General features: G+C 34.2%; 2 protein-coding genes and 1 long non-coding RNA gene across 4 annotated transcripts in view; 1 reads left to right on the forward strand and 2 right to left on the reverse strand.

Moving 5' to 3' along the window:
- The first annotated feature begins 1,580 nt into the window (after positions 1 to 1,580).
- TRAPPC3L (trafficking protein particle complex subunit 3L) lies at positions 1,581 to 54,112 on the forward strand. 2 transcript variants are annotated; one of them, XM_074310040.1, is made up of 6 exons: positions 1,581 to 1,927; positions 4,443 to 4,490; positions 6,514 to 6,611; positions 9,570 to 9,669; positions 50,176 to 50,361; positions 53,544 to 54,112. In XM_074310040.1, the coding sequence occupies exons 1-6, from the start codon at positions 1,886 to 1,888 to the stop codon at positions 53,661 to 53,663; spliced, it is 594 nt and encodes a 197-aa protein (XP_074166141.1). In that variant the 5' UTR covers positions 1,581 to 1,885; the 3' UTR covers positions 53,664 to 54,112. The 2 variants fall into 2 exon arrangements, with proteins under 2 accessions (XP_074166141.1, XP_074166142.1); XM_074310041.1 differs by lacking the exon at positions 4,443 to 4,490 and having other exon boundaries at positions 1,582 to 1,927.
- CALHM5 (calcium homeostasis modulator family member 5) lies at positions 33,431 to 45,886 on the reverse strand. The gene is made up of 2 exons (XM_074310039.1): positions 44,813 to 45,886; positions 33,431 to 34,994 (listed from the first exon to the last, which is right to left on the reverse strand). The coding sequence occupies exons 1-2, from the start codon at positions 45,350 to 45,352 to the stop codon at positions 34,605 to 34,607; spliced, it is 930 nt and encodes a 309-aa protein (XP_074166140.1). The 5' UTR covers positions 45,353 to 45,886; the 3' UTR covers positions 33,431 to 34,604.
- Positions 54,113 to 67,609: 13,497 nt separating the features above from the next.
- LOC141541210 (uncharacterized) overlaps positions 67,610 to 72,089 on the reverse strand; it is an 8,813-nt gene continuing 4,333 nt past the window's right edge. The window contains exon 3 of the long non-coding RNA XR_012481685.1: positions 67,610 to 68,047. This is a non-coding gene — a long non-coding RNA (uncharacterized LOC141541210). The remainder of the gene's footprint in view (positions 68,048 to 72,089) is intronic.

Consider the following 72,089-nt stretch of genomic DNA (forward strand, 5'->3'; position numbering starts at 1 on the left):
AATCAAAATTACCTATTTTGCATTTTGTAATGTTGTCAATCTCTTGTTTGATCATGAATTTTTCCTTTTTCCCAATTGGGAAAAAGATAAACTATTCTGATAAGTAGACTATTGCTTGTTTTCCAATTTGCTAGTTCTTTGAGAGGACTTAATGGGGAAATGTGTTCCAGGTATCATTGCTAATCATTGTTTGCTTACAAGTAGAAAGCGGGGAGCAAGAATGTAGGAGGAGAAAATCCTTCTTGGAAGGTGCCTTTTTGAGTTTCAGTTTTGGTTTTGGAGGGAAAGGTTTAGAAGATAATTGTACTGATCTCTATAGTTTATCCTTAACCTTGGTCTTGTCTTCCTTAGAATTTCCTTCAGGCTGTTAAATCAAGCAGGGAAAGGCTATTACTGGAGGGGCCTTCCAGAGAGTTCACTGAAGAGGGGACCCAGTGGGCTGCTGCCTCCCTACTCTTCTATTTCAAAAGAAAAATTTTTACATCATTATGTTATTACTTTATCTCATCATTTCCCCCTTAGGATGACATCATCCCTATATTATAATTTCACCACCAATAAAAGTTTAAATTGTACTTGTGTCCTTTATCACAACTCAGAAATATTCTAGTATCAATTTATTATTTAATAGATTTAATATTATATTGCTACAAAAAGAAAAGGCGTGGCATAGTTATATCAATGTTATATATAATAACAGGAGAAAAAACTCTTTTAGCTCTGTTTGGTTCCTGGCATAATTCATATTGACAAATACTTATATAATCACAGGGTCCCCCCACTAGGAGTGGGGCTCTGGCACATGTGTCCTTTTCTTGCAAGCTATTTCCCTCACTTTGTAATTAAACTTCTGGTTGATTCTTAACTCTCCTGTTTCTAGCTTTCTCTGGCCACTCACATGTTAGAGGTCTGGTTGACCAGGGCAGGCCTTTTCCTCCAAATATCTTTTGGACATGATTGATAATTTGGTTAGTAATAGTGACCAATTAATTCTTGCCTTCACTTGGGGCTAAACTCAGATTAAGGGAAGAATCAGAAGTTAAAGGAAAAGGTGCTTTATCCTTCTCAACCAGTCCAATATTTATTCCCCATTATTAAAGAGAGATGCTAGCTTGAAATATTTATTCATTTTTTAAGTAAGCATTTCTCAACCAAATTTCCTCAGGGAGGAAAGATAGAACCTTCCAGGTAATTAAAATTCTTCAAAAATTTAAGACAGAAAGAAGTTACCAGAATGTAAAAAATGACTACACTCTAAAGGGACATTGTTAGATTTCTTAGCCTTCCCTCTTTATCCCCTAATTGAAAATATTTTAAGGATGTCTGTTTTATATTCTGAAATTATGAATTAAAATATATTATAAAAACTGCAATTTTTTTCAGTTTTAAAACCAGGACTTGGAACTTGTAAATTGATAATAGTGTCTTATCTAATTTATAGAATAATCAATGCAAGGAGTTTATAATGCTAGCACTGAGATTTCTTTTGGACTATTATTTGTGATTAAAAAAAAATCTTGGCATGAGAACAGAACACCACTCACATATTCCCTAAGGCAAAAGAATTCTCAGTAACTCTGAGCTGAGCTGCACAGCTGGTTCTAACTTCACACAGAGATATTCAGCTATTATGTCTGTAGATCTATGCTTGTGGGTGGAGCAGTTATTTGATCTGTATTAAGTTATTGGGGCTAGCAGTCGATTCTTTTAGCTGCAAAATTTCACTTCCATAATTGAACAAAGAGCAACAAGAGTGTGGAGAGTTTGGAAGCAGCCTTTTTCTGAATGCTGAAACACTTTAGAGTGAGGGAAGACTGAAAGGCCTCCGACTTTGTAGGTAAAAGGAAAAAAAATTGATCATCCCATTCTTCATTGTTGAAGTACCATGTCTCGTCCAGGAAACAGAAGACCAGAATACCATAAAATAGTAAGATTTTTCTAAGCATATCTATATTTTTAATTTAATGTTTTCTATTTTTAAGAATTAGGTTTCTTGAACTCTATACATCAGTTTTCAGGGATGATTAAAAAAAAAGAAAGTTGCTTCATGGAGTAGTAGTAATTGAAATTGTTCATCTATCAACAGATAGTTTAGTGAAATCTGTATTTATGACATTTATAATTATGATAAAATATTAAAAGTACTCCAAGGGAATGATAGATTTCATAAAACACTTTGGGGATGTATATTTCTGCCTAATTGGGACCATTCTAAGAGGGACTATGAAATTAAAACTAAGGCAAGTTTATTTTATTTGTAACTCTATATATGATTCATGACTTGTTTTAATGATGCTATATAAATGAATAAATATGTCTATATTATATATGTATTATATATAATATATTATATGTAATGTACATTACATATATATTCAGTTGTGCTAAATTCAACTGGAGATGGCAAAAGAAAGCCAAGCATTGAAATTCATAAATTAAGAATATGAATATACTTCAATTTAGTGATCATTTCTATAATTCAGCTTGTGGTGAATTTAGTCACTTAAAAGAAAATCTTAGGCTTTTTTAATGGGGTGTGGTGGTGGTGGTAGAAGAATTCCTATTCTTACTCTGTTACTACAATTTTAGGCATAGAAAAACCAGAGATTTGAAAACTTATTTTAGATTAATAATCCTCAAACTCACACTGCCAGGGACCACTGGACAGTGAATTGGATGATAGCACTTGAATTAGTTTTAACAGGTGGCACTTAGGATTGCTGTTGCAGGCTTAAAAGTGGTTGTTGAAAATATTTGAAGAACCCCTTATGACACTAAATGATGCTCACAGCTCTATTATATAGCATTCAAAAGTTTTTAAATAAAATGATACTTTTGGTTATTGATATTATTAAGCTCCTTAAGGATATCTATTAATTGAATATAATTTAAAATAATTTTTCCTAAGATGCCCAAAGCATCAGAGAACCATCAATAATGATGATGATATTTTGTCTTCTATTTGTGAAGATAATAACCAGAATTTATATGGCTTACAAACTGCTTTATAAATATCTTATTGTATCCTCACAACAATCTGGAGAGCTAGGTGCTAATATTATTCCCCATTTTACATATGACGCAGAAAGAGGTTAAGTGACTTGCCCTGTGTCACACAGCTGATGACTGAAGTTCAATTTGAACTCAAGTTTTCCTGAATTCAAGTCCAACTCTCTTATTCAGTATGCCACACAACTGCTGAAGACAGAGCTACTGTCCAGTGGGAATGGTTTTGAGATGTTTTCAAAGGAGTATTTGAATTTGTTGTTTATCAATCCACATGTCTCTCTTCTGATTTCTATTATGTCCAACAGTGTTTGTTCATTTGTCAAAAAAGGCCATAACTCAGGGTGTAGTCACGATCAAGGAACAGAATGAAAACCAAGAAAATTTAGATCGAACCTACACTGTTGATATCATTGCTATTATTTTCTAATCAACTGATAATTTAAAACTATAAAATATAGTTACATTCTACTTCAGACTGACCTAATTTACTGAATTTGTTCCTTATTACTGGTTCTTTCTTTTTGATTGCATTTGAAATAAAATGAGAATTATCAGTCTAGAATCACTGTCATTCATTCTTTATATGAAGCATTAGTTCTGAAGCAAAGAGAAGCTATCTATCCTTGAACTCTGCTCATCACAAGTTAATCTCCACAAATTTTTATAAGAAGCTTCCTTCCTTCAACTCACTTTCTCTTAAATACCCTTGGAAGGTATCCATCCATTTATGGTCCCCAAGCCCTGCATAGGCTACTTAGGCAGAATGTATGCCTAGATGCATTATAGTTAAGTAAGAAGGGGTCACTTTATGTAGTGACGCTATAAGGAATAACATAGAAAAAGCCACTGTAACAGCTAAGTAGAGTATGGAACTTTGCCTATATCAGGTAATAAAGATATTTCTAAAGATCTTCTCTAAAAGATGAAAAATTTGATTAAAATATAGTTAACTCACTAATTTGGTTCCATAAACAGTCTTTCATTTTGCCAGAAAGAGTTAAAGCCCAAATTTGTGCTTTTATTTATTCATTTTAAAAAAGTAATGCATACCTAAAAGGTCAAATTATATGTGTACATGTGCATATACATATGTATACAATATAATGTGTATACATATAATGTAATACTTATATAAATATATTTGCATTTATTTTATATATTCACATATATGTATATATTTTATATACATATATAATTAGCCACAATAAAACCAAGCTCTCATTGTTAAGATTTGAGAAAATGTTTCAATGATATAAATTATAAATTGGCAAAAAGCTAAAGTCAATATGTTGGTGTGAATCGAATATTTCTCCAACCCCTTTCCTTGCATATTATTACACATCATTTTTCCTTGGCTATTAGCAGCAACAAAAAGGTATGCAGAACTTGGTCATTTTTTACTTCCTTCACTTTTGCTTCTTTTTATGTTGTAGGATTGGCATTTACCAGCAATTTCATCCTCTGCTTCAGCACATTCCATGGTAGGCAGAACATTTTGTTTCCAGTTTCAAAACACTTCTTGTCTTTTATGATGGGTTTCATTGTAGGCCTCAGTGGCCAGAACCCATTCCCTGCTATGGCTTGGCAGAACCCCAGGATCACCCATTTGTTTCAGTTAGAATTTCTTGATTATTACATCTTGATCACGGCTACTCTGCATGTTAAGTATTTAAGCATATTCATTGTACTGAATTGCCTCATTAGTGAGGAAGCATAATGTAGTGAGTAGAGGTCTGACCTCAAATCCAGGAAAACTTGGGTTCATAGTCCTGCCTCTGACATCTGCTGACTGTTTGACCCTGGATAAGTCATTTAAATTCAGTGTGCTAAGGGTAGCTCTTTAAAATGATAAGATGCAGAGAAAAAGTAGATTTACATTAGCAGGAGATTTCCTCACATGGGAGTTTTGTTCGATCTTAACTCTGTATCATAGGAGAAAATAATAACAGCCCATCATTTATATGGTGTTAGATGGTTTACAAAGAACTCTTCATTACAATTAGGTAAGGTTACCTTACAACTAGGTACTTCTTATTAGTAATATTCTTATTTTATGAATGATAAAATTGAGGCTCAGAGCGTCTTAGGTGCATTGCCTCATTTAGTGGCTGATGCAGATGGCTTCTTTCCCATTATATCATGCCAATGGCAGAACCAAAACAGAAAAATGACTTTTTTTTTTTTTTTTTTTGGCTGGGGCAATTGGGTTAAGTGATTTGCCCAGAGTCACATAACTAGGAAATGTTAAGTGTCTGAGGCTAGATTTGAATCCAGATCCTCCTGACTTTAGGGCTGGTGCTCTATCCATTTCACCAACTAGCTGCCTCAAGAGATTACTTTTGATGGTGGATTGAGCTTCCATACCATATATTCTGAGCATTGTCTCTACTAATAGTAGTTCAAATTTGCATAATATTTGGAGGTTTGCAAAATTCTTCCCTCACATCAATTTTGTGAGGTTATTATGTTAATACATTCAAAAATCTGTGATTTTACCAGTTTGGGAATTTCCTCTACCAATATAGATAGCAGTTCTTAGAAGGGTTCTAATTTGGAATAGAAGCCTTAGGAGGTTTTCCAAGGCTCAGAGAAATTCAGTGACTTGCCTATAGTCATATGATATTTACTGGCAGAGATGGAATTTGAAATCAGGTCTTCTTGACTACAGAATCATTAAAAAGTCTGATACCTGGGGCAAATTCACTAGAAAATTTTTACTGCGTGTCTGGATAAGGTCAGTTGGAAATAAGTTATGGGAGATAAGGAAATTGAGGAAAGGGAAGATTATGATATTTAAAAGCAAATAGGGATTGAGGTAGAGAAAACAATGAATTAGTTATTGAACTTACTTCAGGGGTGAGAATGATTGTAATGAAAATCTGAATAAGGAGTAAATAATAAAGTTGAGTGATGTTGTCAGAGGGAAAATTGGAAAGATGTCATAAAAATTAAGGAACATGACAGTTCCTCTTCCTGACTGTTTGTTAGGGATATGGAAAAAGGAGCAACTATCTCTGGAGAGGGAACAAAGTGATCTGGTATCTTGGGGAGAAAGCTAGCTTTTGGTGGGCACTGGAATGAATGGGAATTAGTTAATGATAGGAAAAGATTCCAGAGAGCACAGTGGAAAAGGAAGGAGAAAGGATTAAGCCTATGGCTCAATGGATTTAGTGGTGAATTTATGATGGTGAAAAAGGCAGTTAGCTTTGGGTACCTGATAATCCCATGATAAATTCAGGTCTCCCATATGATATTAGTGCCCAAGATAACTGGCTCTACAGGAATAGTTAATCCATGTGGGAGTAGCTCATAACTAGTAAATGTCAGAGGTGAGATTTAAATACAAGTCTGCTTGACTTTAAGCCCAGCACTCTATGAACTTACACCACATTGATTCTGAACATTAAGCAGTTTTGCATTGTTAAGTAGGAAGCAGGGCAAATTTTAAAATATTTTGTTGTTAGTTTTTCATTATATCATAAATGCCATTTCTTTTTCTGACAGAACAGAGATCTCTTTGTTCTAACTTATGGAGCTTTGGTGGCCCAGTTGTGCAAAGACTATGAAAAGGATGAAGATGTAAATAACTATCTAGATAAAATGTAAGTAGAAGACTCTCCTGCATTGTATATCAATTATTAGTTTTTCTTTCCTTTAAAAATTAATTTCCTTGTTCTTTTCTAAAACTTTCATTTCTATAATCTTTTTCTTAAAGTAGGAAAAGCAAGATTCCTAAAGCCTTCATTTGTATTGCTGGCATACATCATTAATGGAAGATGATTTTTTGCCAATTTAATGCAAAAACAAACAAAACACAAAATACTTTCCCCCAATTGACTAGAAGTCAAATAAACCTCTGTCATTCAGTTCTAAACAAAAGTAATATGGTTATATTAGAGATATGTGGCTTCATCATATATTCTTATTTACAGAAAGCTTCTTGTTTTTCAGCCAGTTTTGCATAGTGGGTAAAGAGCTAAGAAGACCTGAATTCAAGTACTGCCTCTCTTACATACTGGTTGTGTGATCCTGAACAAGTCATTTAAAGTCTCAATGGTCTAGCAGCTCTCTATAACTATAAGTTATAGGAGAAATGATGATAAATATTGGTAGAAGTTTTCTTACCAGGAACATCCCTATACTAGTAAAATCAGAGGTCCATGCTTTGTGCTTAATTGTGTATTAAAACTCTCTTAAAAACAAGGGTCATCACACAAGGTTTTGCAAGAGTTAATGTTGCAGAATTATCCACACATATGTTTTGAAAAATAAAAAAAAACTTTAATAAAAAATAATAAAAATATGATAGAGTTACAGTTTCTCAGAGAATGCCATCAAAGATACAGGATAGAGAATACAGGAAAGAGATAATGACCATAATGATATATTTGGAGTTCAAAGACTTAGGTTCACATCCTACCTGCTCTGGGTCACGTGAAATGCTTTCAATAAAGTTTCTCTATCATTGATTTACAAAAAACCAAAACCAAAACCAAACAAAACAAAATAAAAAACAACTCATTCACAAGAAAGTTCTTTCACAGTATTTTTCCCCAAATCATTTCATTAGTAGTTAAACAGAACTCATATAAAGATTGTTGTTGTATGCCTTTGTTCTTGAAAATGATCATGACTGCAGGGAGGTGATGCTATGATATGCAAGTGAAGTGGATTTAAGTAAGGGAGGGCTGTTCAAGTTACCAGTCTCACTATCTCTGGCAGAGCCACCTGGATGTAGTGGAAGATCTAGACCTTTTAAAGTTAAGGTCTTCAACAGATTGCTCAATTTGACTAAGACAATGCCCAATAAATGATTAAAACTAAGTAAGAAATGAGACAGAGAATGGCCTCTTTTACCTAATAAAAAAATCAATCTGGGAGGGGAAGAATCTCAGGGTTTCTGATCAAAACTGAAACAATTGTTCTTATATTCACTTTGAGTCAATCAGGGCCCAAGTAATGACTAAGTTTGGCTTAACCTGAGACCTATTGTTGATCAATAAATGAGAGCCAGAGTGATCTGGTTTTAAAGCTGAAGAAAGAAATTTATCACATAAACCCCAAGATATCTTGAGAAGTTTCAGTGGTCAAAATTTACCTATCTTTGGGCAAAGCATCCTCAGGTGAGGGTATGATACCCTGTGTGAACAGAGGGAAGGAAACACTGGTTTTGAACAGTCACAAGTAATCAGGGAATGAAATAGCAGCCAATGGGTTTTGAACTTTTTATGTGTAGAACAATATCAAGGAGAGCTTGGTGTTAGACATTCTTAGGTAAGTTAAGTGGCCTAGAATTTTAGCAATTCATTAGACTACTGGGTCACTTTGAATCCAAAAGTAGATTTATCTATATAAGGGGGTATATCTATCTTTTTTTTTCCCTGAGGCAATTGGGGTTAAGTGACTTACCCAGGGTCACATAGACAGGACCCGATTTGAATTCAGGTCCTCCTGACTTCAAAGCTGGTCCTCTACTACTGCACCAACTAGCTGCCCTGAGTGTATGTCTATTTAAGAACTTATATCACTATATTAGAGTTTCTAATCAGACCAATAAGAGCCTGGAATGCTCTGCCATAGGTCAGACACAAATAGTCCCTATGAACATTTGGAGTAGCTTCTTCAATTTTGCACATCTCACATTTCTTTTGGGTTAATTCAATTTTTCTTTGTTCGTAGAGCACAGCACCTTCTCTGATGAGGGCACACCATGCTGGGCAGTTCTGTGGCCTGTGTCTCCCATGTCATACAATCAATTCTATAGTTGTTAAGAAAAATTTTGAGAGTCCTTGTATTGCTTTTTTTGACTACCTTGTGAGGGCTTGCCCTGTATGAGTTCTCCATAAAATAAATTTTTTTTGACAAGTGTACAATTGGCATTTAAATATTGTGGTCAGCCCAACAGAGTTGTGCTCTCTGCAGTAGAGTTAGAATGCTTGCAATTTAGTTCAAGAAAGGACCTCAGTGTGCATTTGACATGCAAACAATTCATATGAGGAGAGGATTTTTTTAGTTTTTGTTATCTTTATTTGTCTTGTAATACTTCCCTTTTACACATTTGTTAGGCAATAAGGTAGTAATAATACTAAGATAATTCTATTTCAGGACTTCCTGATGAATTCATGAAATCTTGCTCTTGATTATGTGCTTTGAGTTAATTTAATTTAGGAAAGGGGCAGGTAGGTAATATTATGGGTAGAGTACCCAATTTGGAATCAAAAAGATACTCCTGAGTTCAAATTCAGTCTCAGATACTTACTATCTCTATGACTAAAGTCAAGTTACTTAACTCTGGCTCAATTTTCCTATCTGCAAAATGAGCTGGAGAAGAAAATGGCCAGCTACTCAAGTGCCAAGAAAATCCTGAATAGGACCATAAAGAGTTGAATACGTATGAAACAACTAAGCAATAGCAATCTAAGAAAATGTGCATTTACACAACATGTAATACAGCAGGAATAACCAGATGATCACATTTTTCAAATACAAATTTAGCAACATTCTAAATGACCAGATATTGCTTTTGATATTCATCCATTTTTCTTTAATCTCATCTACAGGGGTTATGGCATTGGAATACGGCTAGTGGAAGACTTTTTGGCTCGTTCTTGTGTGAAAAAATGCCATAGCTACTCAGAAATTGCTGACCTAATTGCACAGGTAAATCTTCAGTTCCCTCACACCTATTTTCATAGTCTTTAATTGTGTGATTATATTTGGTTGCTTTGAAAAATCACATAAATGGTGTTTGGAAGGGACTATTCCAACTATACTTCTTTAAGCATGAATCTCCTCCACAACATCCTAGTCATCCAACTTTCATGTGAAAATTTCCATTGATGAAGAATGGCACCTTCTTAGAAATTGCCTTATGAAAAAAAATGGTCTTATTATAATTACATATGCTTAGAAAAATTTGTGCTAACTGAAAAGGTCTCTCAATCTGAATTCCCTTTAAATTAACACCTATAATAATCCTTTAAGTGTGGAATGTTTATAAACAAGCAAGAAATGATGATTGTCCAAAAAGCCATTATACTGAGGTTCTGGGCATTAACCAGATAAATCAATTTACTTTCTAAATACATCATCTCTACAGCCCTGTATCATTACTACCTTGATTCAAGATATTAACAGCATAAACAAATATATTTGTATATGGTTGGAAAAAATAGAAGTAATTTTATTCCTTTCCCCTGGTATCTCTGTGCCATAGTTAAAAAACAAACAAAGCCAATTGTTTTAGAAATAACATATTCATATACTTATATATACATAAAGAGTATGCCAAAAGTCTTAGTGTCATTTTAATCTATTAAAATGTATTGATATAGATAAGTGTGTGTGCATAATACCTGATGTTTATAACATTTTGAAATTTGTAAAGTGCTTTGTATTATCTCAGATTCCCAATAATCCTCCGAGGTAAATTATATGGCTATTATTATCCCTCTTTTATAGATAAGGAAAATGAGTTTCAAGTTAAAATAATTTTCACATTGTTACATGATTATCGTCAAAAGTAGGTATTCCTGACTATGGGCTAAGTACACTATTCACTACCTTGATATTAATTGAACATTTTATTCCAAAATTGGAAGCACAGTGAATCTTGCATAAGATAAAAAAAAGAAAAATTTTATAATATAATGGACCAGAAATTGCTGATTACTGATGTAGTAATCATTTCCAAATCAGCTGCTATGTACTTTTGGTTCAAAAGCTTGTTAGAGAAATCAAAGCCAATTTAAAAGAAAGAATAAAAGTGAGGAGATACAGTATGCAACTGAAGTAATTACAATCTAACTTATTTTAAAAAGGTGTTGTTGCTAGAAAAAATGGGAAATGTATAAAAGAATAAATTTCAATAGATTACTGCTATATTATAAAGAAGTCTAACCATTGTAAATCAATTGTTACAGGAAGCCTAGAAACTGCCTCAGACAGCAAACATTTGATTTATACCTAGCCGGAGATGTAAGCTTCTCAGAGGAGTTAGTATTCTCACTGAGGATCCAGGACAGAGTTCAAGTGAAGGAGGAATTTCCTACAGATGATGAGGTTCTCTAGTTGCTTTTTCTTGCAGATCACATTATGCTTATTGCAATATTACAGAGACTACAAAGATCCGTCATTACTCAAACAAGTTCAACTAGTAAAAATGTAAAGCAAGACAAAAAGATGAAGAATGATTCTTGTCAGACTATGATATTTTAGTTTATGATATGATTTGATAGTTTATGATATATAAATATATATTTAGTTTATAGGGACAACCTATAGTCCATCGGTATTTCTACCTTGGACAGACATTGAGCATGGACAATAAATAAGGAATCCACTGGGCTGGATCGCATTTAGAAAATTGTGTGACTCTTTTAATTACCCCAAGCATCTCCCCAAAGTAAAGGTTGAGAAGTATTCTTCTTCTGCTACTTTATAACCATGAGTCATAGGATACTACAGTTTGTAAATAATTCTCTTTGCAGGTCATCCAAAGGGCAATGGGCAGTGTAAGTAGGCCATAAGAAAAATAATAAAACATTGCCTCAGAAAAGTGATGTAAAGGACAAATGTTGTAATAGGACAAATAAGTGAGGTGGGCAGATCATATAATGAGAGTGAAGAATAACTTTTGGATATCCTATCTGCTAAATTACTATTACATCTATTATTAGTGTATATGTAAATTAATATGAAATCAAAACCAAAGGAAGTCCTCTGATATATTGAGTAGACCACCTGTGGTAGATATATAGGAGGACATTTAAAAGTGTTACTCAGGATAAAAAGGTAAGATTGGGATATCTGTCACTTGAGAGAGTACCCACATCTATGGGAGTATAGATCCATCAACTACAAGAGTATAGTGATCATAGCTCAGCTATTTTTCAATGTATATTGAATACAGTAGATACTTTGGCTCTCTTAGTAAGATAACATTATTGATATCATCCAGGAAATCATTCTGGTTCATTCCATTTTCAAGTGGTATTCAATGTGTTCGATTTACCACAGAAGCACTCTCTGTTATTAGCCATATCCATAAGTCATAAACACTTTGAGCTTAAGAGCCAATTACTCAATGATTGATCAAAATTAACTTCAAAACAATCCTGTTCATTGTCTTATTTACTGAGTCAGGTAAATAGTAATAGCTGGCATAGCATTAAATTAAAAATAATGCCACAGAAGAAAAAACAGGTTTATAGATCTTTGTGCCAGTATAATTTTAAATTTCAATTTATAGGTTGTGGAATTTAGACTTAAAAGCAATTTTAGAGATCATCTAATCCACTCCTTTCATTGTTCCGAACTTCAGGAAGGTGAAGTTACCTAACTGAATTAAATCATATAATAAGTAGCAGAGTGATTTTTATTTTTTGTTATTCCAAACTTGAAAGACATTACCACGAACATTTCTGTATAAAAAGAATAGAAAGAGGGCTACGCAGTGAAACCATGAATCTCTTATTTAAAAGAACTTGCTTTTAAAAAACATACAATAAATTCAACAAATTAGTTTCAATGTATACTTTTCTCCCAAATGATTAATAACTTTTTTTTCTTATTTTGATATGGCTATCAATTTCTCATTTACCAAAGTTAAAATTAGAAACCAAAAAAATTGCAAGCATAAGATATTATATGTATATATCATATATATTATACACATATGTGATTAATGAGCATGAAATATAGTACATTCCATCATCTGCAGCTCATACTTTCTTGAAATTTAAGATTCTTAAGGACAAGTATTCCTTATACTATCTTAACATTCTGGGAGCTGAGGGAAATACTATCCAAAGGTTGTTGTGGGGTTTTTTTGGGGGGGAGGGGGAGACAAAGGTAACTAGGCTAAACAAGAGAAGTCTGATGATGGATTTATTATTCCTTTTCATGAAGAAATAATTTATAGAAAGTGATCAGAAATGTTTTTTTCATTGAGTGCAAGAGAAGTGTATTTCAATTTCAGTATGAAGGATACATATAAATTATTCAACAATAGTTGCTAATTTGGTGTATCCTGCTTGAATTAAACAAGTCCTTATTAGACACTTATTTAACAGGGCACTGTGTCAGGATCTGGGGTTATAAAGACAATTTTTGTCCTCAAAGAGCTTATATACAATTGAATGGAAGTGAAAGTTGAAGAATGGTATATAGCAGGCACTTAAATGCTTGCTAATTGATTGATTAATAGATATGTGTGAATATTAAATGCATACAAAATCATTTTTGAGTGTGGAGGAAAATACTTATGATTATGAGAGAAGGGAATCAGGAAAATCTCGTGTAGGAGAGGGAAGTTATGTGAGAACTGAGGATTCTAAAAAAACACAAGTAAGGATGTAGTTATCTTCCTGGTCCAGAGGACTGACTATGAAAAGACACAAAATACTTTTTTACATCCACATTCATTAAATATATGAGCCTGAAGATTTCCCTCCTCCATCTCTGCTTTGTACAATAGGACTATATTTGGAGAAAATGTGTAGATTCTCTCTATTGGCAGCTTATTTTCTGTATTTGTAGGTTCTAGGCAATTTTCCTATACTACTTTTTGCATAATGGTATTCAGGCTCTTTAAATTGCATTTTCATGTTCTCCTGAGAAACTTATAGTCTTTTAAGTTGTTTCATTGCATCCTATCTTTGATATTTTGTTTTGCTCATATAATGATCATGTTTTCTCTAAATATGATTGCTTTTTGTTTCTTTTGGGTCTTTGCTGATGTACATTTATATTTCCAATTTATCTCTCGCATATCTTTGTAGAGACTTAACATTGTGGATTCAAGCTTTCCTCTCCTACTCCCCACCCCTATTCTGCCAGTCATTTCTGCTATGCAGGCCTTAAATTTTGCTTTCATGATTCTTTTTCTCTCTTAAGTGATTAAGGAACATTGTGCTACTGTGCCATGACTTTTTTGGAATCCTGAGTATCTTTTGTATCAATATCATTGGCTGTTGATTCAATTTCTTTTGTCTTGCAATATTTATTTAGAGATATTTAGATGAATTTCTCAGCATCTTGTCTTCTGTTTTAATACCTTCTCTGTTGATTTATCTGATTGTATTTAAGGTTTATATTTGAGTTTTCTTCCTTTAAACATCTCTGGCAAATTTGTCTTTTTTTCATTCTATTCCTTTCCTCTCATTCTTTCCTTCCTCCCTCCTCTCTATCTTTCTGCCTGTTTTCCTCCTTCCCTCACTATTTCACTATTAACCACCAGGATAAGTACCTTTGTTCCATTTAACCAGTTAACATTGATTTGCTTTTACAAAGGGATATTTACTGGGAAGATATTGCAAGAACAGAAATGCAAAGATTTCTTTACAACATCTAGGTGTACACACTCCTGTATACCACTTTGGTCCTTACATAGAATGGGTCCAGATTTAACACTCTTTCCACACAGTACTCACCTCACTAAGTTCACATTCAAATACAGTTTGACCAGTGGCTAGAGAGATTTTCATCTTTATGATTGCTGGATTGGTCTAGATGGGATGGGTGCACAAGACTTTGCTCCTCACCATCTGACTTACAGCAAATCCTGACGTGGAATCTAGCTCCAAGACTTTGAAGAGCTCACTCTCCAAATCTTTCAAAGTTCTTAAGGTCATACTTATTCTTACTCTTTTTCACCTAAGACAGGGAAGGACAAAAGAGAGACCCTATTTGTTGGGTTTAAATAAGGAGATTTCTAGGTCTTTTCTTTTGTAGTATTCTCTTTCTCTCCAGAAAGCAGTAAAGCAGGAAAGAGCCAGACCAAGAATATGACTGTGGATACCTAGTTACTATCAACCATTCACTTCTTTGTTACTTAGCTAGCTGAACAGAACATCTCTTTATTCTCCAAATGAAGACAAGGATACTTCCATTCTACATCATCATGCCTTTCCAGAGACAGGTTCCTCGGCATTTTCCACTGTGGAAGTGATTGCATCAGACCACCTGGAGCACAAAATGCTTCTACATTTCTCTCATGGGCAGAGTGATTAATTCCTATCCTTTTAGACTTTCTTCAAAGCAAAATTTTCCAAGCCTTTAATCATTTTACATTCTCATCCTCCAGTGTAATGACACCTATTGTGTAGATCCTTCTTTTGACACTGATAAAAGGTTAGACTTTAGTTACACACCCAATGATTAATACTTTTTTTTTAATAGAATGCTTAGCATCAAAATGAACTTAACCAGTAATATCTCATTAATCTTCATATTGCCCCCTATGAAGTGGGCAGCTACTTGTTTTACAGAAGGGGAGATCAAAGTCAGAGGAAGTTTTCTTGTGACTATAGTTGTATGCTATTAACAGAGTCACTTGCAAGGTCAAGAATAGAGTGAGCACCAGATCCATGGTGCATCAGGCCATGCTGACACAAATTGTATTGCACAGAGTCACTAATGAGCTAAAATCTTACCTTCTACAGGAAGCCTTTCCTGATCCCCTCTAATCCCATTGCCTTCCCTCCCATGATTACCTCCATTTTAAAACCCTGTACTTAGTTTGCTTATATATACTTGTTTACATGTTGTTTCCCTCATTAGACTGAGATTCTTGAGAATATAGAGAAACTTTTATTTTTCTTTGTGTTCCTAGCACTTAGCATGGTTCCTGGCACATGGTATTCCAAAATATTAAGAAACTGTCATTCCCTCTGTGTTCCTAATGTTCTAGTAACTAACTGAATGAAAAACAACTACTCAATAACAGAAGAGATTTAAAATAATAATAGTACTTCATAACATAAGGTATGGTTTCATGAGGTAATTTATACAAGATATATCTTGGAGTCAAAAGAGACCAGGCCTCAGACTGTGTACTTAGAACTTAGTAGTTGATCATGGGCAAGATACCTTTTCTTTCTGAATCTCAGTTTCCTGATCTGCAAAATGAAGATAATCATATTCATTTTACTCCCCTCATAGGATTGTAAAGAGGGAAATGTTTTATATTAAAACATAATGTATATGAGAGCAATTACTAATATCCCAGAATATAGGATTGGAAAAAACTCAAAGATCATTTGGTCCGAGTGACAGCTGGAAAAAACAATTTACTGATAAGAAAGCTAAGCTTTAGGGACTTAAAGTCACTGTGACCAAGCTGAGATCTAAATCCAGATGTTTTTGATTTATTTTTTCCCTAAATATAATATTTTATTTTCCACCCAACTACATGTTAAAATATCTTAAAGTTGAAAAAAAAAAGTTTTGAGTGCCAAATTCTATCCCTTCCTTCCTTTCCCCACTTCCTTCACCTGAGATAATAAGCAATCATATATAGGTTATACATGGAAAATCATGTAAAACATTTCCATATTAATAATTTTGTACAAGAAGACTTAAATGAAAAATTTAAAAAGTGAAAAAATAGCATGTTTCAGTATATATTCAGAAAATATTAGTTTTTTCTCTGATGTAGATAGTCTGCTTCATCTTTGTCCTTTGGGATTGTCTTGGATCATTGTATTGTTGAGAATAGCTAAGTCATTCCCACTTCTTCATTGTACAATGCTGTTGGTATGGTGTACAACATTCTCTTGGTTCTACTTACTTCACTTTGCATCAGTCTTTGCAGGTTTTTCTGAAAATATCCTGCTTGTAATTTCTTATAGCACAATAATATCCCCTCATTATTATATAGCACAGCTTATTTAGTCATTCCTCAATTAGTTGGCATCCCTTCAATTTCCAATTCTTTATTTTAATTTTAACTACCACAAAAAAGCTGCTATAAATATTTTTGTACAAATAGGTCCCCTCCCGATTTGGATGTTTTGGGGATATAGACATTGCAGGGTATTGCTATATCCAAGAGCGTACGCAGTTTTATAGCTCTTTGGGCATAGTTTCAAATGGCTTTCCAAAATGGTTGGATCCATTTACAATTCTACCATTAGTGTTCCAATTTTCTCACATCTTCTCCAACATTTATCATTTTACCTTTTTTTTGTCATATTAGCCAATCTAATATGTATCTTAGAGTTATTTTAATTTTCATTTCTTTAAAAGCTAGGGATTTAGAGCATTTTTTCATATAATTATGGATAAGGTGCTCCTGATTCTACATTATAATTGAATACCATTCTGGAGATCATCTGGGTCAACCCCTCCCACTTCACAAAAGAAGAAATGATGCCCATGGAAATTAAGGGATGATATCAAAGCTGGATCTAGATTACATAGTTGTCTCTATGAGACTAGTCAGGAAATTAGGATAATGCAATGCTTTCTTTATTTTTTCTTTCCTTCCTTCTCTCATTGTTCATATTCTGTAGGTGAAAATTTGGGAAATAGGGGAAACCTTCTAAGAGTTCATTCTAAGAATTCTTAAATACTAAATAAGGACATCTTGTGGCCCAAAAGAAAAATCTAAGACAGAGGTTGGGCTAACAAATGAGCAGAGGGGACTAATTTACACTTTTAACAAAGGGAAAATGGCAGAGGAAAAATTTCCATGCCCCTTCTGAGGTTTGTATCTATTATATAACTTTTTGAATATGTAAGATCATGAGTTGTGCATGTGTGTATGTGTGTGTGTGTGTGTATGTGGTAATTACTTAAGGGTACTAGTTCAAATATTTAATAAGACACACAAATATACCTATACATATGTACATATATATACATATATAAAATCAATAGCATAATTTTAAAACATTTTAATAGAATAGTTTTTTTTTTACATTTTATAGTGCTTTACAATTATTATCGCATTTGTCCTTACAAATAGGATAGAGAAGTTGTTATTGTTATTTCCTTTTTACAAACAGGGAAACTTAGGCCTAGAGGAACTAAGTGCTGTGCTTAAGGTCACAGAGCAAGTCAGTTATAGAACCAATATAAAATTTTCACATCCAATTTTCTTAAAATTATATTCTATCAGAAACTCCAATACTTCTTTATAACTATTCATCTCATTAATGTGGGGTTTTCCTCCCAATAATATGCCTTCTTATCCTATGTGACTTTTCTCTGCATTGTAATATAAAAAATACTGGATGGAAAGGTTCAAATCTTAGCTCTTTCATCTTCTATCTATTACTTTGGATAAATCATTTAATTTCTCTCGCCCTCAGTTTTCTCATATGTAAAATGAACAAGTTAGACTAGATGGTCTCTGAGGTTCTCTCCAAATTTGTATCTATGACACAAAGTGATAAGGGGGCATGTCCATGCCCTCCTATAGTAGTTGATGACTTATAATTTTAATAGTCCAAGCAAAACAAAATAATGGACCATTGGGGATCAGATGAAGGACAATCAAATTTGCTTCATCTGTTTTGTTGGATTCTGTCTCCATACCAGAGACAAGTAGACATAAGGCTTCCAAGACTTATTGTACTAATCAGCTGAACCAACTGACTGAATTTAACAATGTGAACTTAGTCAGCAATGTCTACATAAATATCCAGTGCTTAGCACAGCACTTGATACATAGTAGGCACTTAAATGCTTGTTGATTGACTGACAGACATGACCACATTCTTGGAAAGATGAAGATTCTGGAAAATACTAAAATGCTTTCATGAAAAAAAATCTTACTGACATTTACATTTCTTTAAGTTGGTAGTTAAAGACTGTACCTTTAAGTTCTTTCTAAAATATCCACCACTTAGAATCCCTTTAAATGTTTTGTTTTGGGTGATTTAATTTATATTACAACCTATAAGCATTTGCATTCAATTATATCATTGATTTTTACATCACTCAAGAGAAAATCGTTGCTTGCATTATTTAATTAAGGTAAAATTTCAACTTCAAATTCATCATTAGATTTAGAAGGCTTCCTTTTTTACTTTCAAGAGTAAAGACATGCATGACCCACAGATTCAGTGTATTAGATTCCAGTGCTGTACACAAATAGTCTGAGTGAGGCACCATTAGACTTCCTGTGCTGGCATTTTCCTCAATCTTTTCATTCAATCTACTGGGAGTAACAATAATATATGATGCTAGAAGAACAAAACAATCAGTCTCTGTCACTGTGGTCTAAGTAGTCCACAATCAGTATTGATCTCACTCAGGAAAAAGCCCATCCTGCTTTTATGTACTAGTTTATGCAAAGAAAACTGTCATAAATAAGCTGTCAGTTAAAAGACAAGCTGCTCAGAGGGAAGCTTTATGGAAGATTTACCTACAAAATTTAAACATACTTCTGTGACTTTTTAAATCCTGTTCCACATCTTGGGGTTTTCCCACATTCACCATGTTCACCAAAATCCTTTATAAAAGATACTTGTGAATAGGGTTTATTTAATTCTTTGTCTTCCATTCCCTAACATACCTAACATACTGCTTCACACATAGTAGCTGCTTAATAAATGCTTATTGATTGATTGATACCTATATAATTAAATTATGATGTGATTAAGTAATGTCCAATATTCCAAGTCAGTGATTCCATCTCTGGGCAAAGTGAAGCAAATTTATATTTGAAAATATTTGTGGTCGCACAAACCTATAATTTCTGCTGCTGAGGAGCTGAGGCTGGTGGATCACATGAGTTCTGAACCAGTCATAAGCTGATCAGATATACAGATATACACACTATGTTTGGCACCATTATAGTTAACTCCTGATTGCTAATGGCCGCATATTGCTTAAAGTGGTATGAACTGGATAATGTCAGATAGAGTAGGTCAAAGCAGTGGGTCCCTTAAGTGACAGCTGCAAATCCAGCCTGGGTGAGATAGGAAATGATATATAATGAGACAGGACGGAAGTGAAGAAGGAAAGAAGAAAGAAAGAAAGAAAGAAAGAAAGAAAGAAAGAAAGAAAGAAAGAAAGAAAGAAAGAAAGAAAGAAAGAAAGAAAGAAAGAAAGAAAGAAAGAAAGAAAGAAAGAAAGAAAGAAAGAAAGAAAGAAAGAAAGAAAGAAAGAAAGAAAGAAGGAAGGAAGGAAGGAAGGAAGGAAAGAAAGAAAGAAAGAAAGAAAGAAAGAAAGAAAGAAAGAAAGAAAGAAAGAAAGAAAGAAAGAAAGAAAGAAAGAAAGAAGAAGGAGAAAGGGAGGGAGAGTGGAAGGAAGGAAGGAAAGAAAAAAAAGAAATAAAAAAGAAAAAAGAAAGAAGGAAGAAAAGAAGGAAAGAAAGGAAAAAAGGAAAGAAATAAGAAAAGAAAGAAAAAAGTTTTAATTCCTTTTGAATTTTAAACTATATATTTTTTTCCTTTTGATTTCCTAGTCTGTTGACAGCCTATATCTTCCACTGGTATAGACACAAAGCAAAGAAAATTCAACAAAGGCTCCCATAAGTCCTCAATAAATTAACAGGACTATATGGATCATAGGGTCAGAGATTGGGCACTGACAAAATCTTGGAAGGCAGGCTTTGGTTTCACCAAGTACCTCATTGTAGAGAAACCACTATTACAAATAAAGGCAAATCTATTTTTCTTGATTTCTTTCTTTCTTTCTTTTTTTTTGTTCAGACCTATAATTTTATCTGTGAGGTGAGCTCCTTGCATAAAGATACTACTCCTTCCCCACACACCAATCAATAATGCTTCTATATCTTAACCTTAGAAAATTTTCTTGGAAATACTCAGAGGTTTTACTTGTCCTTGATTCATCCAACTAAGATGTGTCAAAAGCAAGGCATGAATACAAGTCTTTTGGGAACTGGAAGGGAACTTTGCAATCATTTAATCTAAACCATAGTAAGAAATGAGGAAACTAAGGAACAGAAATGAGTCTTCCTGACTCCAGGTCTACCTAAAAGAACCTGATTTTAAGTGAATAGTTTCTAGAGTATGAGTATAAAAGACTGGCAAATATCTGGATAACTGTCATAGAAACTTAGGAATTAGTGATCAGTGGATTAATTTGAAAGATTAACTTGCTAGATTTGTGCTTACTATTTATTTAGATTTATTAACTGCCATTTATGTGATCCACTGCTGACCAGAACAGGAACTTTGATGTACTGCATTTTTGACCTACCCATTATCCACAAAACTATACTTTTAGCTAAAAATTTTCATTTTACTGCTTTTACTGCTTGGAGAAACTAGAACAAATTTGTTTTTGAAAGAGTTTTCAGCCAGGAATGGAGGTACATTCCTCTGATCTCTGCTGCTAGTGAAAATGAGACTGATGGATCACATGAGCTTGGTAAAGTCATGATAAATTGATCAGATGTCCACACTATTTTTGGCACATTATAGTTAGCTCTTGAGAGCAGAGGGCCACCATATTGCCTAAGGTAGGATAAATTGGACTACGTCAAAAATGGAGTACATCAGAGTAGCAGGCATCTGAATCTATACTGAATTATCTGGATACATACTAAATATCTGAAGCCATGAATCCTGAATTCTATTTTTCCTTCATTTCTTTGTATTACTAGTGCTTAGCACAGTCTCTGGTATGTAAACTCTTAATAAATGCAAATTTTTTCTTGTACCAGTCCAATTCAATTAAGGATGCTTGTAATTCTAGATACCTCAGACTTGATAAATTATGTGATTATTTCTGCTATCTGCTTAGATCTCTAATTGCAACTTGCATTAAGAGCCAAATTTACAAAAAGATATCTGAATAACTAGCTAATTAATAATGCTCATTGGGTTATAAAGAAGTAGCTAATAACATGAATCTGGGGAATGTTTCCTCCCAAGATTCTCCAAAGCATACATTTTGTCATCAGAATATTTTTAGATCACCCATCATGATTTTAACCATGGGAATAAGTTACTGGTGCTTTCTTGAATTAACAAATAACTGATTCCCACAGAAGCTCCTGCCAGTGAATCCTGGGTGCCTGCCCTTTTTCATAACAACCCAGTAATTTTCCTACATGTTTTTGAGTAAAATGGAAGAACCAAGATTGCTTCCTTAAGCAACAATATATCTCACAATGCACCTCAGCAGAGACTCATTCTGCAAATCATCTTGTCCTTCTTAAGACATAAGCTAAAATTCTTAATTGACTCACTCTATCTCTCCTCCCCAGTGAAAATACCAGCATCAGCCTTTGTTCCCAAGATGCTCATTTCTTCATCTATAAAACAAGTTGGATTCAATAACCTCTAAATTTTGTTTTCTTCTAAATCCAAGTCTGGGTCATGCTTCACTCAACTCTCAGTCTTATTCCTGAATTTCTAAGATTTGGTGTCAGCCTATTTCCTACTCAGTCCTTTCCTTTTGAGGGAATTAATTTCCATTTAGGCTGTATTTTTATGATCATACATAGCTATTTGTATGTTTTCTCCTCTACTAGCAATTGAACATCTTGATATTGCAAATTGTAATTTTGCTTTTCCATATCCCAAGCACTTAACACATATGGCCTGGCACATAGGCAAGGCTTAATAAAAAGGAAATCATGGAACTGTATCTACTGCACTGACTACACACTGAAACTCTCCAACTTTGAATACTTAACCATTATATAGTGATCATTTATTTATCAATGATTTTAGTAATATTTCTTCTGACTATTCAAGTCCTCAATGCAACTCTCCTTTCTTTGTCAGTCAGTAGAAAACCTTCCAATATACTGAAATTAAAGTCTCTTGCCATTCTTAGCTTCAATTCTTTACACTTAAAAAACCCCTTTTTTTCTTTACTCATCTTCTTCTCCTTTGTTGCCTTAATTTCCAAAGATGTGTAACATCCTTTGCTGATCAAGCTACTTTACTTGTGCCTCTGATATCATTTCCTTTTAGTGTTCAGGACCTTTCTCCATATACTATTATTATTTCTTTTTTCTCAACAATGTTAACATTCCCAACATTCCCCTATATGACATTGAATTTGATATGGTCTGATATAGAACTGCCTCTCTTTCCTAGTTCTTTTTTGGCACCCTTATCTCCAGACTTGAAAACTAACAATCAGACTTAGCATTTTCCACCACACATAAAAAAATCAGTTGCCCAGGCCTGTCAGTTTTAAGTTCACAATAGTTCTAGTATCTTTTATCTCCTCCTCTCTAGTAACTCAACCATTGCTCTGCTTCATATTCTCATCACCTCTCACTTAGACTATTTAAATAGCTTTTTAACTGACATCCCCAAATCCTTCCACCCAAATCTCACAATGCCTCAGTTTCCTTATCTGTAAAATAAAAAAAAGATTAAACAGTAGCCTCTAAGATCCCTTCCAGTTTGAAACCCATGATTTTATGATTGGGTGAGTTCTTCAAAATACTACAAAAATAATTATCACTGTAATTTCATCTGTGTTGCTCTTTTTTCTACTCCCCTATTCAAAAACTTTATTTGGTTCTGCATTGCCCATGGAATAAAAGAGAAAGTCCTTAGTCTAATCTGTCATTTTAAGGTTCTGGTTCCAGTTCATGTTTTTCAGCTTTATTTCATTTTATCTCAATGTACCCTACATTTAAACCTCTAATTCTGTTCTTTATTATCTCTGGATTTAGTTCTATACTCTATCCTCTGTGCTTTATTATCTCTTGATTTATGAAGTCTGAATCTTATACTAAATCTATTCCTTTTTATCTTTATCTTTGTTGAAATCCTCCTTTTCCTTCAAGACTCTGCTCAGATTCTCTTCATGGTCTAACCTCATTTCCCTAACTGAAAGTGATCACTTTTTTCTCAATTTCCCCCCAAAGTAACATGTCAAATTCTCTCCTATCAATTTTACCAAAAATAGTTAGTATTTATCTATAAATATGCAAAGATCTTAGCAAACACTCTCTCATATTATTCTTTCAACAATGGTGAGGCACACTCTTTCTAGAAGCAATGGCACTATTTTTATTTATTTGGCACTGGACCAAGAGGTAGAAAGTGGGAAATACAAATAGTTGCAGACATCAGGCAAAATGGCTGGTGTAGGTGGCAAAATGTCTGGGGTGGGTAGCTAAATGATATGTGAAGATAAAACAGGCTCTGGAATCCATGGCCATTTAAATGTGTACTAACCTTGGTAGTTTGAAGTCAATTACCTGTCAAGTCAACTAGAATTAACTAAGTGCCTACTATGTGACAGACATTGTACTCAGAACTAGGAATAAAAATACAAGGAGAAAGAAAGTTTCTCCCCTCAAAGAGCTTACATTCTAATAAGTGAAGACAATACATAAAAGGAAGTTGAAAGGGGTTGGGGATAGAAGGTACCCATGCATGGATATAAAAGAAAGTCTAGAAAGTTAGGAGTGAAATCTGGAGAGGAATGAAGACATTGGATGGCCTAGGCCATTCTTAAAATGATGGTTTTGGGAAAAACCAAACAATTAGAAGATGCAGTAGCAGAATTAGAATATACCACCATCATAAGAAGTTCAAGGATAGAGTGAATTTCCTAAATGAGAAGATTGTTATGGAATGGTAGAAGAAATTTGGAGAAGCAACAGTGAAACTAGGAGAAGAATATATTCCAAATTTAAGTGGTGTATTTCTCCAATGACTAGGGTATAGGTTTTGAAGGTCTAGAAGTTTGAATATCTAGTGTGGAGAGTGCTTGTCCAGATAGAACAAAGTAGGGTTTCATTAATAGACAGATGATCTGGGTGCATGTTATATGAAGATGGTCTCAAATTCTTCATCTTCTACAACAGGTGCTAATACCTTAAGCTACATGGTATAGTGGATATAGTGTGGAACTTAAAATGACTAAGACCTGAATTCAAATCTCTGCCACACCTATTTACTAGCTATGTGACTCTGGTCAGGATATTTAACTGTTTTTAGGCTCAATATTTTCATTTGTAAAATGGAGGTAATAATAGCATTTTTCTCCACAGGGTTGTTGTGAGGACTAAATGATATAACATGCAAATCACTTTGCAAACCTTGTGATTATATAGATTCTAGCTATTGTTATTTTAATGATTTTATTGCAAGTATTTATGATGAACACTGCAATAACAGATGACTAAATAGCCATGAAGTGATGTTTCCTTCTTGACTTTGGGCTTACAGTAAAAATGCGTCCTTGCCAATTTCTTTATTTGCATTTTCTAGGAAAACCTTCCTTCCATTTAGCTATTATTTATTTCTTTGTTCTGGTTTCATTTATAGTAAGAATGTCAAAATAAATGCCACAAAAAATGGTTCCTCTAGTAAAAAATATATCCATTAGCTGGATGTCTCATTTAAAGTACTAATAGTTGTTAGTTTAAACAATATTATTTTTAGAATTCTATGCCCTGTCTCTATTTGGCATTCAGATATAGGCTGACCGACCATTCAAGATTGAGAGTAATTTTGTATTTTTCATTGTTTCCTGGTCTTTTGTGACCAAAGATTTCATATTACCACCTACTGATAATAAACCTCTCCATAATTAGCTTAGCTATATTGGTCCCAGAAAAAGGAGGCATAGAATGCTTTTAGGATTATACAGAAAACCTTTCTAGAGTAATAGAACTTGTGTTTTCCTGGTTCAGCTTTCAAGAACTGCTGGTCAACTTTCCACCATTTCAAGGCATTGGACTTTATTGTAATTCTGGACATGTTGTTTCTATAAAAACAGTAAAATAATTCTCAGTGTTTTGGCTGCCATATCACTTTTGCTGACTCATAGTGAGCTTATGGTCCAATAAAACTCGTCGTTCTTTTTCACATGAACTATTGTCTAGACATATTTCCACCATCATCATAACAAGATTTGAGCTGTAATAGAATCCTTGGCAGAACATATACAAATCTAATTAAATAATAAATGGTGAAATTATTCTGATAATTTGATCAGAATTTTTTTTCTATTTTTAAAATAGTGCTAGCTTTAGGAAGAATTGATAGGATTTATTCCTCTTATTTTAGAATCAAATGAGAATATTAAATTTGTTTTTCCATAGGTTTTAACATAACCAAATCATTATGACATTTTAGAAGGCTGTAGATTTTTTAAAATTGCATTTACACTGCAATTTTTTATGAAGCTTTGTTCAATTATGGATAATGTGCTTTTTTCATTGAAAAGAAAGCAAAGTTTCTCTCTTTCCCCTCCTAATGATTATTTCTTTCCTTGCTTCTTTTTTCTTCTTTCAAAGAAACAATAAAGTAGAATTTATGGTGATAAAACCACTTTATTAGTAGAGTGGGTATTTTTCTATTATGTGGTAGTTAGGAAGAATGTTGGGCATAGAGACTTTTGGTTGATACCCAATTCAAACATTTATGAGATTCTATATTCTTTCATTCCCTCCACTCCCCAAGAATGTTATATAGTTAAGAGCAAATATATTTATATATATACTCATATATGTATATATATATTCATGCCCAACCTATTCACACATATACATATATCTAAATACATAGACATATATAGACACACACATATACATATTTACCAATATGTAAAGATGTATAACAATATTAATATGACTGATGTATGATATAGATTTCACTCTTAATTAAATCTTTAAGTTTGACCTTGTCTAAAACTAGTGATTACTAGCACTACTTTTTTTTTTCTAATAAAGTCTACTCCTGTTCTTTGTTGTAGTGTTTGTATATATTTCTTATTTCCTATCCCTGCTAACTCTTCTACTTTAATTTAGCTCCTTAACTTGCCTTGCTATCACTTCACCGCCTCCCTCATTCATGGATCCATCCCATATCTTTTTAGACCCTTAATATGAGTGTGGACACAGCAGTGGAAAGAGTTGTTTGAAATTAGAGGGCCTACATACAAATCCTGTCCTGTTGTTTATTACCTGTGTGATGTTGGGCAAGTCACTTACCTTCTATAGGGCTCAATGAGATTCAGACCATAGAGTTCCCAGTTTTAATCAAATTATGTATTCAATTAAAATGTGAGCCAGTTGTTTCTTGAAGACAAATTTTGGGATGAACTCATAAGACCATAGATTAAGAAGTGGAAAGATTCTTAGAAATCTTGTAGTCCAATCTCTTCATTTTATTTTATTTTAAAAATTTATTTCCATTTATCCTGAACCTAAGAAATAAAACAAAGCACTTCCATAATATAGTAGAATAGAAAAAAAGATAATTGCACATGAAACTACAAATTTGTTATGCATAGCTTGCTATTCCTATTAAATATGTAATATAAACCATTTAATATATATTTTTATTTATTAGTTCTTGCTCTGGCTATATATAGTTTCTTCCTTCATTTATCCATTGTAGTTAATTTGGGTTTCTATAATCATCAAAACAACTCCTCATTTTATAGATGAGAAAAAAGAGGCCCTGAAATGTGATGTCACACAATAGAAGAACCAGAATTTGAACCCAGATCCTTTGATTGCAAATCTAGCATCTTTTTACCTGCACTATGTAACTTCTCTTTCTCAAAACCTTTTGTTATTTCCATGGAAATTATATATGTAATGACTACAACAATATAAATGGAAAAACTACAAAAAAAGAAATATAATCACTAGGCTTGGCTCTAAAGAAGTCACTCTTCCATTTGGAGTGAGAAATGGGGATTGTGTATGGAACTGTGCATACAAATGTTAGGTTGTTTTGATATGTTAGTTATAGTTATTTTTGCTTAATTGTTTATTCTTTAAATTTTTTTAAAATTTATTTTTGTTGTTATATTTTTAAGTTTAAAACTGTCCACCTCATTTCCCTTGTGGTCCCACAGTACAGAATACTACTACTACTACTGCTCTCTCTCTCTCTCTTTCTCAAACATACACACACATATACAATATATACATATTCATATATACCTACACTATTTGTAAAACCATATTATGTATAATTCTGTTTATTAGTTCTTTCTCCTAGAGTTGATAGCATCTTTCATAGGTCCTTTATAATTGATTTAAATATTGATAATACTCAGAATAGCTTAGTCATTTACTGTTATTCTTTGAACAATATTGCCATTACTGTATTAAATGTGCTCTTGGTTTACTCATTTCACTTTTCATTATTTTGTGTAATTCTTTCTATGTTTTTCCAATATCAATCTATCTCTTCTAACAGCACAGCAGTATTCCATCACAATCATACACTACAACTTGTTTAGTTTTTCCCCAATTGATGGGTATTTCCTCAATTTCTAGTTTTTGCCATTATAGAAAGAGCTGCTATAAATACTTTAGAACATACAGGTTCTCCTCTTTTTACCCTAATCACTTTAGGAAATAGACCTAATAGTGGTATTGCTGGGTTAAAGGGAATATGTAGTTTTGTAGCTCTTTGGGCATAATTCCAAATTGCTCTCCAATATGACTGGATCAGTTCACAGTCCTTCAATGATTCATTAGTGTCCCAATTTTTCCACATTCCTCCAATATTTATTTCCTTTTCTATCATTTTAGCCAATCTGATAGGTGTGAAATAATATCTCAATGTTATTTTAATTTACATTTCTTTAACCAATAATTTAGAGATTTTTCTCATGTGACTATATATAGCTTTGATTTTTTTACCCCCAAAACTTCCTATTTATATTCTTTGATCATTTATCAATTGAGGAATAATTCATATTATAAATTTGAGAAAGTTCTCTATATATTTTTGATAAGACCTTTATCTGAGAAACCTCCCCAATTTTCTACTTTCTTTCTAATCTTGTTTATATTGGGGTTATTTGTACAAACCATTTTAAATTTAATATAATCAAAATTATCCATTTTATATCTATCTCTTCTATATTTATATCTCCTTTAAAAATATTCTTCATTAAGGGTAGCTCTCTGAAAGGAAGAGAACTGAAGAATGTATTAAGAAATACAGGCTATATAAAAACAAAATATATCAATAACATTTATTTTTAAGAAGTCAGCTAGAATCCTATGTATACCAGCATATTTATAGCAACATTTTTGTTGGCATAAAAAACTGAAAATGCATGTATCAGGATTAGTTGAATGATATCACAGATGAAAAATCATTCAATTACTCATGATACATGAATGCCACAGAATATTATTGCCCTATAAGAAATGAATATGAAGAACCATCACTTTATAGTTGGAGTGGAGTGGAAAAGTAGATAATGGCAATTGAATAGAATGAGAAAGAGGTAAGTTAGAATGTTTGAAGGCATCAATATATATGTTGAAGTCCCCTAGTATGAGGGTAGGAGTTGGGGAAGAGAGAAAGATTACAAGCTGGGCTTGAACTCATTGAACATATCAAGTCTTGGAACTTGATAGATGAGAGCCAAGCAGATCTCTGCTTTATTCAGACAGCTAAGTGGAGCAGTAAATAGAGCATACCTACTACCTGTGTGATGCTGGGAAAGATACTTAAGCCTGTTTGCTTCAGTTTCCTCATTTGCAAAATAAGCTGGAGAAGGAATAATACTGGGACAATGCTCCAGTATCTTTGCCAAGAAAATACCAAATGGGTACACAAAGAGTTGGTATTGACTGAAAAAAATATTGAACAACTTTACTCTATCACTTACCACTATTGGTGACCCCAGATCTTCTGTTCTTCAATTTTTCACCTATAAAATGAGTTGGGGGTAAGTTTGCTGTTTTTGTTTTATATTCAACTATTCATGACCCCACATGGGGTTTTCTTGGCAAAGATATTGGAGTGGCTTTACATTTCTTTCTCTAGTTCATTTTACAGATGAGGAAACTAAGTCAAATGGGATTAAGTGATTTACCCAGGGTCACACAGCTAGTGAGTATATGACAATAAATGTGAACTTAGGAAAATGAGTTTTCCTGATCTGAGGACCATGATTTATCCACTGGGTCTCTAAATAACTTCTAAGGCTTCTCTTCTAGCTGTAACATTCTATGTCTAAGGAAACATTGTCTCTTACTTTAGAATATTCAGAAAACAGAACATTATTATATGATAAATAATTATAGATACAACCTACTGGTTTTGAATTCATAGGCCATTTAACAAAGAAAGTATTTGGAAGTTTTGCTCTTTAGCACAATTTTAAAAAATTGATCAAATCCAGAAAATACTCCCCATTTGGTTTAGTTATTTTTGAACTGTTCTGTCTTTAACTTTTGCCATATTGCAAACATTGAAAGCTTTTTTTTTTTTCATAGTTTCCATCTGTGTGCCTCTGAGCTCCAGAAATCTGAAAAGAATTTGGAAAGTTACCATAAGACCATAATGTAAAAAACAGATCATTTCGGACAATAAGCTTCTAGTTCAATAATAGAAGTAGAGAAAAAAAAAATATATATATATATAATTCACCCAGGATCATACCGTTTGGCAGTCTGATGCCACATTTGAACTCAGGTCTTCTTGACAATCCAGAACTCAAACCAGTAGACCCTCATTTATCTGTGTATACATATTATACCCCCTGGCCCCAGAAGATGTAAGCTCCTAGAAGACAAATATAATTTCATTTTTGTCTTATAACATTAGTAAAGTGGTTATCTACATTTGTGAAACTTTAAACATGAATTATATTGTGATATCCTCAAGGAACCCTAAAATAGGCCAAAGAGATATGGGGCTGGGGAGAGTTACCCAACAACCAGCAAATAGGTCAGATCTGTAACTAAAGAATATTTAAGACATCTAAATTTGCTCTGCCTCCATGTATAAACCATGGTCTATTAATCAAGATTGTCCCCTCATGCTTTCCCTGACTTTTGTCATTCCCCTCAAGGCAAAAGATCATGGCCTTTGAACAGAAAGGGAGAAATTTTTAAAAATTTCCAGAGGAACCAAACTGAAAATATTAAATAATAGCACTTATCTAAGAGTTCAAGTCTAAGTGGAAGACATCTTGCAAACAAGATGTCTTCTGTGTACCTAATTCTCTCCCCCCAAAAAGAAGCTTTGTTACCCTATGACTACTTGTTTATTCCACAGACATTCAGTGAAATGTTAGGCTTTGGAATTCTCAGAATGTCCAGATGGAGCCACTTCTTTCCCTTATGTAATTATATCAGAGAGTACATATTTCTTGATTCTGTGGTTGTATAAAGAAGTAAAACACATTTTTAACAGATACCCTTTGGCATTTGTTTTATTAAAATATGATACCAGACAGTTCATCACATGATTCAATTTGAATAGACTTATGATGGAAAGTGCCATCCACATCCAGAGAGAGAATTATGGAGACGGAATATGGATTAAAATGTAGAATTTTCACCTTTTTTGTTGCTTGCTTTTTCTTTCTCATGTTTTTTTTTTTTCCCTCTTTTGATTCAATTTTTTTTGCATAGCATAACAAATATGGAACTATGTTTAGAATTGTACATCTTTTACATTGGATTGTTTACTGCCTGGGGGAGGGAAGAGAGAAAAATTTGGAACACAAAGTTTTGCAAAGGTAAATTTGAAAACTATTTTTGCATATATTTTGAAAAATAAAATAGTATTTAAAAATTTTAAAAAGAAAGTTCTTCACACATTTATGTGGTGTGATGACCAGAGAATAACTTTTAAATTATTTTTCTTTTTTTTCCCCTGTAAAGAAGCCATAAAGGAGAAGAAATATAAATAGTGATAATGATGATAATAATGGTTTTTTAGAATAGATTTGCTGTTTCCTAAGTGGATTGAACTCCTGATAAGAAAACTTTCTACCAAAGTTGACTGAACCTGTCTGTATAGGGTTTTAACCAGGGGCACCAAACTTCATCTATGGTCACATAGCCAGAGTAACCCAGCTCTTTCTGATCTGAAATCAGATCTCTATGATACTTACACTACCTCTCAATAGTAACAGTAATAATAACAACACTTTCATCAACAACTGATACCTCCATAGACTTTTTTTTATTAAAGCTTTCTATTTACAAGACATATGCATGGGTAATTTTTCAACATTGACCCTTGCAAAACCTTCTGTTTCAAATTTCCCCTCCTTCCCCCTACCTTATCCCCTAGATGGCAGGTAGTCCAATACATGTTAAAAATGTTAAAATATATGTTAAATCCAATATATGTATGCATATTTATACAGTTATCTTGCTGTACAAAAAAAAATGGATCAAGAAGGGAAAAAAAAACCTGAGAAAGAAAACAAAATGCAAGCAAACAACAACAGAAAGAGTGAAAATGGTATGTTGTGGTTCATACTTAGTTCCTACAGTTCTTTCTCTGGGTATAGATGGCTCTCTTCATCACTGAACAATTGGAACTGGTTTGAATCATCTCATTGTTGAAGAGAGCCATATCCATCAGAATTGATCATTATATAGTCTTGTTGTTGCTGTATATAATGATCTCCTGATTCTGCTCATTTCACTTAGCATCAGTTCATGCAAATCTCTCCACGCCTCTGAAATCATCCTGTTGGTCTTTTTTTTTTTTTTTTTTTTTTTTTTTTACAGAACAATAATATTCCATAACATTCATATATATAATTTATTCAACCATTCTCCAATTGATGGGTATCCATTCAGTTTCCAATTTCTTGCCACTACAAAAAGGACTGTCACAAACATTTTTGCACATGTGGGTCTCTTTCTCTCCTTTAAGGTCTTTTTGGAATATAAGTTCAGTAGAAATACTGCTGGGTTAAAGGGTGTGCACAATTTGATAACTTTTTGAGCATAGTTCAAAATTGCTCTCCAGAATGGTTGGATCTGTTCACAGTTCCACCCACAACGTATCAGTGTCCCAGTCTTTCCACATCCCCTCCAACATTTGTCATTATTTTTTCCTGTCATCTTAACCAATCTGAGAGGTGTTTCTAATGGTATCTCAGAGTTGTCTTAATTTGCATTTCTGTGATCAATAGTGATTTGGAGCACCTTTTCATATGACTAGAAATAGTTTCAATTTCTTCATCTGAAAATTGTCTATTTATATCCTTTGACCATTTGTCAATTGGAGAATGGCTTGATTTCTTTAACTCTGAGTCAATTCTATCTATATTTTAAAACTGAGGCATTTATCAAACATCCTTGAAAATAAAAATATTTTCCCAGTTTATTGCTTCCCAAGATTAGAAAATCTTACTCTGCATTAGTTTTGTTTGTACAAACTTAGTATAATCAAGTTATCTATTTTGTGATCAATAATATCTCTAATTCTTCTTTGGTCACAAATTCCGTCTTCCTCCATAGGTCTGAGAGGTAAACTATCCTAAGTTCTTCTTATGTTTGTAAAATCATTCTTTATGATTAGCTCATGAACCCATTTCAACCTTATCTTGATAGACAGCGTTATGTGTGGGTCAATACCTAGTTTCTGCCGTACTAGTTTCCAATTTTCCCAGCAGTTTTTGTCAAATGTGAATTCTTATCCTGAAAGCTGGGATCTTTGGGTTTGTCAATCACCAGATTGCTACAGTTATTGCCTATTTTGTCCCTGAACCTTATCTGTTTCACTGATCCACTAGTCTATTTCTTAGCCAGTACCAAATGGTTTTGATGACTGTTGCTTATTATATAGTTTTAGATCTGGTACAGCTAGGCCACTTTCATTTGCTTCCCCCCCCCCCCCATTAATTCCCTTGAAATTCTTGACCTTTTGTTCTTCCAGATGAATTTTGTTGTTCTAGGTCAGTAAAATAGTTCTTAGGAGTTTGATTGATATAGCACTAATTAAATAGATTAGTTTAGGTAGTATTGTTATCTTTATTATTATGTTCACACCTCCATAGAATTTTAAGGTTTGTAAATACACACTCTTTTTCACACTAGTGAGTTGGATATTACAGGTTTTATTTTCATTTTACATATTAAATGATGTGCCCATAGTTAGAAAGCTACTATGGCAGCATCAAGTCAATCAATTAGCACATATTTTGTTGTTGTTATTAGTTATTTCAATTGAGCCTGACTCTTTATGATCTCATTTGGGATTTTCTTGTCAAAGATACTAGCATGGTTTGCTACTTTCTTGTCCAGATTATTTTAGATGAGGAAATTGAGGCAAACAGGGTTAAGTGACTTTCTCAGGGTCACACAGCTAGTAGGTGACTGAGGTTAGATTTGAACTCAAGTTTTTTTTGACTCCAGGTTCAGTGCTCTATTCACTGTGCTATCTAGCTACTCCCTACATTATATTACCTCTCAATAATAATAGTAACAACTACATTGACACCAACAACTGATTCCTATATAATTCTTTACATTTTACAAATATATACACTTATTGTGATAGTAATACAAGTTATATTATTTTCATTTTGCAAATAAGGAAACAGGTTCAAAGTGATTAAATGAGTTGTCTGTGGTCAGAAAGCTACTATAGCAAGTGCCAAGTCAATCAATTCGCATGTATTTGTTTCGTGACAATTATTTATGTGTCAGGCACTCTGCTAGGGTCTAGGAACATAAAAAGACAAAAATAAAATGGTCTCTGCTCTCATAGAGCTTGCATTCTATTAGGGAGAAATATATACATATAAGCAAATACAAAATAAATACAAAGTAAATACAAGGTTATTTTGAGAGAATGGAAAGTCCTAGCAATAAGACCTTCCCGCAAGTTTTGAAGGATATAGAGATTCCAAGATGTGGCAGTGAAGAAGGCATATATTTGGGAAGGAGGGACAGCCTATTTAGATGTGGGAGATGAGATAAAATCCACACAGGATATCAAGCAGGCCAGTTTAGAGGCAGGAGTTCAACCCAGATCTTTCTAATCACAAGCTGATCTAACCATTATACAAAACTTCTTTAAGAGCCTTTTTGGTTAATGAAATGTGAAGATTTGCCCAAATGTAGGATATAGAGCATTTTAAAAAATATCAAAAGAGTAGAAATGATGTTTTTCTAAATGCTAGACAACAGCCCGGCTGTCTACAAAGTCCAAAGATGTCTCTGTATCTTCAGTAATGATTCCTTGCCCATCTTCCACCACCCGGTGGAGGGTGCTATAGTGTTGCTGAGTTCGATTAAAGGAGTACAGTTCTGAAGCAGCCTCCCAGGCTTCAAAGGTGGGCATGGGGAAAGCATCTGGCTTTTTGTTTTCAAAAAAACATTTCAGGTTCCTTTCACTCAGCCTGGCTGCATACTGCTGGAAAGTTTGCTCAAACTGCTCTTTCTCCTGCTCTGCATAGGTCTTCCAAAACTTCATCTGAAGGTGGCTGATCTTAGATCGGCACTTGACATAGCAGGTGGTGATCAGAGAGAAGAAGGCAGCCATGGAAATCACACACCACCCTAGAATCTTGGAAAGAAAATGGAGAAACAGTGAATTTTCAATTATTCAAATTGACATTATATCAGCACATCAGAGATTTAGAACTAGAAAGAATCTCCAAAGTTGTTTTGTCCAACTCTATCCCTTGGGAATCTGTGGCTAAATCGCACAGAGAAGGCCCTTAATAAATACTTATTGATTAAACAAATAATTGAAAATGATTTATCACCAGAGACTACAATAACATAATTTCTTGTTTCTCATCGGAATTGCTACTTTATATTCTAGACTCAAAATTCTTAACATTTTTTTTTTTTGTAATATAGACCCTTGTCAGTCAGGTGAAGCTTCTAGATCCTTTCTGAGAACAATATTTTTAAGCAATGGCAGGCATTTACAAATGGGAATTCTCCAGACTAATGAAACCTCATTTGCAGAATTCTGCCTCACTTAAATCTAATTCAGGGTTGAGTCATGATATTACCTGGATGTCCTTGGTCCTCTTTGAAAATGATGGACTCACAACACAAGAAAAACCCAGAGGTCACCTAGCACATCTTAAACATTTTACAGATGAGGAAACTAAAACCTAGAGAAATTAAATAACTTATTCCACAGGTATTGAGTAGTAAAGTCAAGAACTAAACACAGACCCTACCAACTCTTTACACTACTATGAATAGACAATCTGAGGAGAAATGAACTTCACACTCATAACCTAAAACCTGAATATTCACTCAGATCTTGGATAATTAATAGTTGACTACTTAGAGAATCAGCCACAAGTGAAAGAAACCAAGATGAATTTTTTTTTTTTTTTTTTTTTTTTTTTTTTTTTTTTTGCTGGGGGAGGCAACATTCCTTCTTTAGGGTATTCTAGACCATGCATCTCACTGATACCAATTCAAGTCATTGTACGGGTACAAATTGTACAGGTATAGGTAGAGGTATGGATATAGGTAGAGGTACAGGTAGAGGTACAGATGTTGCTGAAAAGAAGAATTTGTACCACTACCATCAAGCAGTTCAATTATGCTGATAAAAATATATATTGTTGCATTAACAGAACATAGAAAAGGCTATATACAGCCTGCCCTACAATTTACCTAATTAGCAGCTGAAATGCTCATTGCATATTATTACTGTGTAGCAGTTGTGATTTAAGGTTGTTCAGACAATGTAATAATGTTTTCTTTAAAAGAAACTGTCATTTTCACATAGGCAAAGGGCTTTGATTCAGGGATTACTCAAGAAAGGTTTTACTGAAATTGATACCTTTAATCTTCATAACATATAAAATACTTTGTTTAATTTTCATTAAAAAATATGGTATTAGGAATGAAGACGTAGCCAGATGACACAGTAGATAGAATGTTTAGCCTGAAATCAGGAAGACTCATCTTTATGAATTCAAATATGGCCTCAGATACTAATTGCTTGTGATTCTGGGCAAGTCACTTAACCTTGTTTGCTTCAGTTCCCCATCTGTAAAATAAGCTGGAGAAGGAAATGGCAAACCACTCCAATATGTTTGCTAAGAAAAACCTCAAATGGAATAAAAAGAGTCAGGTATGGTTTAACAACAACAAAAACTAGGAATGAGATGGGTGTTAATTTCATATATATATATGCATATATAAATAAATAACTTTTTTTTCATATGGTCAATTTTTCAAGTCAAGTCAATAAATTGTATAGAAGTTGCCTGACATTACACAATTTGCAACCCCTTCACTGCCTCCCATTCACCCACCAAGCATAAAGAATACAGTGGAATTTTTTTTTTTTTTTTGTAGAGTCTGACATGTGATTGTAATGACCTTTTTTCAGTAACTCTGATTACATTTTAGTCTCTTGATTATCTTTTAGCATGCAGTTCTCTTGGATCTCTGCATAGAATACACATGATAGACAGATATGACTGCTACTAGAATGATTCATAATTGATTGTTTTATTTTTAAATATTCTTATGGATGGATAGAGCACCAGCCTTGAATTCAGGAGGACCCGAGTTCAAATCTGATCTCAGATACTTAACACTTCCTAGCTGTGTGACCCTGGGCAAGTCATTTAACCCCAGCCTCAAAAAAAAAAAAATATATATATATATATATATATATATATATATTCTTATGAAGCACTGTTTGTTATGTAAAAATATTTTAAAGGCATATCTAGAACTTTTGAGGATAGATCTTAATGTATCCAAAAAAATCCACTTCTAATTAATGTACATATCTTCTCCCTCTTTATCCCCTTCATAGTATTACAGCAGAGTGGCCTTTTGGGATGATAATTTTGAATGTGAATGATCAACTATGTTGTTTTTGACTTAAAAGTTTGTTTTAAGCATAGTGCCTCACAAAAAGTAGGCCCTTAATAAATTCTTCTTGATTGAACAAATAATTGAAAGGTAAATATATTTATAATAAGAGAGTACAATAACATAATTTCTAGTTTCTCATCAGAAATTCTATTTTATATTCTAGATTCAAGATTTTGGGGGGGGCAATAGACAAGTTTCTTAACATTTTTTTTTGGTAATATATACTCTATTGGTCTGGTGAAGCCTCTAGATACTTTCTCAGGATATTTTCAAATATTAAAAAAAAAGTACATTGAATTACAAAGAAAACCAGATATTGGTGAAAAAAATATGTAATTTTCCCCATCTGAGTTCACAAGACTCCCTAAAATTTATCCATGGACTCCAGATTAAGAACCTGTATTTAGACCAACTCATCGCATCTCCTACTTGTATTGGTATATATGTGATCCTTAGTAGTATATCCTAGGTAATGGGTTGGGGGGAGTCCCTATAATCAAGAAGTTCTGAGTTCGTCTTATTTCTGATCTATACTAGCTATAGGTATATTAAGGAAAGTGATATTTTCTTTCTTTTTTTTTTTAATTTTTAATAGTTTTGTATGGGAATGCCTGCCACTAGGGGAGGGGGTGGAGGGAAGGAGGGGAAAATTTTGGAACAGAAGGGAGTACAAGGGATAATGTTGTAAAAAAAAAATTACCTATGCATATGTACTGTCAAAGAAAATGTTATAATTATAAAAATTAATTAAAAATTTTTTAAAATTTAAAAAAAAAAGAATTTTAATAGTTTTTATTTACCAGATATTTGCATGGGTAATTTTACAACATTGACAATTGCCAAACCATTTGTTCCAATTTTTCTCCTCCTTCCCCCCCCCCCCAAGATGGCAGGTCAACCAATACAGGGTAAATATGTTAGAGTATAAATTAAATACAATATATGTATACATGACCAAACAGTTATTTTGCTGAACAAAAAGAATCGGACTTTGAAATAGTATACATTTAGCCTGTGAAGGAAATCCAAAATGCAGGCGGACAAAATTAAAGGGATTGGAAATTCTATGTAGTGGCTCATAGTCATCTCCCAGAGTGTAGCTGGTTCAGTTCATTACTGCTCTATTGTCACTGATTTGGTTCATCTCATTGTTGGAGAGGGCCACATCCATCAGAATTGATCATCATACGGTATTGTTGTTGAAGTATATAATGATCTCCTGGTCCTGCTCATTTCACTCAGCATCAGTTGATGTAAGTCTCTCCAGGCCTTTCTGAAATCATCCTGTTGGTCATATCTTACAGAACAATAATATTCCATAATATTCATATACCACAATTTATTCAGCCAATGTCCAATTGATGGACATCCACGTAGTTTCCAGTTTCTGGCCACCACAAAGAGTGCTGCCACAAACATTCTTGCACATACAGGTCCAGGAAAGTGATATTTTCATTGTGCCAAATAATTTTCCAGAACTTTAAGTTACAAATATGTGAATAATGTGCATCAATGGAAGACATTTCCAAATGGGAATTTTGCATATCAATGAAACCACATTTGCAGAGTTCCACCTCACTTAAATACAATTCATGATCAAGTCATGATATCACCTGGATATTATTGATCCTCTTTTAAAATGAAAAACTTACAACAACAACTAAACCCTACCATTTCCACTGTCCCTTAAAAATGAATCTTAAGGTGAGGAGGCATCAGATATTGATGAACTTTCTTAGTAACAATTTTTATTTCCTACAAATATTTTATTTCCCATATTATTCTTACTTAAGAAATAACTTAAAAATCAACTTTTAAAATGCCATTATATGCTTCCTATTCTGTGAAGAAATAGGTAATAATTTTAGGTGCAAAATATAGTATTCCAAGAGTTAAGAAATTAGGGCAACTTTTCAACAAGGCTGTAATTCATCCAATTCCAATAGATTTGTGATAGTGAGAACTATCTGCATCCAGAAAGAAAACTACGGAAACTGAATATGGATCACAACAGTATTTTCACCATTGTTTGTTTGTTTTTTTTTTTTTCTGATTTTTCTCCCCTTTTTAATCTGATTTTTCTTGTGCAGCATGATAAATGTGGAAATATATATATGAATTTCACATTTAACATAAAAAATAAAATAACATAAGTATTCTTTTTCTTAAAAAAAAAATTAGAGCAACTATGTGGATAGAATGCTGGGCCTGGAGTCAGGAATATTCATCTCTCTGAGATCAAATTTTACTCAAATTTATGACCTTAGTTGTGTGATCCTGGACAAGTCACTTAACTCTGCCTCAGTTTCTCATCTATAAAATGAGCTGGAGAAGGAAATGGGAAATGATTTCAGTATTTTTGTCAAGAAAACTCCAAATGGGGTTATAGAGTTAGATGCAACTGAAAAATGACTGAATAATAACAAAGGAGCTAAGTAAATCTGGGCAGAGAAAACAGCTTTTAAGCAGATGCTCTTCTGATATTGGTGACTTTTTAGCTAAGTTTCCCAGATAACGTGCAAGTCTTGCTAAGGAACTGAAACCTCAATAATGCTATTACAATTCTAATGCTGGCATGAAGTGATCATAGGATCTTGACACCTATTTTGAATGGAGTACAAGGAGATGATTAAATAAAAATAAGAGATTTAGATAGTGCTTTCTGTTCTGTTTAACCTCTGTTATCTCATTTGAATTTCATAACAACTCGGTGGGATAAGTTCTATTATTATGCTCATTTTATAGATGAAGAAAGTGATCCTCAGAGCAATTATGTGACTTACCCAAACTCTCGCAGGTAACTAGTGTCTGAGGTAGAATTTGAACCCAGACTTTTCTGACTTGACTCCAGTGCTCTATCCACTAAACAATTCTGCCTCCTTAAATATAGTCCTAGTAACAGACTATATCTATCTGTCTTATGAAATCTAGACTCATAACCAAAGAGTTAGTCATCAAATAATAACTAAGGCAAATGGGGATAACAAGTTGTGTCAACAGAAGTACACACACTAATGAAATCATTGGACCTAGAAATACTAAATAAGCATTTTGTATGAAGTGATCCATTTAAGTAAGTTATTATTAGAAAGAAATAAGATGATCTCAAACATGTATATATTTACAGATTCTTTGAGGAAATTTGCAGATATAGCTTTTAGCTCTTTCTGATTGCTTTGAAATGTTTAAGGTTATTTGGAATCATTTGTGTGCATTATAATTTTGACTTTAATTAGCCAGAAAATTTAGCTTTCTTTCAACTCATTTAGTTTTTGTTTGTTTTTTAATATTTATGTCTGCTTAGCTAACATCTCTAAACCTAACTTTAATGCTAATTCTATATCTATCAAATCCTTTATTTTAATCCATTTTTCTATCAGACCTGTAACCCCTATCCAGGGGTGGGCATGAGAGAGCTGATTGTTAGATTTTTATGAGCATCTACCCTTCAGAATTTGATAAATGCTATAATTCAATGCCTGCTACATTTTTAAAAATTGATTGTCTAAACTTAGAAACATGAGAGAGAAAATGTTAGTAATACACATTAAACTTAAAAATGCCTCCTTCCCACAATTTATTTTTGGGTGAAATGTTTGTTAAATATTTACAAGTATACCCCTGCCCCGATCTACATCTATTTCATTTCAGACCTCTTTTGGACTTCAGATGCTTTTCTAGCCCATATCAATTGAATATCCACCAGATAACTTCTATTCCCTAATTCTAACCTGACATTTTAGTTTAGAGGCTATTCATGTTTTTGAATTTGGGCAGAGCCCAAAGGGACCTTTGGAAGATTTGTATAATGATCTCCAAATGAACTGATTTCCTCATATAAACCATAATATATGTACAGATAAACAGCACACAGCATCTCAAATACTAGTTTCAAAATTCTGACCATAATCACCATTATTTTTAGCAAGTAACTGATGAAAGAACTTGAGTTTTAACTCTCTGTTCCCTTTGGAAGAGGTACTGACAAGCAGACAATTAGAAATATAAAGAACCAGGGAAATAAAGGAACATTTCAAAAAGGGGGGAAGGCCTATTAATACAAAAGTGGAATCATTCATCTTTGATTTATTGAAATATACCTAGAATGGTTATGGCTATTTCAAAAGCAAAACAAAACAAACAACCCCTTCCATCAACATAATAAATAAATAATAGATAAATAACTCATCAACAAATAATTAGAAGAGTTTTATACTTGATTGGCAATTTAGTGTTGTATAGCTGTAAGTCATGAGGAAATTGAAAATGGGGTGTGTGGGGAACAGTTCTCTTCAGACATTTGAAATATTGTGCTGTCCTACTGTCTATCTACCCAGGTTACTTATACCTTCGGAATCTAATACTTAATGTGCAACAAGAAAATGGTATTTATCCACATATATTGTATCTAGGTTTTATTGTAACACATGTAAAATGTATGGGATTGCCTGTTATTGGGGGGAGGGATTGGAGGGAGGGGGGGGATAATTTGGAAAAATGAATACAAGGGATAATATTTTAAAAATCACTCATGCATATATACTGTGAAAAAAATTCTAAATAAAAAAAATTAAAAAAAAAGAAATATTGTGCTGTCAGAAAGAGATGAGATTGGAGGCAGAGTAGTTCAGTTGAGGAACATGCTGATTTGGAAATTAGAAGATCTGCCTTTCAATCCCTCTTTTGACATATGACTTTAGGTAAACCATTTACTTCCCTGTTTCTTCATCTATGAAGTGAAACACATTACTCAAATTTGCATCTTCTACTTTACCTGGTTTTAGCTCTATAGAACAAGATATCTTTCTCAAGATAAACTCATCACTCCACAGTAAACTCATCACTTCTAATCTCATCATCATTCTGCTAACCCAAACCCTGATTGAAAACTCTCTCAGTGTCTTCTCCATTCTGTCTGAAGGGCTAGAGGATGAAGAATCAAATTTCCCACAATGTCCTATTCAATAGAAGGCAGATAGTGGATTTTTATTCACTGCTGCTCTGGCTTTCAACTCCAGGGAACAAGATACCCTCTTCCTTTAAGATGTCCCCTTGCTTTCTTGCTTACTTTTGTGTGTTTTCTATATCCACTAGCACACAGAACTTAACACAAAATCTGACACACAATAGGCACTTAATTAATGATTAATTAATTGATTAAATTGGGTTCCTTTATATCTTTTTTCCCCTGAGGCAATTAGGGTAAAGTGACTTGCCCAGGGTCACACAGCTAGGAAGTGTTAAGTGCTGAGTTTAGATTTGAACTGATGTCCTCCTGACTTCAGGACTAGTGCTCATCCATTGTGCCACCTAGCTTCCTGGTATCTTTTTTTTTTTTTTTTTTTTTAGGAGGCAATCAGAATTAAATGATTTGCTCAAGGTCACAAAATTAGTAAGTGCCTGAGTTCATATTTATACTCAGGTCTTCCTGACTTCAGAGCTATCTGCAGTACCATCTTGTTGCCTTTTGTATTTATTGATTCTAAGAATTTGTTCCATTTGTCCCCAGAGGACAAAGTTCAAGGATAGACTGAAGTTTTCAAAAGAGAAAATGTCACTTTAATATCTGGATTAACTTCCTAACCATTTGAGCTGTCCCAGAGTAGACCTCTGAAGTTGGTAGGATCCACTTCATGAAACTTTTATAATCAAAAAATGGATGGCTACTAGTTGGGTATATTATAGTAGGGATTTTTTCCCCCTATGGATTAGACCAGATTCCTTCCAACTCCCAAATTCCATAATCACAGTACAGTAGGAGCAGATTGCAACATTTAAAAATTATGGAGAATCAGAGGAAAAGATGTCATCAAAGAAATGAGAAAAGATGACCTGATTATATGGCAAGAGCAAAAAACAACAGAGATGTGGATGTGGATAGATTGTGTTTTTCACTATTGGATTATACTTCAGTAAAATCACACATCTATTTGAGTATTTGAATCTTTTGAAGGATAAAGCTACGAGTAGGTCACAAGTAAATAAGGTAACAAATATTTATTAAACATCTATTATGCACTAGACACTTTATAATTACATAAAATGTTGGCTATGACTTACATCTCCAATTCACAAGCACCTTCAAATAAAGACATTGATTTAAAGGAAAGAGGATCTTTATTACATATTGGATATACTAATGGTAGTTTGTGAAAAGTACTGCAGTTTATGGTTTGAGGTGTTTTAATCTCTGAAAAGACCATGACCACATTGCCAAACTTTTATAAAGATGTGTTTTTTATAGCCAACTTTCATAAATACTGATGAATGGGGCAAACCCAAGAGGTATAAAATTACCAACTTTCAATGTATTTACTGTAACAGCTGACAACAGACCTGACATATTGTTTTTCTACTCCATTGGTAATTTTAGCAGAGGATGCACAGTTAGCTTCCTGCTTGCTCTCCACAAATAGGAAGTGAAGCTGTACTTATCTGTGATCTGGTGCAGGCTGTGCACATTTGCTTGTTGTTCATATATTTTTATACATATCTCCTATGTGAAGGGAGAAGCCAAAAATGCTAAGATTAACATACTTTCATTTTTCTAGACCATCAGGCAACATTCCAAGTTTCTTGTTTCCCATTGTTGCTACCCTGGCATAGAATTTAGAAGTATAGTCAGTTCTGCTCCCTAGAGACCATGATTTCTTTTCATTGGAGGCTATTTAAATAGCCCTTTTTTCCTGTATATAAAATAACATGGGGAAATCAGCTCATTCAAGGGACATGGAATAATGGTTCTATGGCTTTCTGTGTTATCAAAATTCATGATTTAGACGAAAAGAGCATTCAGAGTAAGAGATCTGACCCAGCTTTGGAAAGCTGGACTTTTCATCTGGCTCAATTCCATGACAATAACTGAAGTAACTCCAGATAAGCTTTTTCTGGGAAGTTAGCTTTTAAGAAATAAATGTATAGTTGAAAGCCAAGAGTTTCCAGTTACAAGCTCTGCCATTAGCACTAATTTCTGCCATGTTTTACAGTTATATATTATTGACACAATCAACTCAGAGAGGTTACTATAAAGTACATTTAAGTCTTAATAGCTTAAAACTGTATTGAGATGGGGCAGCTAGGTGGCACAATGGATAGAGCACCAGCCCTGAAGTCAGGAGGACCTGAGTTCAAATCTGGTCTCAGACACTTAACACTTCCTAGCTATGTAACCCTGGACAAGTCACTTAACTCCACTTGCCTCAGCAAAAGCAAAACAAAACAAAAAACTGTACTGAGACTTTGGAAACATATATGCTGAATATGATTTCTTCTTTTCAGACACGGTAAAGATATAATTCAAATCACAAATAGTAATTACCATTGGGCCATTTGACCCTATAAAAAACTTTATAGGATTTTTTTTTTTTTTTTTGCTGCAACTGTTGACATTTCTATGTAATTCCATGACCCTAAGACTCAATTGAAATCATAAGAAAGACTAAGTATCAGCTGCAAGCAGATGGAATGAATCCATTAAATCAAGGCATTGAAAAGAGAAATTTGTTGTCTTAATCTTACCTGAGATTGTGCTTGTAGAGTTAGCTTCAATTCCTGGGTATCTGCAGAGGACATGCTTGTTTTCCCACAAGCTACTTTATATAGCTCTTGTTGGCACTCAGAAGACTTGTCCTTGCAAATCATCTTCAGGAAATATGGATTCTTGGTGCCACTCATAGCACATTCATAAAAGGTCCCATTGAGCAAAGCCACAGAAAGCCACATTGTTGGAGCTACCAGGGCACTTAAAGTGATCTGGCCAAAGACATAAAAGAAATGGCAGCTGTTCCCCTTGGGGAAGATTTTTCTGGGGTTTACGCAGCATCCTGTGAATAGTCTCCACATCCTGCTATTCAAAAAGTACCCAATGATCAACAACACCCACGCTGGGGCAAGGAGAAAAACCAATCCATAGGTAGAGTTTTCAGTGCTACATGGACATCTGAAAGCAACAATCGAGAAGAGACGTTCACCTCCTAGTGTCAGCAAAGCCATAAAGCTGTAACCAATCACATTTTTCTGATTAGTAAGAAATTTAAAAATAATCTGAATCCCATCCATATTTGAAATTCACAGAAGGGAGGGAGGAGGCGTTGTTTGTCAGATGAGCAGAAAGATGGTGTCTGGGTTTGCAGTAGGGAGGAGTTTGTCATCAAATATAGTAGTCTTGTTTCTTTTTCAGATTTGGTACAGCCGCAGATAAGGAAACAATGTCATTCACCAAGAATGAATATATTTAAGTGAGCATGTTCAGATATTGCCTCCTGCTGGTAGGAATATTGTCTTCTAACTGAAGGGAAAGCCAACTGAAGTCCTGCCAAATCAAAAACTCACAGAAGACTAGAGGTGGAAGAGTTCCAAATACAATGGAATTGCAGCAATGATTTCAGAAAGAAAAATAGAAAAGTATACACTTACACAATCATCCCAGGAATTTTCCAGCTGTGTAGGCACACACAGAAGTTTTTAAACACTTCATCGCAAACCTAAAGCCAAGTCTGGAATGTTTTAGTCATTTTCCTTTGGTACTTTAAGGTTTGGGGGAGAAGGAAATGTTTCAAACTCTCTCAAAATGTGTTGGTTTAGATATTTGAACCAAATCCCAGTATTTTGAGGTTTATAATTTACATCTGTAAAAAATCCTAAAAATATATAAATTGTATTAAAGGAAGGAACTGTGTATTGGAGTTAAGAAAAGCAGAGTTTAATAACCAAGTTCTATATGTGCAAAACCATCTTGAGCTTAGCTTTTTTGCAAAACGTGCCTAATGCTACTTAAAATGAAATGTTTCAGACTCCAATTTTAAAGAGACAATAACTATTTGAGTTCAGAACGAATTTTGTATATCTTTGAGATTTAAATGAATCAAGAACAAAAGGATCTGATTTCTCACTCCACTGTACAAGTTTTGATTGTTTGGGCAATCTGGGTTTTCACTGCCTGGGATCTTTTTTCCACTGATATAAATCACAATTCTCTTGGGCCTCCGCATCCTGCATGCTCCTTATCATGTCTTTCTGTATATTTTTCAGAAAAAATTATTGCTGTATGATAGACCCTCCAGTGCCACTTCTTACATGAAAGTGATCATTGGAAATATATTTTATATGAGCTAATAAATTAAAATGAATAAAACCCTTAGCAAATGACAATAGATCACAATAAGGAAAAATTCTAAGGTGTATAATAATTATAGCATACTTTATAAGAAAAGGCTTGTTCATATTCTTGGATGACCACTTGCGAATGACTTTGCTATTCTCAGTAGTACAATCATACATGACTATTCTGAAAAATTTATGATGAAAAATCCTATCCATATCCAGAAAAGGAACTGATTGTATCTACAGATTGAGGTATATTCTCTCTGTCTCTGTCTCTGTGTCTCTCTGTGTGTCTCTGTCTTTCTGCTTCTCTCTCTCTGTGTCTCTGTCTCTCTCTCCCCCCTCTCCCTTTAACTTAAATTTTCTTTTCTTTTTAAAAAATAATAGCTTTTTGTTTTCAAAATATATACAAAGATAGTTTTCAACATCCACCCTTGCAAAATTTTGTGTTCCAAATTTTCTCCCTTCCTTCTCATCCCCTCCCTTAGATAGTAACTAATCCAATATAGGTTAAACATGTGCGATTCTATACATATTTCCACATTTATCTTGTTGCACAAGAAAAATCAGATCAAAAAGGTAAAAACAAAACAAAACAAAACAAACAAAAAAAAAACAACAAGAAAACACAAAGCAAGCAAACAAAAAAGGTGAAAATACTATATTGTGTTCCACAGTCAGTCCCCATAGTTCTCTCTCTGGATGCAGATGCCTTTCTCCATAACAAATCTATTGGAACTGGCCTGAATTACCTCATTGTTGAAAAGAGCCAGGTCCAACAGAGTTGATTATTATATAACCTTGTTGTTGCTGTGTACAATGTTCTCTCAATTCTACTCACTTCATTTAGCATCAGTTCATGTATTAACTTCATTTTTCTTGAGGATTTTTATTTTCATTAAGGTGGGAGATCTATGTTCCCCCCCACACACAATTTGACTTTTATGGAAATGTTTTGCATAACTTCACATGAGTTTCTTAATCATGAAAGTATATAAGGACTAGCTGTGTGACCCTGGGCAAGTCATTTAACCCCAGCCTCAAAAAAAAAAAAAAAAAGTATATAAGGAAAAGAATCCAGAATTCAAAAAAAATTAAAAACAAATATAAAAAATTTATTTTGATTATAACTAGGGAAAATATTAAATAAATAAAAATGAATAAAATGACAAATAAAAAGAGTCCTGCTCTTGTAGGGTAAAAATTTGAGTTCAAGTACCCAGCTGTTGTATCATAGGAAAAAAGTAAATCTTAGAAACTATCTTTGTTGCTATTTAGTCATTTTTCAGTTGTGTGTGATTCTTCATAACTTCTTTTTTGGATTTTCTTGGAAAAGATATGAGAGTGGTTTGCCATTTCCTTCTCTAACTTATTTAACAGAAGCTAAATGATTTGCTAAAGGCCACACAGCTAGTATCTGAGTATCTAAGTATCTTAAGCTGAATTAGAACTCAGGTCTTCCTGACTTTACACCCAGTGCTCTATCCACAGAATCATCTAACTATCAGAGACCATAATTACTTTATAGATGAGAAAACTAAGGCTGTGATCTGTCAGCCCTAAGTGTCCAAAATAACATAGATATTAAAAGGCATAGGCAGTATTTAAGACCAAATAATTTGATTTCAAATCCAGCCTATTAATTGAGCTACTCTAGGAAAATTCTTTTATTTCTCTGTGCTTCAGTTTCATCATTTGTTAAAAACAGAAAGTGTACTATCTGCTTTTTAGGGTTGTGGTAAAGATAGTGCTTTGTAAACCTGTAAGCTCTATGGAATTCCTATATAAATGGAAATAGTTGTTGAATATCTGTGTGCAGGGCTGGCCCTAAACAACACTCAAAAGGAGACAGATTTGTCTTCAGTGTTTCTCTATTGCTCTTTAATCAAGCAGCTGTTCAGAACTTGACCCTATCTAGAGGTTAGTTTCCCTAATTACCCAGTCCCACCATTCTTCAATATATAATCAAATATAATCTTCAAGCCTGCTCTCTATAAAAGAGCTTTCCCTCCAACTCAAGTTTCATGTGCAATTATCTATTTCATGTCCTATTATCTATTAAGGTGGTGGTGTAATGAGCCAGTAAATTAATTTATATTTAGATGCTAATGATTGATAAAAATTTGATGAATTAGAGTCTTTAAAAATACAGTAAAATAGTGATCTTGGAAACAGAAGGCCTAGGTTCAAGTCAAGGCTTTTACACAATGATGTGACTCTTAAATTTGCTGAGCCTCATTTTGCTTTGCTACAAAATGAATATAATAATATAAGAACCACCAACTTAACAAAGTTCTTGTGAGGACTTTTAAACCTTATAAGACTATATCAATATAAGCTTCTATTTGGATTCTAGATTTTGAGCTAGAAGAGATCTTGGAAACTATCTGGTAATCCCCACACTTACAGATTAGAAAATTGAGTCTTAGAAAGTTTAAGTGCCTTATTTAGAACCACACAAAGAAAATGTCAGAACTTGGATTCAAACTCAGGTCCTGAATCCAAATCTACAAAATTTTCATCCAATATAATATTTCCATGTGAATAGAAGCTTCCTGGGGATAATGACTTAGACCAAAAAGTAATTTATGGTAGGGATTGTCAATATGCTCTCAAGAAAGTGAAGAGTATATTTGGAAGCTGTAGGAACATGAAAGAAGCTTTTAGAATTTCTTAAATCACACTTTGCAGACTCTTCCCTACTCTACTTATACTCAGTGCCAACTATGTCATCTTCTTTAGGAGGTCCTTTTAATATATGTTTTGTTTTAATTTCAAACTATTATATTTCCTTCCTTCCTTCCTTTTGTATTTGGGGTTAAATGACTTGCCCAAGGTCACAAGCTGGTTAGTGTTAAGTGTCTGCAGTCAGATTTGAACTCAGGACCTCCTGACTCCGGGACCACTACTGTATCCACTGCTGCCCCAAGTTATTATATTTTTAGAAGGAACAGATTCTTTTAAGAATTCATCTTTTGGAGACAGCTAGAGGGTGCAGTAGATAGAGTACTAGCCCTGAAATCGGGAGGAACTGAGTTCAAATATGACTTCAGATACTTAATACTTATTAGCTGTGTGACCCTGGTTAAGTCATTTAACCCCAATTGTCTTGCAAAAAAAAAAAATCACCTTTTTTCATATTTAGTTCTACAAAATGTATTCAACCACATTCTTCTCCTCTTTCTTCTACTGAGTTCTTGGGCATCCAGGAGAGATGTCCCTTGTGTATTTTTATGAAGAGGTTAAGGTGGCCAACAAGAGAGTATTTCCCAGGATAGGAACACATCCCAAAATGGTCTTATATCATTTGTATCAATCAATTTGTGCAGAGTTGAAAAGAGTCAACCTCAATCTCTGCTTCAAGGAAAATTCAATCAGAAAACCATTTGCTTAAATTTTTTTTAACCTATTAACATTAAGCTATGTATTTAGTCACATATTTATCATTCACAAAATATGATTCCCATAGTTTTAATTTCTAGATTTTGTTTTGTAGTCTGGATATAGCATTTTTATAATCATTTCATTGTGAAATGCTATTGAATGGTTAAAGAGAATTTTAAAATTTGGAAAAATTTAATTCTTTTTCAGAAATCATTCAAAAGATTAATGTTATCATAAAGCATTTTTCTAGCCCCGTGAAAATGTTAAGTTCATTTGGTTCCTGATTTAAAGAGTCAATAATATTACTAATAAACCAGTAGAGACCTGAGAAGTAAAATCTAAGTTAGTTGTTCTAGCCAAAATATCAACAACAACTATATTTCTTCTCTCTTCAGGTTGCTTTCAAGATGTACCTGGGAATCACACCTAGTGTGACACGTAATGAATCAAGCAGAAATGAATTCTCACTAATTCTGGACAAAAATCCTTTGGTGGAGTTTGTAGAGGAGCTTCCAGCTGGACGGTCTTCTCTTTGTTACTGCAATTTGCTGTGTGGAGTCATTAGAGGTGCCCTGGAAATGGTAAAGCACACCATTCATTTTTCATATTATATTTAGGGATATCTTGGTTTATTATATATAATTATCTATGTGTGCTAATGAGAGGGAGGCATAGAAAGTCATATAACCGATCAAAAAGGACAATCTCAAATTCATTTACTGTCATTCACACAAATATGTTCTTCCATATCCAGACTCTTCCTAGATTGGCTGTAAGATAAATATCTTTGGGATCAGTGAGAGATAACAGGAAGAGGCCAAGAAACTGCTGAAAATGATGTAATTTATCCAATTTTATATTCCCTTCCCTTTTCTCTTAGTATAATCCTTTTTCTACCCTTAATTTCTTTTTTTTTTTTTTTAATATCATCACCAAAGCCTCTAACTGCTCTTAATAAAAATACAGTTCTTAAGAGTTACAAGTATCATGTAGGGATATAAACATTTTTTGTTTTTAAAAAACATAGGATTTTTTAACCTTTTTATGCTTCTCTTGAGTCTTGTATTTGGAGATCAAATTTTCCATTCAGGTCTGGTCTTTTTTTTTTTTTTTTTTATCAGAAATGATTGAAAAACCCCCTATATCATTGAATGTCCATCTTTCCCCCTGAAATACAATACTTAATTTTTGCTGGGTAGTTGATTCTTGGTTATAGTCCAAGCTCTTTTGCCTTCAGGAATGATCATATTTCAGATCCTCCAGTCCTTTAATGTGGAAACTTGTAAGTCTTGGATAATCCTGACAGTGATTCCTTAGTATTTGAATTGTTTCTTTCTGGTTGCTTCAGTATGTTTTCCTTGACTTGATAATTCTGGAATTTAATTACTATATTCCTTGGAGTTTTCACTTTCAGAAGGTGCTTGGTGGATTCTTTCAATGATTATTTACCCTATGGTTCCAGAATATCAGGGCAGTTTTCCTTTTTAATTTCTTGAAAGATGTTAGGCTCTTTTTTTTCATTATGGCTTTCAGGTAATCTAGTAATTCTTTCCTGGAGCTATTTTCTAGCTCAGTTGCTATTCCAATAAGGTATTTTATATTTTCTTCATTTTTTAAAAATTTTGTTTGACTGATTCTTGATGTCTCTCATTCACTTCCATTTGTCCAGTTCTAATTTTTAGTGAATTATTTTCTTCAATTACCTTGTTTACCTACTTTTACATTTGGCCAAGTGTACTTTTAAAGGAATTATTTTGTTCAGTGGATTTTTTTTTTCCATTTCATCAATTCTATTCTTCAAGGAGTTTTTTTTTTTCTTTTTCCATTTCATCAAATTTATTTTTAAGGAGTTATTTTCTTTAATTACCATGCTTCCTTTTCCAAGCTGTTGGCTTTTTTTCTCCAAACTTTCATAACTCTCCTACACAGTTCTCATTTCATCACCAGATTTTTTCTTCTATCTCTCTTGTAAGATCCTTTTTGGACTCTTCCAAGAGAGCCTTTTGATCTGGAGACTGGTTCATATCCCCCTTTTAGGCTTCATCTGAAGGCATTTTGCCTTTGCTATCTTCTGGATTTGTGTCTCCATAGTAGCTCTCCTATGGTCAGAGCTCTTTTTGCCTTTTTTTTTGCTCATTTTAAAAGATTGAGATCTGCTCCTAGGGCACAGGGGAGACTGTCCCAAGCTTCCTCTGCAGGGACACAGGGACTTCTCTTGGTCTGCACTGGGACTGGTGGTGCTGCAGGCTCTCCCACTGCTCTGGGTGGGCCTGGCCAAGTCCTGCCTGTTATGAAGGAGTTTAGGGGCTCACAATTTGTATTTTATAATTGTGTGGAGATTTTACAGCTGATCCGCTGGTCTTCTGAACCGGGGCAGAGTAGCCAACACTGCTATATTTTGTTTAAAGCCTCTTGCTAGTTTCCCTGTTCTAGGCTTCCTAGTGCCCAGCCTTCCCACACCCCACTTGCACTGAGCCACATTCCTCCCTGCCCAATTGAAACAGACTTTTCCTTAAGTCTTTCTTAAGCTGGAAAATTATTATATTCTGAATGTCTGTAGATTCTGTCACTCCAAAATCTGTTCAAGAGGCTTGATCTAATACTGATTCTCAAGGAAGCTGGAGAGAGCTCGGGCAATACCTTGTCTATTCTCCCTGATCTTGGCTCCACCCCCTGAAACTGATGAGACAGGAGACTTCCTGAACTTGTCTTGGGTCCAATAAGAGAGAATCTTTGAGGTTTTATGAATAATATAATAATAATATAATATAATATAATATAATATAATATAATATAATATAATATAATAATATAGACTGAAATAGGAAATATGAGTTTATGGTGCAGGCTAATGCCAAACTTTATATAATGCTATATTATATGATAAATATATCATTTGATTTATGACACAATGATTTATCGCAAATCAAAATGAGAATCATCATTAAACTATTCATTTCTTCACAAAAGGCCTACCTTAAACCATTATCATATTTTTAAATTAAAGTAACCTAGTTGCTTATTGAAAAGCATAATTATTCTGACTTCACAGCCAATGCTCTATCCATTATACAATCTAGTTGCCCTGAGGCAATTGGAGTTAAGTGACTTGCCCAGAGTCACATAGCTGGTAAGTATTAAAGGTCTGAGTCTGAATTTGAACTCAGCTCCTCCTAACTGCATACTTATTCTAAATGCCCCCCCCCCATTTTTGTTTTTTTGTAATTAGAAATCTCGGGAAGTGTAGAAGTATCTAATACTGATGAAAATGTATTAAAATAACCCCAGATGTTAACTTTATTGTTCTCTCCTCCACCTGCATAATTGCTTAATTCTTACTCTTAGTTGGCTGCTATTACTTGTTCTCAGAAACTGAGATGAATTTGTTTCTGATCCTAGGAGATTAAAATTTGAAAAAAGAAGTCTGTTTTCTGCTTTAGAATTGAGAAGACTCAAGAAGTACCCACAGCTCCAGATCTAGGGTCATTCACAGCCCTAAGTTCAATTTTGACTCAGTTTTAGAAATATTCTAAGATAGAGCCACATTGACACCAGTTATGTTGAGAACTTCTTGACTTCAGAACTTTAGAACCATTCTAGACTTTCCTGTCTCTTCAGACTAAGCAAATAATTAGTATTCTCACTTGCATTTTCACAGAAGGAAAGGCATACTCCTTATTGGGGAAATGAAAACTGAATAAGATATGATAGAAAAGAGTTAAAAATAAAATGACTCAAAATGACCTGGGTTTTTTTCTTCTAGATTCATTTGACTGCTGATGTTACATTCTTACAAGATAGACTTAAAGGCGACAAAGTTACAGAAATAGGAATTACATTCCTGAAGAAGTTGGAGGAGAAAAAATACAGACGGAAAAAATGAAGAACAACATATGAAAGCCACAGCAAGTCAGTTTGGGAAGTGGCTAATAGCTAATCATATATGGCCCTGCAGTTTTTATTTTGCTAAAGTCATGCAAGCTTTAAAAAAGCATAATAACTAACTAAGCCAGAAAAAAAAGGAATTGCTTGGTACCAAATATCACAGCACTTTTTTTCCTGCTTGTAAACTTACCTTTTCTCCTGCAGAACCACAGATTTTTAAAATAAGTATTTCATTATGTAATACAGTGAGCATGAATTCCACAATATTATGCAGTCCTACCTAGTTGTTCCATAATTCCAGGCATGAAGAAAAGGATAAATAATTAACATATCTCCTTGTATTGAGCCCACAGGATATTACTGGTTTTGTCATTTTTGTATCCCACACTTTTAGCACAGTGCCTGGCACATAGTAAGTGCTTAATAAATGTTTGTTGATTTACTGACTGACATAGTCTATTATTTTGTATTAGCCATCAATTAGTATTCATTAAACTAAATGCTGGGGATTTGAGTTCAAAGAATTAAACAATGGAACTCATTACACTCTAATTGAGAAGACAGTGAACATGTATATAAATATAAGCAGCCTGGATTTAAAAATGAGTTATTACAAAGTAGCTTGAAAAAGAGCCTCAGGGGCAGTTAGGTGGTGCAGTGGATAGAGCACCAGCCCTGAATTCAGGAGGACCCGAGTTCAAATCTAATCTCAGACACTTAACACTTCCCAGCTGTGTGACCCTGGGCAAGTCACTTAACCCCAACTTCAGTAGAAAAAAAAAAAAAAAGGAAAAGAGAGCCTCAGCACTGTGAACCAGAAAAGGCTTTCTGCAGAAAGTGTTTGAGTTGCACCTTCAAGAGGAGAGAGACTCTATGAAGAAGAAGGAAGGAAGATGAAGTTTGCTGGTCAAAGATAGAGCACCACTGGTTATTATGTGTAAAGATACAGAAGTGAGAGATGGAGTATCATGTGTAGGAAACAAAGAGAATCAATGTATCTGGTTCATTGCCAAAGTTGAAACACTTTTAGGGAGCTGATAATGGGATTTAAGATTTTTTCCTCATTTGTTACTCTTCGTGTTCCCATGAGGTTTTCTTGGCAAAGATACTGGCACAGTTTGCCATTTCTTTCTTCGACTCATTTTACAGATGAGTAAACTGATACATATAGGGTTAAGTGACTTACTTAGGTCACATAGTTAAGAAAGTGTTTGAGGCCATATTTGAACTCAGGAAAATGAGTCTTCCTAACTCCAGAACTGATATTCTATGCACTGTGCTACCTACCTGTCCCAGAATTATATTCACATAATAAATAACAAATGTTGGAATTGGAATCTGAACCCAAATCTTCTGACTCTATTTTTAACATCTTTCCATTGAATTGCATTGCTTTCATCATAAGAAACAATCTATGGTAATTTGGGTAATAAATGATATTTAAAAATAATATCCTTAAAATTCTAAAGTACCTGTTTTCACTTATTTGTAAAATGAAAAAGTGATTTGAATGCTAGAATGCTAAGAATCCAAGGGGAAAAATAGTCTGAGATGATTCTTTAAAACATGAAATGTCCCAACCAAAAAGTTGAAGATTTTTGAATCATTTACTTTGGGAACATTTTCTTACCTCAAAATTCTCACACTATATTTTGGCTAGAATCTGTAGTATTGTTTTTAAACTCTGGAAACTTTTCACCCTCCTTTCCCATCAACCCCTCTCCTAGACAGTAAGTAATCCAATATAGGTTAAACATGTGCAATTCTTCTAAACATATTTACACATTTAGTATGTTGCACAAGAAAAATCAGATCAAAAGAGGAAAATGAGAAAGAAAAAACAAGTAAGCAAACAACAGCAACAAAAATGGTGCAAATACTATGTTGTCATCCATATTCAATCCCCATAGCCTTCTCTTTGGATGCAGATGGCTCTCTCCATCACAAACCTATTGAAATTGGTCTGAATCATAACATTTTGAAAAGAGCCAAGTCCATTAGAGTTGCTCATCACATAATTTTGTTGCTGTATACAATATTCTCTTGATTCTACTCACTTAGTATCAGTTCATAAAGTCTCTCCAGTCCTTTTTGAAATCAGCCTGCTGCTCATTTCTTATAGTACAACAATATTCCATTACAAGCATATACCATATCTTATTCAGCCACTTAACTGATGAGCCTCCACTAAGTTTCCAGTTCCTTACTGATACAAAAAAGACAAGAAAAGTCATTTTTTTTATAGGTAGGTAAGAAGAGGGAAAGATGTAAATAAAGCTTAAAAGACTTGTAGAAAGGGCAAGTGGATTGGGTGTTATGATCCTGGACCTCTGAGAAAAGCATAAAGGTGCTGAGTTCCCTGAAGTAAGGGAATGACAAAAGATTGAAAAAGAGAAGTTCCCCTGCTTTGACTACTTTGCCACTTTGCTCCAAGTTGGTCCTAGAGATAAGCATGTTATCTAGAGACACGAAATAAATAACCCTCTGAGGTCATAGGGCCTTTACAATTCTAAGATAGGTCATCACTGGTTATTTGACATAGAGGATTTTTGGTAAGTGTGGTTATGTTGTTCCCTTCACAGAAAGCAGAAGTATCTCAGAGGGAAAAAGAATAAAGTAGAAAACGTGTGCAGCAGAGGCCCAAAGAACAATTTATAAGGAAGTAAAGAAATCATGAATATAATTTCTTCTACTAATATGTATACTTTCTTGATTTGATGTTTTATATTTTGCGTCCTCTCTCATGTTCTGCTGGACATAGGACAATGTTCTCTTTTGTTTTGCTTTATTAGGTTTCATATTCCTTTTCTGTTTTTCTTTTTTCTTACTCTTTTTTCAAATAAAATAAAATTTAAAAAGAATTATATCATTATTCTCATATTATATAGGACATAAACTGGACTTGGCATGAAGATAATTAGGATTTGCATGCTTACTAACTACATAACCATAGGCAGGGCACTCACTATAACCACTGAGTCTCAGTTTCCTTCTCTGTAAAATGATGATAATTATAATATCTTTACTACCTATCTCACATGTTTATTTTGAGGTTCAGATGAGATAATGTAAACTTTAAAGTATTATGTAAGTATTAGTTATTATTTTAACAGTGTCAACATACTAGAAATAATTAATAAGGCTGATACACCTTGGCTCCCAATCAAGCCAGCTAATAGTATCTACATGGCCCTCTTTCTATTCTCTACATAAATGGGCTGGATTTCATATTTTATCTAGCTATGCAACCCACAAGCCACATTTAAATGTTGTTATTCAGTCATGTCTGATTCTTCATGACCCCATTTGGAGTTTTTTTTTTAGCAAAAATACTGGAATGGTTTGCCATTTCTTTTCCAGATCATTTTGCAGAAGGAAAGTGAAACAAATAGAGTTAAGTGAGTTGCCCAGAGTCACACAGCTAGTAACTGTCTGGGGCCAGATTTAAATTAGGAGGATGAGACTGTACCATCTAGCTTCTTACATTTAAATATCAATACCTTCATATATATATATATATATATATATATATATATATATATATATATATATACATACACATACATATATACACATATATGCACACATATGTGTATATGTATTTGAATACATATGTACACATGTGTATGTATATGTGTATATACATGCATATTCCATAGAAACAAGTATTTGAAATATAAACACAATATAAGACAGTTAAATAAAAAGGTGTTAGGACAGTAGTAGTTGGTGGAATCAGAAAAAGCTTATAGAGAGTGTACCTGAGATGCAAGAAATGAAAGTTTCTTTGAGTTAGGGATGAGAAGGGCAGGCATTCCAGGTATAGAGGATGACCAATGTAAGGGCAAGAGATGAATGCTATATGTGAGGAAGAGATAAAGCTAGTATGGTTGGATTGTAGAGTGCAAAAAGAAGAGTAACATATAACAAAGCTGGCAAATATATAATAAAGCTGGCAACCTGACTCAAGCAGTTGGCAATATACAAGAAAAGCAAACTAACCAATTTAAAAAAAAATAAATACCCAATAAAGAGCAGCACCAATCCTAAAACCATGCATGAGTTAAAATATCCCTTTGCTATAGAGATATTTAAAAGCTAACAGAGAAAAGAACTCCCATTTCCACTGTCAACAGTATCAAAAGGTGATAATTTGGAACAGTCATGTTATTTCCTTGACATCTGATATGCTTGCTGCTCTTCATCTAACCTCAAGGAAAGTAAATTCACTAAACAACCTCAGTTGAGCACCTGCTGGGTGGGAGTACCTATGAATCTGTCAAATTGAATCGTGTAATAGAGGAGAAATCCACAAACAAGTCTCCAGTTTAGAATCATTCTGGGAGAGATTTGATGACCATAAATCATATTTTTTCCTGGACAAATATTTGGAATGAGCCTGGTATTTCTCCCTATGGGCTGAGGCCATTGCTCCAGGACATAGATTTGCTATTTCTAGGTTAGAGTTTAATAATCCAGTTTCACTGAATCCAATACAATTGCTTTCAAACCGATATTTGAAAAGCAAAAACTCAGCAATTCTTTTAAAAGTAGCATGTTTCCCAGCAATTTGGAAGAACTAAAATGGTTCATGAGTGGGAAAATGATCACCACACAAATTCTGAAAGTCACTTCCAATTTGGTGACTCTGGTTTCTATAGCCCATGATAATGTAGCAATAATGGAGTATTTATTTATTTGCTTATTTATTTGTTTGTTTGTCTGCTTATTTATTTGCTTGTTTGCTCATTTATTTATTTGTTTGTTTATTTGTTTATACATGGCTGAAATAGTAGCATGATGTTTGAAAACAATACCTATTCTTTCTCTTCTTTAAAAAATTTATTATTTTAACAAACATTTTCAGATATAAAGAACAGGGAAGAAGATTGCATAAGAACTGAACTCATTTTTTCAAAGATGCATATTACACATGTGTATTATGATTACATATATGATAAATTTATCCACACAAACATATCCACATAGAAATTAAAAGGACATGCATATACAAATAGAATACATACATAATACATAAATATACACATGTGTGTATTTAAGTATATATAAACTATACAAGTGTTGCTCTCTTTCTTGGTAGTTCCTTTTATTCTCACCAGGTTTACTGAAATCAGTCATTAAGCAACCCTTGGTTGTCCTCCTCTGAATTTTTTCTAATTTGTCAATGACTTTGCTAAAAGATGGTGCCCCCCTATGTTTCTTTAAAAATCTTTTTAAAAGATGGTACCCTAAACTAACTTCTTTGTGACTCAGTCTGAGCAGGGGACAGTGGCATTATTACTTTATTCAATCTGACATTATAAAGTTATTCAATCATTTCTTCTTCAACTGATTTTTGTGTGATTGATTTTTTTGCACCAATTCTAGAACTTTGCTATTATCTTTATTATTAAATTTATTTATATAAGAAGAAAGGATAGAGCTAGATGGAGAGAAGAGCTAGATTTAGCTACATGGATAGGAGAGAGCAGGAGAGGGTGCAATTGCAGACCTGAAGAATAGCCTGAGCAAAGATGTGGGAGTAATAATAATCAAAACATTTGATAACTGTAGCAGGAGGTTTCTAGTAGAGTGCCTTCAAGAACCTGTGCTTTATCTGGTTTAATATTTTTATTAATGACTTTCAATTAAAGGTGTTCAAAAATGGAATAGGCTGCTTTGTAATATAGCATATTCTTATGTTTCAAGTTAATATAGAATAATAAGGAAGGAAATAAGTATCAAGAGCCTAATATGTGCCAGTCCACAAAGACTACAAGCTAATTGTCCCAATTGTTCCATGGACCCTCTACCAGGGTTTTTACTTACCTCCTTGAACTCCATTGAGCCCTGGAACCAATACTACTGACACTATACTGGCCCCTGTTCACCCAGTCTTAAATAAGTCTCCTTTTTTCCCTGAGGCGCATGCCTCATGGCTATCATAACTTCCTTCACTTCAGTATTTATCCCCCATCCCACCCATCACCTGTCAGCTGTGATCATGGATTTATTCCACAATACTCAAGGATTATGGTAATGAGAGAACTGGGGGAAGGAAAGCCAAATGATTAACACATGTTATCTCATTTGATATTTACAACAACCCTAGAATGTAAGTATTAGTGTTATCCTTTCTTTAAAATTGAGGAAAACAGAAGTAGTGAGTTACTCAGCATCACATAGCTAGCAAATATCTGAAACCAAATTTAAATTCAGGAATTTCTAATTCCACACCAAGTGCTCTACTGTGCTATCCACTTATCTCTTTAGCAATTTAAGCATATATTAGAAAGTTGAAAAAAAGTTGTTGAAAAAGAATGTTTATTATGATCAGTGACAAAAATCTACTAGCCTCTTCCCTGCTTCATTTTGTACTTCAAGGCTAAATTTGCCTATTATTCCACTTATCTTTTGATAACACTTAAGTATTTCAATCTCCTATTGTTGAGGGCGGTAGCCCCTTTGGTATTCCTTGTTTGATCTCCAACTGCATTTGGGACTTGGACCTTTGATACAAGATCTGGTCAAACTAGTCTGGGCTTGTACCCAGCCCCCCACTGGATCTGAGCTGGCTTGGATAAAGCCCTTCAAAAATCTGGCCTTCTAGGAATTAACCTGAGCTCCGCCCATTACTTCTTCAAGCAGATAAAAAGAGCAAAGCTAGAAACATCTTTGGTTCAGAGATTTGAAAGATGCCAGCCAAGATGCTTGCATCAGAGATTCTCTGTTCCGGCCGCTTTCGGCGTATATCTTCCTCTATCTAATGCCTTTTACTAACCAGACCTTAACTTTGCTTCCAAACCCTGCAATAAACATCTTTTACCCTTCTAGGTTTTCGGGCCTGTAAATTCATTTACAGGGGATTCTCGCTGCCACTAGACCTGATTTACCTCACTTAATCCTATTGAGGTATATACCTCATTATTAGGTATTTATCTCATGATTTGGTTCAAGTTACCTCATCATTTTGAGGTTCCCTATTACCTCATCACTATGACAAGTGTGACACCTTTTTTTTGGGGGGGAGGCTGCTATTTCTTGAAGATGTTAAAGGTGCACTTCTACTGTGATGTTGAATGGTTTACCTTGGATTTAAACAGAAATCATTTGATAGTGTGTGGAATGGAGAGATAAAGTGAAGAACTTACAGGAATGTTTAAATTGTTTTACTGTATTTTTTATTATTTCTATGTCTCTGTGACCTGCAAAAGTATGGTGTGTGCAAGCCAATATTTACTTAAAACTTTGATATATTTACTTAACCAGAAATGATGACACTTATCCTTGTTCAATGTTACAAATATTTAGATTATTAAATGCCGTCAGCTCACTAATCTGAAGTTTGAAGGTCTGACTGATGATTCCTCTAGGAATCAGGGAAACAAAGCATTCTGTTCTAATCTGCCTTTGGCACCAATATTTAACATTCAATTAGAGGAGAGGGCACATATTTCTCAATGCTCCCCAACTTATGAACAGAAAGCTTCCATTCCAATCTCTCCAAATAGCAACAACCAATTAGATACCTCCCCCTCCCCTTCCCAATGCTCTCTTACTTGTTATGTAATCTCTTGTATAAAAGCTTCGTATCTTTACTACTTCTTTAGCCCTCCTACCATGAGCTTTCTCTTTCTTATCTTGTGATGCGATGGCTCATCCTCTGGAGATTTTTCAATAAACAACTTTTCTGCCTTCTTCTGAATGATCTCTGAGTAGTCATTTTGGGTAAGGGTCTTCTACATCACTCACAATAGTTTTTGAAATTATATCCCAGTAGTACTTTTCTTACCCTTTCGTTGACCATGAGGGCTACTTTGGCTGATCCCCTGAATTAAACTCCTCCATGCCTGTCAATTTAAATTCACTGACAATGTTAATGCTTAATCTTTCCAAATCTGTTGACTACATCCAGCTCACCTTGGTTGAGAGCGCTTAACAATCCATACTATGCAATATTGACTTTTATAGCATCAGACTTTTCTTTTACATATGCAGCTGATCTTCCTTTCAGGTTTGGCCTAACTGCTTCATCAGTACTGGAACCACTTTGGTTGTCCTCCACTTTTCTCCTCCATAGATCAATGCCTTATGTGGAAGAGTGGTTTATATAGTTCAATGAAACTATGAGCTATGCTGTGTAGAGTTATCTAATATGGATATGATGTATTTTGACAAAAGATGATCTGCTGGCAAAGGAAATAAAACTACTCCAGTATTTTTGTCAAGAGAACCCCATAAACAGTACAACAGTACAACAGACAGTACAACATGGACAGCTGACAATAAAAGTTGAATCTCTCAGGTCAGAAAGTGTCCACTATAATAATGGGAAAGAGTAGAGGACAATTTCTTCAACTCTGGATTTTGGGAAAGCAGATTTCAAGAGGATCAGAGTTTTAAGGGGTAGGTCAATTCTCCCAGAGCCTCCACAGCTGTGGATCATAGCATCTGAAGAAGTTGCAAGGCAGCCTTTGCTGACACAAGTGTTGTAGACTGGGAATGAGATAAATTGGAGTTAGAGGGAAGAGGAAAGAGGTCAGACAATACAACAGCCTCTCAATCAGAAGATCAGAGAACAGCAACTGTCTCTCAGTCTCCTTGTATTATCCTCTCACATGAGGAGATCCATTCTACAGGTCTGGGTCAGCCACTGTCAGGTGGCCCCTGGTAGAATAACATCAGAGGAAAGATTCAGTCCCACAGACTAAGAAACTTCAGGGCAAGGCAGGCCAAAAAGTATGAGAGATCCTCAAGAATATTTCTTTTGAGAATCAGTTGGGGAGCAACTAGGTGGCACAGTAGATAGAGCACCAGCCCTGAATTCAGGAGGACTGGAGTTCAAATCTGGCCTCAGACACTTAACACTTCCTAGCTGTGTGACCCGGGCAAGTCATTTAACCCAGCCTCAGGGGGAAAAAGAGAGAGAGAGAGAGAGAGAGAGAGAAAGAGAAAGAGAAAGAGAAAGAGAAAGAGAAAGAGAGAGAGAGAGAAAGAGAGAGAGAGAGAGAGAGAGAGAGAGAGAGAGAGAGAGAGAGAGAGAGAGAGAGAGTGTCAGCTGGGGCTAAAATGCTCAGGGTCAAATAGCTAGAAAGTATTATGTCCAAGGTCACATTTGAACTCAGATCCTCCTGATTCTAGAGGTAGTGCTCTATCTACTGTACCATCTAGCTGTCCCAACTATGAAAATTTAAAGAAACAATTCAAATTAGGGGGGAAAAAAAAGATTTGTCTGAAGACTTGTAGAGAGTCAGAATTCTGAAAAGGTGTACTTAAATCTAAGTCAGCAAAGTACTTATAGTTAAGCATATACTTAGTATGGTGATATAATGATTGCATGCTCAGTGTGGTGTAGTGATATAATCATACTGAAGTATTTAAGGGCTGGTACAGCTGGGGACGTTCTCTCAATCACAGCTCTCAGCCATAGACACAAAAGAAGATGCCAGATTCCAGACTCCATCTTTGGCCACCCACATGATACCTCTCCTGCCTCCTTCACTCCTCCACTAAAATCAAGGACTCAGGCTAATCCCAAGGTCCTCCAGAGAGCTAGTCTGGACTTTATAAAGACTAATGTGCATGTAAAGAAGAAGGAAGAGATGTATATGATCAAGAATAACATAACAAGATATCATATAGAGTAGGAATTGTTCTGTTTGACCTAAGAAATGGGTGAAAATTATAAGGAGGCAATTTAGGCTTCATATCAAGAAATCTTACTATCTGAGATGTGAGAAGAGGTGAGTTCTCCCTCCCTGGAGCTCTCCAGAAGGAGAATGAATGAACATTTGTCAGTACGTTATGACAGAGATTTCTTGTGTGTATGGGTTAGACAAATTTACCACTGAGATATCCTCTAGCTCTCAAATTCTAAGGTTTTGTGATTCTGTAAAAATTGAACTGGATACATAATGACTTTTAAAACAAATATTATAAAGTTGTCAAATGTTTACCAATTTATTCAATCCACCTTTCTCCCAATAATACTATTACTTTCAAAATATTTAAGAGTAATTTGGTTATTTACCAAATACTCTCCAACTCCTTGATTTACTTCAGGATCTGAAAATTTGTGCTAGATGATCATTAAGGAGCTTTCCAACTTTAAGTCCTATAATTGAGTCCAATTTTCTAATTTTAAGGAAACAGGTTTAGAGAGATGAAGTGATTTGATTTAACAGGTTTTTGTGGTGAAGTTACATGGTAGGCAATACATGAATTAGCCAATTTGCCTGGGAACTAGACACATGTATATAGTAGGATATTTTTTATTTGGAAAAGTGGCCTAAAGTTCAGGTAGCATTATTCTAAGTCATTATAGTGAAAGGATGATTTTCTGCTACAGAGATTTTGAATTCCAAGCAAAGGTTTATCTTGACTGATTTCAAAACAGGAAAGGAAGGGGAGGGAGGTCACAGCTGTTGTTTTCGGCAATTTTGGGGAAATCAGAATTCAGAAACCCTTCTATCCAAAAAAGAAAGTGAAACTGTGAAGGCATCTTTTATAGGATACTTCCTTTAATAAACAGTAGAATTTCAATACCATTTTCTCCAAACACACGCCTTCTCTCCTTTCCTTTCCCTAGTAATAAAGTCCCGATCTGGCTGAGGAAACTAGACAGAGGTAACCCAGATCTGCTTCATTGGTCCAGTTGTGAGGAGAAAAACAAAAGAGAAGTCATGGAAAAATTTCATTGTTTGCTGGATCTGTGCATCAAACATCACACGGTGTTGGGAATGGGGTTTTTGAGTCTCTTAACAGCTGGTGGGGAGAGTCTCTGCAGTGCTACCTGGAACCTGTCCCATTCACTTGTCTTCTTCCTAGTTCCAGCCTTGATCCTCTTCCCTCTGGGCTACTTTCTCCTCTCAGGCAGAGTGGCACTGTGGGGAACATATCCTACCAGACTAAGCCATGATGATGTGACTGAATGGCAATGTGCTGTGCACAGTGACAGGCAAATCACCTTGGCTGCTGCAGTGGAGCCAGTCACTTGAATTGCAGTGGCACTGCTCAGGATAGCAACTATGAGTGCACTGCCAGTTGGAGCGTGTAGACCCCAAAGTGCTTGTGCCAGGAACTTTAGTACAACTGTTAAGAAAAAGTGCTGAAGACAACTTGCCAGAAAACAAACCCTGAGGATATCAAAGAGCACAGGGCTCAATCCCAGGTAAAGATTCCGGGAGAAAATAAAGAGATTCCTATCTATCAGTGGGGGTCGGGGTGGGACAGATAAAAGGGAAATAGATGTGTGAGAACACCATTGGACAGAGGAGCTCAGAAAAGACCTGAGTTGGAAACTAGAAACTAGTGATTTTCGGAGACTAATTAATGCCTTCATTCTGCCCACATTATTTTGTAATTTCTTTCTAGATAGACTGTATTCAGCGGAATGTGTAGACATTGTTCCTTTACCTCAGCTTCTGGAGGAATTAAGTTTGTAGAAGTCAGGGACGATTTCATTTTTGTCTTTGTATATACCCAGCATCTAGTACTTTGCTTGGCACATTTTAGGAACTTAAAAAATAATTGCTGGTTGATTGATTGAGGAAACTTTCTAAACTACCTGTTCTCTCCTTTCCTCCCCTTTTTTAGTCCATTGACTTGATACTTATTCTTTCAAATTGAATTTTAAAGCTTCTTAAGGAAGCCTGGTCAGGGATAGAATGGACCTTCATATCTCAGATTTTATTTTGTACCTCTTTAATGTAATCTTGTGAATTAAAAGGATTAAATAAATGGAAATGTCACCCTGAGTCTTCAATGAAAACTTGCTTTACATAATCATTTGTGTTTGTGCCTTACCCTGAACAGGAATTGTGACTTTGCTAAATTTTGTATTTCCCAATAAGTTTAGCACACAATGGGTGTTTAGTAAATAATCTACAAGCATTTGTTAAGCACCTGCTATGTTCCAAGATTTGTGCTAGACAACAATGATACAAAAACAAGAATAAAACAGATCTTACCTCAAAGGTTGTTGTTTGTCCTTCATTTTTGAAGAGGACTATGATATCAAGGAGGTGATGCCATGACATGCAAGTGAATTGGATCTAAGTTAGAGAGGCTGTGCAAGGTCATCTGTCTCACCTTCTCCTCCAGAGCCATTTGGATCCAGTGGTAAAATATAGATCAAGATGACTGGAGATGGCCCTCCATACAATGGGAGACCTTGGCCTTTTTAAGTTAAGGTCTTCACCAGGTCTCAGTTTGACTAAGGTCACACCATTCATTGATTAAGAATAACAGCAATTGAAGCAAAGAATGTCCTCTTTGATTTAGTCCAAAAAAATCTAAATAAATAAATGAATTTGGGGATTTGCTGATTAAATGAATGAAGCTCAAGTTCCCCTACAAGAAAGAATTGATATGTCTATTTAGAACTTATCCCTAGAATCCCATCGTTAGAATCTTCCCTCCAACATGCATAAAAAATATTAAATCAAATGAAAGACTAAAATTAACAAGCCTTATGTTCTATTCTATCTTTTCCTGGGTTGTACTGAGAAACACAGAACTGTAATTATTATCCACAAGTGATAACATTATAATCCCTAGTGTGGATTTCTCCTGTTTCAGTCTTCAGGTTATAGTTTCTCCCTCATGAATAGTGAAAGAATAATATCTTTTTTTTTTTTTTTGGGGGGGGGAAGATATTTCTTTCCTTTCTTTGTTATCTTCATTTTCATTATCTTCATTGTTGTTTCTAAATTGTAACCCAGTTGTGTCTTGTTCTCTTTCCCAAAGGTGGCAGGTTGGATAGTGATAGCATTCATCCAGTCTTTGTTCATGACTGCAAAATCCTATACTTTTTGTACATCTCCAGTTAGTTTTTTTCAGTTCAAGTTCCTGAAAATCTTTGAGAAAAAAGGGAAAAAGAGGTAGTAAAGACTAAATCGAAGAGGTATACTACTGAATTGGCAGAAAGAAAAATGTCAAGTGCTTCTTTGAAAATATTCAGCTAGACAGTGTGAGAAATTCCAAGTCCTGCAGAGTGGGAGACTTCAGTAGTGTATAAGATCAATGCTACCTACTGCAGTTCATTGCACAAGTATATTGATATTGTATAGCAGGCCAAGAAGAGAAGGTGCTAATCAAATTCCTGCTTCTAACTGAAATTGAGGCTTTGAAGGAATTCTCCACGATATTGCTTTAACTATACCAAGAAAATGATCCAAAGAACCTGGATTTAAACTTGGAAGAGGCATCATCCCTCAAATAAGACCTCTAAGGTCCAGGGATTTTGATGTTCATTTTTTTGCATAAATATTAATTTTGTTAATAAATTGGGGCCAAATTTTATTTCTCCTGTAGTGTTGAGTTTTTAAAATATTTCATAGAATCATAGGCTATTTCAATTAGAAGAGACTCCAATCTGGTTCTTTCATTTCATAGATGAGGAAATTTAAATTCTCAAAACAATCTGTCACATGTAAAGACTATAGGAGTTAATTGAATAATAATAAGTAATAACAAAATGACAATATACCTAACATTTCTATAGTGATTTAAAAATTACAAAATACCTTAACCATCAATTTTTAAAATCTTCACAACAATTCTGGAATGTGAGATAATAGTTGTTAAGTAATAGCAAGGCAAATTAGGAGCAGAATTAAAGCAAAGAGTCCGCAGGGATAGGAAAAATGTGTGTGTATGTATATATCTAAATCCAAATCTAAATCTATCCTTTTTTAACTGTATCCTGACAAAGGGAGGAGATGAAAGTGGGGAAAAGTGATAAAATAAAAAAAGATGTGCAGCAGAGAACAAAAGAGCAAATTACAATGAAGTAATAGACACTCATGAATATAATTTTCTACTGATATATATATGTATACATATATATATGTATAATAGAGTTGCAGTTTCAATGTGCAACCATCTTTTTTATTTCTATTCTGATTCTACTCTGTTATAGAAATACTTGGTTTATTTCTTAAATTCAGAATAAAATATAATTTTAAAAGAAAAATGTGTATGCTGTTAAATAATGTGGGGAAAATGTTTGATAACAGAGAGGGATCAGCTAATGCCCAATAGTGGGTTTAATTTTTTTCTTTAATTTTCAAGCTGGCATGGGTAGAAAAAGGCAAGAGGGGAAGATCATGTAAGGGGAAAATTCTGTAAATAAACATACTTCCTGACCTTAAAAGAGACAGTTTCCTAGAACTGCCTTTTAGACAATTAAGGAAATTACTAAACAAATTGTGGTTTACATAAGTAATGGAATATTATTTCTAGCTCAATGAGTTATACCCAGGGTTCTGTGGTGTTTATTGCTTGGGCCCAGAAGTTGATATTTATTTCTCCTTCTCATCCCCAGATCACAGGAGGTGTTGCATGGAGCACTCGCTACTTCTGTCTGGTTTCCTCTGTTGACTAAATTGATGGAAGGAAAAAGAACATATATTAGGGATCGTAATAGTACGGGGGATTTCCAATTCTTGTAAAGTATTGTGTTTAGGGGAAGCAGCTTTATTTAGTTTTACTTTCTAATCTGGTGAACTTCATTTCAATCCAAATCAGCCCAATTTGACCTTGAACAAGGCATTGAACCAAGCTGCTTCAAGAAAATAGAAGCAATCATCTTATTCCTCCTTCTTTGATAGTAGCACAAGCTACCCCCTGCAACTGAGAAAATTTAAAATTTTGCAAAAGGGAAGATGATTTAGTATAAATGCTTCACCATTCCCCTCTCTTCCTCCATGATAGTTTTACTCAAACAAAATTCATAAACTACAAATCACTCTGTATTGCTCTTAAACTTCATGTTTTGTCATGAAGGCACATCCAAGTCAAATCACTTGACCTCTTTGAATTTTAGTTTCCTCCTTTGTAAAATAAAATAAATGAGACTCAAGAATAAGATTGATTCTCCTTAGTGATCACCTCCTCATTTTATAGAAAAGGATATTGAGATATATAATTTCAAAGGTCTCCTTTCTAAATCTAAATAGAAGTGAAAAGACTCAATTTATCACATAATTCAACATCCATGTTATATATGAAGAAACAAGGCATAGCATGTCATACTATGATTTGTTATCTAAAATTTTCACCAATCATTAAACAAAATATTATTTAGCAGTTTTATGTGCAGTGCATTTATTACACTTTAGCAGAGACAAAAAGGTTCAGTAAGACACAATCCCTGCCTTTGGGGAGCATAACTTCTTCTTTTTTTAAATTTAATAGTATTTTATTTTTCCAATTATCTGTAAAGATATTTTCCAACATTCAATTTTGTAAGATTTTGAATTCTAAACTTTTTCTCTCTCCCTTCCCTAAAAAGCAAGCAATTTGATATGTTATACATGTATTATTTAACATGTATTTAACAATGTCTCTACTGGGTCTGTATCCTAAAGAAATCATAAAAAGGAGAAAGGACCTAATGTGCAAAAATGTTTGGAGCACCCCTTTTTATAGTGACAAGGAACTGGAAACTGAGTGGATGCCCATTAGTTGAGGAATGGCTGAATAAGTTATGATATATGAATGTTATGAAATATTGTTGTTCTATAAGAAATTATCAGCAAGATGATTTCAGAAAAACTTGGAAAGACTTACATGAATTGATGCTAAGTGAAGTGAGTTGAACCAAGAGAACATTGTACACAGGAACAATAAGATTATGTGATGATCACCTCTGATGGATGTGGCTCTTTTTATTTATTTATTTATTTTTATTTTAATAGTTCTTATTTACCAGATATATGCATGGGTAATTTTACAATATTGACAATTGCCAAACCTTTTGTTCTAATTTTTCCCTTCCTCCCCCCCCACCCAGATGGCAGGTTGACCAATACATGTTAAGTATGTTAGAGTATAAATTAAATACAATATATGTATACATGTCCAAACAGTTGTTTTGCTGTACAAAAAGAATCGGACTTTGAAATAATGTACAATTAGCCTGTGAAGGAAATCCAAAATGCAGGCGGACAAAATTAGAGGGATTGGGAATTCTATGTAGTGGTTCACAGTTATCTCCCAGAGTTCTTTCCCTGGGTGTAGCTGGTTCAGTTCATTACTGCTTTATTGAAACTGATTTGGTTCATCTCGTTGTTGAAAATGGCCACATCCATCAGAATTGATCATCATATAGTATTGTTGTTGAAGTATACAATTATTTCCTGGTCCTGATCATTTCACTCAGCATCAGTTCATGTAAGTCTCTCCAGGTCTTTCTGAAATCTTCCTGTTGGTCATTTCTTACAGAACAATAATATTAATTCATATACCACAATTTGTTCAGCCATTCTCCAATTGATTGGCATCCACACAGTTTCCAGTTTCTGGCCACCATAAAGAGGGCTGGGATGTGGCTCTTTTTAACAATGAGATGATTCAGGCCAATTTCATTGGATTTGTGATGGAGAGAACAATCTCGATCCAGAAAGAAGACTGTGGGAACTGAATGAGGATTACAACACAGTATTTGCACTTTTTTGTTATTGTTGCTTTTTTTCCTTTTTTTCCTTTTTGATTTGATTTTTCTCATGCCTCATGTTAAATTTTGGAAATATGTATGGTAGAATTGCACATGTTCAACATGTATTAGATTACTTGCTGGATGGAGGGTAGAGGAAGGGAGGGAGAAAAATGTAGAACCCAGGATTTTGCAAGAGTGAATGTTGAAAACTATCTTTGCATTTACTTTGAAAATAAAAAGTTATTATTTTTTTAAAAAGAGAATTATCAATAAAAGTACTAGGGGAAGTCACATAAGGCTTCACCAAGAAAAATATGAATTCTTTAAATTAGTATGGCAACATGAATTTTTTTTCCTAGTCCTCAAAACACATTCTTCTACCAAGGTACAACAACCACTTATTTCTATCTTTATAGTCTTAGAGAGTTGCCTGGGAGTGCTGAGAGGTGAAGTATTGTTGGGGATGTGCAGGCTTTTGATGAGACAAGGCTCGGGTGAAATAAAAGAAATTACTAAATTACAAATAAAAGTACAAGTAAAAGTTTATTATAAATCATCAAGAAATCTCAATGGAGCAAAACTCTTGGATGGAATTAGAGTTCTGTCCATTCTGCCCACCTGCCCATTCTTCTCACCCTCCTATATATGATTTGTGACAATACAGAGCTTTTGGGTTTGAATAGGCTTCAGTAAGGCTATAGAAAGATAGTTCAAATTTTATAGAGCTTAAGTGGAGGTACTTAACGTGAATTCAGTTCTATTGAAAGTTAAGTAGGGGTACTTAGCTTTAGTTCAGCTCTATAGAAAACTTGGGTAGTGTCAGCTGAACTCTATAGAAAGGTAAATTAGTGATACTTAACAGAGGTGGGGTTGCGTTGACTTCTAGGTCATGATAACTCGGAAAGATTCTTTTTAGGGTCTCCAGCCTCAGTTTCCCTTGTCAGATTCCCGGTTAGTATCAAATAGCATGTTTGAGAGGTTCGCCATGGGCCTAAGTCTTACTTGACTCTAAAGCCAATCCTCTATGTACTACCATATTGCCTCTGTATAGATTTATATGATAAGAATTGTAATGCCGGAGAAACTGAGCCAAGATAGAAATTAGAGAGTTTTTAATATTTTATTTGGATTTCTGAGAGGGAGAGATTGTGCTGGGGGCATGATGCCCCCAGAGCTGATGTCCAAGGCATCCAGCAGGGAATGTGAGTTCTCAATGACATATTTATAGCTCTTAGCTCAGGTAGTTAAACAAAGGTGGAGTCCAAACTTTGGTGAGAGGGAATCTCCAGGTTGGCGGTAGGACTGTAACTTCTTACAAAATGGGAGTTAAGGAAGTGTCCAGCTTAGAGCCAAGAAGTCTGAAACAGACTTATAAAAAATGCCAATTAGGTATCTGAAAAAGGACATCTGGAGTCTTATCTTCTGGAATGTCAGATCTCCACAGTTCTAATTATCTCAGTTCTAATGGGCAAAAAAGGAGGGTTGCAATCAGGGAAACTGAGGAAGAACAATTTAAGGAAACTGAGGCAGGACAATAAAAGGCACAACAGAATTACAAAAATATTCATCTCTTTTGATTTAATATTCCCTCACATACAATTATTTATCATCTCAATTTTTATCCATATGGATTTGCAAGTTTGTTTTTCTCATTTTATTTTAATAGTATGAATGGGAATGTATATTAGGTAACTTCTGTAGAAAATGAATTCTTGTTCTTTGCTAAAGAATTTTCAAAAACTAACTACACATTTTAAAGATTAATATACATTGTTATCATTTTTTGCTATCACTTTCTTAAGTCTAGAAATTAACAAAACAGTATGTCAAGTTCTTATTTGTAACTTTTGAGGTATAGGTGCTCACATTAAAAATATAATCATGGGCTAGTCAGTCAGAGATGGCTCCAGCACATCCTAGACTCCAGCGTCTTTTCCCTTGGATTTTTAATAAGGTTGGAAAGAATTTCTGTTTCTTTCTTGC

Source organism: Sminthopsis crassicaudata, chromosome 4 (genome assembly GCF_048593235.1).
Source record: "Sminthopsis crassicaudata isolate SCR6 chromosome 4, ASM4859323v1, whole genome shotgun sequence".
NCBI classification, from domain to species: Eukaryota; Metazoa; Chordata; class Mammalia; order Dasyuromorphia; family Dasyuridae; genus Sminthopsis; species Sminthopsis crassicaudata.

Bases quoted from the DNA above. Each gene is read 5' to 3' on its own strand.
- TRAPPC3L (XM_074310040.1), top strand. From the start codon at position 1,886: ATGTCTCGTCCAGGAAACAGAAGACCAGAATACCATAAAATA. The intron at 1,928-4,442 runs GTAAGATTTTTC...TTTATGTTGTAG, and splicing joins GACCAGAATACCATAAAATA to GATTGGCATTTACCAGCAAT. The intron at 4,491-6,513 runs GTAGGCAGAACA...TTTTTCTGACAG, and splicing joins CTGCTTCAGCACATTCCATG to AACAGAGATCTCTTTGTTCT.
- CALHM5 (XM_074310039.1), bottom strand. From the start codon at position 45,352: ATGGATGGGATTCAGATTATTTTTAAATTTCTTACTAATCAGAAAAAT. The intron at 34,995-44,812 runs GTAAGATTAAGA...TTTCTTTCCAAG, and splicing joins CTCTACAAGCACAATCTCAG to ATTCTAGGGTGGTGTGTGAT.